The sequence below is a fragment of the Pinus tabuliformis genome, chromosome 1_1 (genome assembly GCF_031772625.1).
Source record: "Pinus tabuliformis cultivar Carrire ecotype Pingquan chromosome 1_1, CPIR1, whole genome shotgun sequence".
Taxonomy (NCBI): Eukaryota; Viridiplantae; Streptophyta; class Pinopsida; order Pinales; family Pinaceae; genus Pinus; species Pinus tabuliformis.
Window position 1 is genome coordinate 740,189,250 of NC_142297.1, and position 72,089 is coordinate 740,261,338.

At 36.0% G+C, this 72,089-nt stretch overlaps 2 protein-coding genes across 2 annotated transcripts; one reads left to right on the forward strand and one right to left on the reverse strand.

Moving 5' to 3' along the window:
- Window positions 1–8,831: 8,831 nt before the first annotated feature.
- Window positions 8,832–43,231, reverse strand: LOC149216090 (uncharacterized). The gene is made up of 7 exons (XM_089389819.1): window positions 43,146–43,231; window positions 42,581–42,827; window positions 41,435–42,184; window positions 39,698–39,937; window positions 9,382–9,545; window positions 9,240–9,283; window positions 8,832–9,132 (listed from the first exon to the last, which is right to left on the reverse strand). Exons 1-7 carry the CDS (start codon window positions 43,229–43,231, stop codon window positions 9,023–9,025), a joined length of 1,641 nt encoding a protein of 546 aa, XP_089245945.1. The 3' UTR covers window positions 8,832–9,022.
- A 9,453-nt stretch (window positions 43,232–52,684) lies between these two features.
- Window positions 52,685–55,758, forward strand: LOC149216091 (uncharacterized). The gene is made up of 3 exons (XM_089391140.1): window positions 52,685–53,231; window positions 53,356–53,685; window positions 53,773–55,758. Exons 1-3 carry the CDS (start codon window positions 53,118–53,120, stop codon window positions 55,663–55,665), a joined length of 2,337 nt encoding a protein of 778 aa, XP_089247266.1. The 5' UTR covers window positions 52,685–53,117; the 3' UTR covers window positions 55,666–55,758.
- The last annotated feature ends 16,331 nt before the right edge of the window (window positions 55,759–72,089 follow it).

Sequence of the window (72,089 nt, forward strand, 5' to 3'; positions counted from 1 at the left end):
AAATTGAAACATCTGTAGATTTTGTGTTTTGAGATTCTATAGATTCTGTGTTATCTTTCCAAAGCAAAAAGAAGATGAATAACGAAGGCTATATTTACATCTAATAATGTCAGCATGAGTACAACTCATACTTTCAGTAACGTAGAAAGTGGTGCAACCTTAAGAAGTAGAGGAGCAGTATAGTGTCTATATTGTTATTAGAAAATAATTCAAAACTTTCAACAGATCATTTTCGAACATTGCCAACCCAGTTAGAATTAAAATTGAGGACATGTATGTCAGTTATCAAAAACTACGCTATCAAACAAATAACAATGTATGTCAACTATATTGCAAGTACCTTGCATTCGTCAGGCTATAAGTCGTGACCTAACGTTGTGAATGGAGGTATAGCAAGTAAGTTCTGATCACCTTTAGGAACCAACCCTTTTACGCAACAATTAGAAGGATGAGATTCAAAGAGTGAATGCGTAATCTTTGATTAAACAAATGTGAAAACAAGGAAATTTTAATTAATAATACTTGATGTGAAGGGTCGCCAAAACCTTTAATCGAATCAATTAACAAATACACAGAATTGTAGGTTGGAACGAAAAACCCTTGTCCTCAATTTACCTTGTCTCTTCCGTGACAACCAAGAAGTAGTTCTAGGTGAGGGATTATCTTCCTAACAAATAAAAATTATACATGGAAGCATTCATAAACACTTTAAGCGTCTCTATAGTTAATGATTGAGATTTGCTATAAATAGTCCATTGTTCAGACAAAGATAAGTATTTCAAGGAAAACCCTCCTAAGGATTGTGAAATTTCAGGAGGAAATAATCCTTCACATGAAAAATCATTAAAGAAACTATTATACTTGAAAACGAAGAAAATTATAAAGGAAGTTTGCAACTATAACTAATTTAACCCATAGTAAATTATCAAAAGATAACATGTACAATGTCTCTAGAATTTGAAGAAAATATCCATTGCAGGTTGTAGCATTTAGCATAAATCAAGAGAATGGGGTTATTACCTTGTTGGAGCTCTGTCTACATAGCAAGAGGAACCCAAGAAGGGTTTTACTAAACACGAAATAACCAGAGAGTACATTAACTTAGTTAAGAATTTCTTAAGGCACAATTATAAACATGTTATTCATAAATACATAGCTGGTAAAACAACTGAGAGTTAAGATTGAAGGACTTCTCAATTCACATGATAGTTATCTAAGGAAACTATTCCAATTTGGACCTAGCCTCTGGGATTCTTTCTGTCGCCATGCGAGTTTGCGGCCAGAGGAAGGAGCATGGGCAACTCTGTAATTGACAGCAAGACAAAAGCTTAGCCAGAACAACTATAGAGATCGCTGGAAACTCTGGAGAATACTAATGCACTACCTGTATGAACAAAAGTCCAGTGCTACCTTCGTGACTCAAAAAACCCCAGTTTAAAAGCCAAACCTAATATCTGTAGGCAAAGACAAAGAGAACATCAAATTAACCTTTGTGTTGTTACCCAAAACCCTGTTTTATAAAAAAAGAATCTGATAGCCATCAAAATTTGACTCACCTGCAAACTGGGGAAATAGACTTTGGAAAGGTATGTGAGTTGTAGAAGGTAACGACAGTGGTAGTTACTTATAATTAGAATAGTGACCAAGGAAGGAAATCAGCCACGTAGGAGGCGAGTTTGGTAGAATCAGGGTTTCGCAATCCCATAATGCCCAAAAACGCATTGAACAAATGAGCCATGGAGGTGAGTCTAGCACAAAATAGCTATCCATAAGCCCTACAATCAATGGAGACTATCAGATGCAGAGGGTTTGGATCGAACGATGATGTTAAATCTACATGGTGCGTGTAGGACCTTGGTACCTAGGCAGCTGACAAGATTAAATGTTGGCTAGCAGGTCAATTAAATGGAAAAGAAATTATTGTAGCCGGAGTACACTCCTGACTATAGACTGTACAGTGAAATGAATGCCTGCATTATTATGTTAATAGAACCTTAGACCCAACTTGTAGCATGCTCCATAATTTAATTGATGGTAATATGGTTATTGTTATATTGTGTATTATTTATTTTTATTTTTAAAATTAAAATATGGTAATGGTAAGAGTCTACCATGGGATCAAATATGTGTATTACATAATGGCCAGTAATTTTTTTTTCATGTTAAGGGGCAGGTAGATGTAACAAGTGGTATCAGAGCCTAAGTTGCAACATTGAGGCTTGAATGGTTTAAGTTAGACTGACAAATTTCATAATGATACATAGAGAAAGAACTAAGTACCATGAGACAAGGAGCAGGGAGCAATCCACATGGGGGATCAATACCTATGCTAGGAAACAACTCGGAAGTGTGGGTTCAGTTGGACAGAGAAAACCAGAACAAAAATGTTGCATTGCTAGAAACCATCCAGCAACTATAAGAGGAAATGATGAATTTAAGGGTAGACAATGAAAGGTTACGTTTGGAACAAGAGAAAATTATGAAGAGCCTATCAGACCGACAGAACGAAAGGAACCCGAATCCTAGTCAGGATGAAGGGAATGAACGGAGGTTACACCGGCAGTGAGAAGAGAACCCAAAATGAGAAGGGAGTCAAAATGGTAATGAAGAAGAATCTGATAATGTTTACGGGGTTAAAGGGGAAAAGACAGAAAACTGAATTACAAGGGGAGTTCAAAAAAATTAAATCCCCGAGTTATGATGGAGAGGTTGAGGAAGCAGTGGAAGCATGGTTAATAAATATGAACAAATGCTTTCAAATATATGAATATGATGAAAATCTAAAAGCAAGGTTGGCAATATATCAGCTACAAGTTAAAGCCACCCTATGGTGGGAGGAAGTTAAAACGATTGGAGGAATAGAAGAACAAGAAGTTACCTGGGAATAGTTTCAAAAGCACTTCAAGGATAAATATTTAACAAAGCAATCTTATGAAGAAAAGGACAAAAAATTTCATGATCTGAATTTAGGATAGCAATCCATGGATGAATTCATAACTAAGTTCACCTTTATGTTAAGATATGACCCCTATATTCGCGAGGAGAAAGCTGAAGTACAACGGTTTACCAGTAGTTTACATGCTTACATGAAGGAAATACTGGAATTTGATAATCCTAAGATGATGGATGAATCCATTCGAAAATATCGAATCTATTACCAATAAATGAGGCAAAAAGGTGATAATAATAAGAATTGGGCAACTAAAAATGGGCAAAAAAACTTTCCAGTTAGTGAGAATGCAAGGGCAGTGGGCTCAAAGAATATCAACCGGAAAATGTTAAGTGGAACCCCAGCTAGAGGTCAACATAAATTTAGATCTTGGCCTAAAGTAAAACGGAATGAAGCCTCTAGCAAATCGGAATCCATTCAATCTAAAAAGTCCCATTTACAGTGTTGGGGTTGTGGGGAACCCCACTATTATAAAAATTGTCCTCATCATACTTGAGTTGAACCAGTTGCAAATATTCAAGAGGCCTCTACTATTGGTGATGTGGCAAGAAGCATACCGAGAATCAACATAACATTAGAAGATCATCAAGTAGAGTACCAACCAGCGGTGGTAGAACTTGAAGGTAAAATACTTAACCATCCCATTTCCATTTCAATAAATGCTGGTGGAAGCCTAAGTTATATCAATCCAAAAATAGTTGATTTATGTCATATGTAAAGGGTAAAATTCAAGAATCCTTGGCTAGTACAATTAGCCACAGGAGCCAAATGACAAGTAATTGCAAAAGTAGAGGATTTCATCATAAATGTAGTGGGGCAGCAGTTTAAGGCCAATTTAAATATGCTACAACTAGGCTCCTATCACGTACTAATTGGCATGGACTGGTTGGAGCAAAATTCGACCTTGGTGAATTGCAAAGATAAAATGATTAATTTTCTTACTGATGAAGGTATGAGAAAATAAATTCAAGGTGTTAGAACAGAAGTTAAGTTTCATCCCATTTCTGCCCATCAGTTAGGAAAATGTATTCATAAAGGTTGTCAAATTTATGTTGTTCAAGTGGGCTATGCCAATTCTAAGGAAAAGATAGTTTCCCTAGAACAGATACCTGATGTCTAGGAATTTAAAGACGTCTTTCTGGAAGAAATTTTGGGACTTTCCCCCAAAAGGAACCTTGAGTTCAATATAGAATTGGTTCCTGGAGCCACTCCAGTTTCTAAGGCCCCGTATATAATGAGTGTTTCAGAATTGATAGAATTAAAGATGCAACTCCAAGAATTATTAGACAAAGGGCATATTCGTCCCAGTGTATCCTCGTGGGGAGCTACAGTTTTAATTGTGAGAAAGAAATATGTTACTCTCCACATGTGTATAGATTACAAACAATTAAACAAGTTAACAGTTAAAAATAAATACCGTTACCCAGAATTGATGATTTTCTTGACCAAGTCAAAGGCGCTGCTATGTTTTCAAAAATTGATTTACGATTTGGATATCACCAGATACGAATTAAGGATGAGGAAATATATAAAACAATGTTTAGAAAATCTTCGGCAAAATCACATAATCAATCTTTTGTTATGGATCACAGAAGTCTAAACTCCTTAATATAAAACAATGTTTATAACACGTTATGGACACTAAGAATTTGTTGTTCTACCTTTCAAACTTACTAATTCCCAAGGAATATTCATAAGTATGATGAATGGAAATTTTCACCCTTTTCTAGATAAGTTTGTTCTCATTTTCATTGATAATATTCTTTTATATTCCAAGAATATGAAAGAGCATCGAGATCACCTTTCGGTAGTGCTGCAAACTTTGAGGGAAAATCACCTCTACATCAATTTCACTAAATGTGACTTTTACAAAGATCAAATCCAATATTTAGGACATATCATTTCATCTGAGGGTATAGATGTAGACCCAGAGAAAATCAAAACCATAATGGAATGACCTGCTCCAACTAATGTAGAAGATATAGGTTCCTTTATGGGCTTAGCCGGATATTATGGGTGATTTATTAAAGGATTCTCTAAAGTTTCCTACCCAATCACCTCCTTGCAGAAAAAAGGGAAAGTATTTAAGTGGTCAGAAGAGTGTCAACAAAGTTTTGAAAATCTGAAACATTTACTCACTACCGCTCTCGTGTTGAAAGTTGCAGATCCATAAAAAGAATTCACAGTTTGTATAGATGCGTGCGAAGAAGGTGTAGGTGGGAGGGGGAGGGGGGGTTAATGTAAAAGGATAAGGTAATTTCTTACGAATCTCGTAAGTTCAAAGAACACGAGCAAAGATATTCTACCTATGACTTGGAGCTAACAGCTGTAGTCCATGATTTGAAGGTATGACGACATTACCTATTAGGGAAAAGCTTTTTGTTACTGACAAATCACAACAATTTAACTAGCTTCTTTAAGCAACCTCACTTGAATGCACGCCAAGCTAGGTGGACAACATTCTTGAGTGAGTTTTACTTTGACATCAAACATCTTAAAGGAAAGGAAAATCGCATGGCCGACACACTAATCAGAAAAATGCATCATGTCTACAGAATCTCCTATAGTCAAGTTGAATTCAAATTTTCCAAGTAGATTAAGGAGGCTGCCCTGAAAGACCTAGAATATCAATATCTTTGGCAGCAAGCTAAGCTGGCACAAAATACTAGAATCCAAAATGAATATAGTATTAATCATGAATATTTGTTAACCTTCAAAGGAAGAACATATGTCCCTAACCAGCTGTCAATGAAACAATTTATAGTAGATGAATTCCACATAACTCCCTATACCGCCCATCCGGGGTATCAAAAATTGTTTTCTGCAATAAAAATGAATTATTTTTGGCCTGGAATGAGAAAGGATATTGCAGAGTATTTGGAAAAGTTCTTGGAATGTTAGCAGGTTAAAGCTAAACGCCAGCACCCTGCAGGCTTACTACATCCTTTACCCATTCCAAAGTGGAAATGGGATACAATTACTATGGACTTCATAATTAGTTTACTCAAAACCAAGAAACAGAATGACTCCTTGATGGTATTTATTCCTATTAAGTCTACTTACCAAACATCTCAAGTGGCAGATGTATTCATGAGGGAGATATTTAGATTGCATGGCATGCCAAAAGCTATTATTTCGAACCGGGAAGTAAAATTTACGTTTGCATTTTGGAAAGCACTCTTTACTGGGTTGGGTACTCAAAATCCAATATAGCACCGCATACCAGCCTTAGACCAACATGAAACCTGAGCAAGTAAATCAAGTGGTTGAGGATATGTTGCGTATGTATGTAATGCATTAGTTGGGTAAATGGGAAGAGTACTCACAATTGGTAGAATTCTCCTATAACAATAGTTATCATGAAGCATTAAAGATGAGCCTTTATGAGATGCTATATGGGAGAGGATGTCGAGTAGCTTCCAATTGGAACAACCTTGAAAATAAACTAATCTTAGGACCTGATATGCTAGAAGAAATGGAAAATATTGTGAGAAGAGTTCGGCAAATTTTAAAATATGCTCAGGATCGATAGAAAGTGTATGCTGATAAGAAAAGAACTTACCGAGAATTTCAAGTGGGTGATCATGTTTACTTGCGAGTTAAACCCAAAAGAAGTTCTCTCCATTGGGGAAGTTGTGCAAATCTTGCACCCTGTTATTATGGACCTTTCCAGAAAGGGTAGGACCTGTGGCATATCGACTTGCTCTACCCAGTCATTTACGAATTCATAATGTGTTTCATGTGTTGCTTTTAAAGAAATATTTTTATGATTCTAGACATGTTATAAATTCGCAAGACATACAGGTAATATATATTTGTAAAACAAAATATGAATGTGTGTATAACTTGGGATGGAAAAGATTGATGATTAATACACTTTGTTGACAAGTCAAACCAAATGGAGAGTTTCTGGTAGAACCCTTGCGTATACTCAACCAGTGAGAAATTATGTTGTGGAAAGGAGTTGTGATCCGAGTTAAAGTACAATGGAAGTACTTTAGCCCGGAGGAAACCACGTAGGAAAATAAAGAGTTATGCAGGAGACATATATCCCGAGTTGTTTTCAAAGGCAACTAAAGAGATAAACACCAATGATGGTGTTTCACTTAAGTGGGGGGAGATGTGACAACCCCCAGGTGGTTGTAAATATTTAATATTTACTTTTGTATGAACTGGATACTTATTTAGTAAAAAATAGTGGCTAAAGAATAAATAATAAAAGAGATAATTAATATTTACGAAAGGTCCTAGAATTTACGGAAGGGACCCAAGTAACTCTCTTTTTACCAGACAGTTAACAGTTAAGAAATTACTCCTTCCTTTTCTTGCTGAGGATGTGGGAAACCCAACAGAGAGATAAGGAGGGAGGAAGAGGGCAGGAGGCTGCCAAGGGGGGTGATTTCAGGGATGGGCATGAACCAGAGATAAGGAGGGAGGAAGAGGGCAGGAGGCTGCCAAGGGGGGTGATTTCAGGGATGGGCATGAACCAGTGGGACACTTCTGTGTTACATATGAATTTTTTGAAGAAATTCTAGGTTGCACTGGATCAAGTCTTGAAGCCAGTGAATTTTTCAAATTGTTGTGAAGAACACTATTCTAGAATAGAGAAGCATAGGGGAAGGTCTTAGACGTAGTTTCCATTTCCTTAAGGATGGGTGGTGGGAACCTATCCGTAAATTCTGGGATCCTCTCACAACATATAAGTTTTAACTTCTCAGAATTCCATCATTCAGTTATTATTGAAATGAATATCGTTAGGAAGGCTCTATTGTTGAATAGATTTAAGAACAAATGTAACCTCTGTAAATTCTGTGTTATGAACAAATAGAAGAAATTTCTATAAATCATGTGTTATGAATGAACAAAAGAAACTTCTGTAAATTTTGTGTTATGCATGAAAAGTGAAACTTCTGTAGATTCTGTGGTGTGAGATTCTATAGATTGTGTTATTTTTTCAGAGCGAAAAGAAGATGAATAACAGGGACTATATTTACATCTAATAATGCTAGCATGAGTACGAATCATGCTTTTCAGTAACATGGAAAGTGACGCAACCTTAAGAAGCAGAGGAGAAGAATAGTGTCTATATTGTTGTTAGAAAATAATTCAAAACTTTCAGCAGATCATTTTCTAACATTGCCAACCCAGGTAGAATTAAAATTAAGGACTATCTGTCGGTTATGAAAAAATACCACTTAATCAGACAAATAACAATATATTGCAAGTACCCTGCATTCGCTAGAATGGAAGCCATGACCTGAGCTTGTGAATGGAGGGATAGTAGGTAAGTTTTGATCACCTGTACGAACCAACCCTTTTACACAGCCATTGGAAGGATGGGATTCAGAGAGCAAATGTGTAATCTCTGATTAAACAGATGTGTAGACAAGGAAATTTTAATTAATAATAATTGTTGTGAAGGGCTGCCAAAACCTTTAATCGAATCGATTAAGAACTACACAGAAATGTAGGTTGGAATGAAAAACCCATGTCTTGGATTTACTTGCTTGACCTTGTCTCTTTCGTGATAGCCAAGAAGCGATTCCAGGTGAGGGATTATCCTCCTAACAAATAAAAATTATACATGGAAGCATTCGTAAACACTTTAAGCATCTCTACAGCCAATGAATTGAGATTTGTTGTAAACAATCCATTGTTGAGACAATAATAAGTATTTCAAGGAAAACCCTCTAGAGGACAGTGAAATGTTAGGAGGAAACAATCATTCACACGGAAAATTATCAAAAAAACTAATATTCACTTGAAAACGAAAAACATTATAAAGGAAGTCTACAACTGTAACTAATTTAACCCATAGTACATTATCAAAAGATAACATGTATAATTCCTCTAGAATTTGAAGAAAATATCCATTGCAGGGTATAGCATTTAGCATAAATCAAGAGAATGGGGTTACTACCCCGTTGGAGCTTTTTCCACATAGCAAGAGGAACCCAAGAAGGGTTTTACCAATCACAAAATAACCAGAGAGTACATTAACTTAGTTATAAATTTCTTAAGCCGCAATTATAAACATGTTATTCAGAAAGACCTAGCTGGTAAAACGACTTCTCAATTCACATGACAGTTATCTAAGACAACTATTCCAATTTGCACTTGGCATCTGGGAGTCTTTCCATCGCCATGCGAGTCTGTTTTCGGAGGAAGGAGCATGGGCAACTCTGCAACCGACAACAAGAGAAAAGCTTAGCAAGAAAAGCTATAGAGATAGCTGGAAGCTCTGAAGAATACCAATGCACTACATGTATGAACAAAAGTGTAGCGCTACCTTCGTGACTTGGAAAACCCCAGTTGAATAGCCAAACCTGATATCTGCAGGCAGAGACAAAGAGAACATCATATTAACCTTTGTGTTGTTACCCAAAACCCGATGTAAAAGAAAAATTAATAGCCATCAAAATTTGACTTACCTACAAACTAGGGAAATGGACTTTGGAAAGGTATGCGAGTTGCAGAAGGTAACGACAGTGGTAGTTGCTTCATAGTAGAATAGTGACAAAGGAAGGAAATCGGACACCCAAGAGGCACATTTGGTACAATCAGGTTTCTTAAAGCCATAACCCCCAAAAACGCACTGGACAAATGAACCATGGAGGTGAGGGAAGCACAGAATAATTACCCATAAGCCATACAATCAATGGAGACTGTCGGATGTAGAGGGTTTGGATCGACGATGGTGTTGAATCCACACGGCGTGTGTAGGACCCCGGTACCTAGGCAACTTGCAAGATTAAATGCTGGTCAACATGTCAATTAAATGTAAAAGAAATTACCGTAGTCGGAGTACAATCCTAACTATAGACTATACAGTGAAATGAATGTGTGCATTATTACGTTAAAAGAACCTTAGACCCAACTTGTAGCATGCTCCATAATTTAATCGATGGTAATATGGTTATTGTTATATGGTGTATTGTTTATTTTGATTTTTAAAATTAAAATTTGGTAATGGTAAGAGTTTGCCTAGTGACCAAATATGTGTATTACCTAATAACAGATAATACTTTTATACCTACCGTAGGTTGGTTATATTGCAATCAGTTTAAGTCAAAATGCATTGAATTTAATTAATTTACAAAATTTAAAAAATTATTTGAAAATTTAATAAAATTATTTGCAAAATTAAATATTAATTTTTATGTTTGAAAATTAAAATTTTGAATTTTTAAAATTCAAATTTCTAATTTTTCATCGATGGAAGTCTTTAATGGACTAATTTCCTGAAGTTTAAAATCTATTTGTTAAAATTAAAAATTATTTAAAAAATTTAAAACTAAAAAAACCTCCAAACACCAATTGTCCAATTCTAAATAATTATAAAAAAACAATATGACGAATGTCTAAACGTAAATAATTATCTAAAAAACGATATGATAATTGCACGGACCGTGACTGCGATCAATAAATGACGATACCATCATGTAATATATAAAGCGTTGAACTTTATTAAACAAAACAAATACTTTCGAGCCATAGTGAGACAAGTTTTTACTCATTATTAATAATAAAAAATTAAAATCATAAATATTTATCCCACATAAAAAGAATAAATTAATTCCATGTGTTTTCTTCTAATCAAATGTCATGTCATGGATCAAAACAGTCCAATCATAAATAACTTTCAACGGAAAATTTAAAACAATAAATTAAGGTAATGTGCATAATGCATTATGGGGAGGAATAGATATACTCGAATTAAGGTTTTTTGGTTTAAAGATAATATATTTTTTATAAACAAATGGCATGAGATGGATGAGGTTAAATTAGTTTTATATTATTATTTTGTTATTTTAGGTATGAAATAAAAATTTAAAAAAAAAAAATTATATATTTTTTATTTAAATTATAGTAATTTAAAATAATAAATTAAGGAAATTTAAAACAATAAATTAAGGTAATGCGCATAATGCACTATGGGGAGGAATAGATATACTCGAATTAATAGGTTTTTTTTGTTTAAATATAATATATTTTTTATAAACAAATGGCATGAGATGAGATGGATGAGGTTAAATTAGTTTTATATTATTGTTTTGTTATTTTAGGTATGAAATAGAAATTTAAAAAAAAAATTATATATTTTTTATTTAAATTAAGGTAATTTAAAACAATAAATTAAGGTAATGCGCATAATGCACTATGGGGAGGGATAGATTTACTCGAATTAATATGTTTTTTTGTTTAAAAATAATATATTTTTTATAAACAAATGGCATGAGATGGATGAGGTTAAATTAGTTTTATATTATTATTTTGTTATTTTAGGTATGCAATAGAAATTTAAAAAAAATTAATTATATATTTTTTATTTAAATTATAGTAATTTTTTGGCATTGTGATGATTGACGTTATGTTATTCATTCATTAGTTTCAATCCCACTTCTTCACCTTTGTGACTAAGTAGACTATTCAAAAATGAATGGTCATATGTTAATGACTTCCTTAACGTAGTTGAATCCCAAATAATGATATCTAATATAATGCACTGCAAAACCCCTTAATACTTAAAAAGATAAATAAATTAATTGATAACTTATTTTTATTTAAAAAAAATACTAATTAAAATTATTTATATAAATTATTACAGAATCAATATTGTATACTATTATAAATCAAATTCTTTATATTTAAAGTGAATATTATATGATGAAATTGTAATATATAACCAATTTTTATAATTTTTTATATTTATGTTATTTCAAAATTGTATTTTAAAAAATTGTTAAATATATATATAATAAAAATTTTAGAAATAAATATTAATTTTGATTTGAAAATAAGTTTATGATAATTATAATAATCTTCTCCGTGGCCATAAAGTCTCAAAAATTCAATTGATAATATGTTTATTCTAATTTCTATTTAATCTTAAATAATTATTTAATACAATTATATTCAGATTAATGATCTTTATCTAGATAATCCCATAAATTAAATATGGAATAAAATGTGCACAAGAATATTTCAATAAACTCTTAGCTTTTGTAAAAAAGGGTGATATTTCGATTTAATCTTAAATAATTATTCAATGCAACTATATTGAGACTAATTATCATTATTTAGATAATCACATAAATTAAAGATGGAATAAAATGTGTACAAGAACATTTTAATAAACTCTTAACTTTTGTAAGAAACTATGATGTTGGGATTAATATTTCATCCAAAATTATCTATGCACTTAGCTCTATTTCGCTCCAAAGTTATATAGTCCATTAATTATTTTCCTTTGTCTTATTCAAATGTGTTTGATTATTAGATTTATGAATTTGTTCATTTAATGCAACCATAGTAAGACTAAGAATAGTTATTTTATTTTTTGTCAGAAAGAAAAAGCGGAATTGTATTATATTGAGATTGTATAAACAGCACAAATAACCTCATAAGCTAAAGGAATAATAAAATGTGGACAAACATATTTCAATAAACTCTTAACTTTTATAACAAATAATGATGTTGGGAATAATACTTCATCCAAAATTTTCTATCCGTGTATCTCTATTTTACTTCAAGATTATCTAATCTATTAATAACTTTCTTTTATATATTCAAATATGTTTCGTTATTAAATTTATAAATTTATTTAAACATTCAATAATTATTATCTATTACTTTTTCTATGAAAAACAAGGAGTAAACAATAATGCTACGTATTAAAATTATTTTTTTTATAGCGTCATGCGGAGATTGAGTGCTTTGTATACCCAGAACGCGTATCGGTCACTAGAACCGCGAAACTTTCAAAGAAAAATTCAACGTTGCGCTTTAGATACCGAAAAACGCGTCGAACCACGAGATATATATATATATATATATTTATTTATAATTTTAATAGATACGAAGACGCGTCACGATTACTGGAACCGCGAAACTTTCAAAGAAAAATTCCACGTTGTGTAGGGCTGGCTCACTCAAATTTTTTGATGGATTGATAGTGAAATTATAGTTATTAATTATTTTTCTAATTTCAAATTCATTTTAATTTAGGTTTTTTCTTTTATTTTTCCAAAGTATTCGGTTAAAGTATATATATATACCGCGTCTTTATTACTGGAACAGGGAACTTTTTAAAGAAAAATTGAACGTTGCGTAGGGTTCACTCAAATTTGTTGATGGGTTGGATAATGAAATGAAGTAATTTTAACCCATTTTTTTCTTAATTTCAATTTTAATTAATATATATATATATATATATATATATATATTTTAAATGTTTTGTATTTTTGGATATATATTTTAATGAGTTTTATTGAAATAAAAAAAAAAAAAAATTGTAATAGTAATTTTAAATTGTTTTATTTATATAGATTAAGTATTTTGAAAAATCTTAATCATTCAAAATCTTATTTATATACTTTTGATCACTTTTTATTTTGTTGATGCATTTAACTTATAATTAATAATTAATTCAAAATTAATTATTGAAAAAAAAAAGCTAACACAAAATTCATTTAAATATTAACAAAAAAAAATACAATAATGAAACATAAAATTAATTACAACTAATTCTTTAACAAATACTACATAGTAGTTAACTTTTGTCGTTTAGTTTAAATATAGTTAAATTAAAATATATGTTATTGTTAGATCTAAGACTTTTGTGATCTATAATGTAGATATCAGTCTTTCGGATAAATCACATCGTTAGGATTGGGTCTACGTTTCGAACCAACTAATGTGGTTCATTCTCAGGACAAGGTGAGAAATCACTAGATCTGAAGGAATAAATAGTATGGATGCATCATTTCCTAGAGTTAGCCATTGAAAATGTACGGGCAAACACTGGAATCAATGATGCATCCCTACATCTTTTGAGAAAAGTCAAACCAGATTTCTTCTTCACAATTTGCAATCGAGCCTGTTCAAATTGACGAGCCTTGTCAGCTATTTCCCTTACGTATTAGGTGATAATGTTAGATCTAAGACTTTTGTGATCCATAATGTAGATATTAGTCTTTCGGATTAATCACATCATTAGGATTGGGTCAATGTTTCGAACCAACTAATGTGGTTCATCCTCAGGACAAGGTAATAAATCACTAGATCTGAAGGAATAAATAGTATGGATGCGTCATTGCCCAGAGTTAGTCGTTGAAAATATATGGGCAAACACTGGAATCAATGATGCAGCCCTACATCTTTTGAGAAAAGTCAGATAGATTTCTTTTTCGCAACTTGCAATCGAGCCCGTTCAAATTGACAAGCTTTGTCAGCGATTTCCCTTCTGTATAGGGTGATAATGTTAGATCTAAGACTTTTGTGATCCATGATGTAAATATCACTCTTTCAGATTAATCACATCGTTAGGATTGGGTCCACGTTTCGAACCAACTAATGTGGTTCATCCTCAGGACAAGGTGAGAAATCACTGGATCTGAAGGAATAAATAGTATGGATGCATCATTATATATAATTCATATATGTTATTGTTAAATATGTTATTCTTATTATTAATTTGTACTATATACCTACCTATTAGTCATGAAATCAATCCTAACATTCATTAACTTTAAAATAAGTGTGAACTAAAGAGTTGAAAATTTATATTTATTTAAAAGTATGATTATTAGATATGATAATATAGTTTGCAATTTTAAAATAAAAAGTTAATAAAGACAAGAGTGTAAGACATATAGTTTATATATTTGAAACTGGTTTAAAGATAATAATTTGGGTGGTAGCTAGTGTGTTTACTTGCAGTTGGTTGGGCCTAGAAAATACATAATTTCATTGAAAGTAATAAAATACATTAAAAATAATATGAGGGTAATCAAAAAGAATATTAGTTTTGTTAAAAATGTTATTAGGCCCAAACTACATTTGTTCTTGAAGTAAGACTTAAAAATAAATTTTGTTGCCTAGGAATTAATCTTTCTCAAATAAAAAAAATAAAAAATAAAAATAAAAATAAAACTTCAAATAACAAGATTTTCCCTGAATAATAATAATAACTCTATTAACTAAAATATACAAATACCTATTTACATTACTTATTAACAACTAAATATAATGATTTTTTTTAACATAAAAAATATATCATTTTTAATAATATATATATATATATATATATATATATATATATATATATAAATAACAAAAATAGGGAAAAAGTTAAAACAAAAAACATATTATTTAAAACAATAAAAACACCAATCTACATATAACATATTCACCATAAAGAAGTTTATGGTCAATCAAACTAATATTAATAATGTTAAGTCTATTTATTCACTCCACATAACTTCAATATTCGATCTCTTCTTTCAATTCCAGATTCTAAATGATGGTATTTCCTCCACGGATTCAACATTAAGCACGCGAATTCTAGAATGAGTTGTCCTTTCCTACTTGGTATCATAAAATAAGATACTGAATCAAGATTTTAATGTGCCTATTCACATTTGGAACCTGTAATTGGACATCCATATTTTGTGATAGGATAATCTTAGCACTCCCAGGTCCAGCTGCTTATGAGTACTCTAGACGTTGTCAAGACAAGTTGTTTCACATCAAACATCACATTATTGTATAGCTATAAACCCTCAACCTATTTTGTTGTTTCACATCAAATATCACATAATTGTATAGCTATAAACTCTCAACCTACTTTATGGGTCTTCAGTTTAGTTTATTAAATAAGTTTAAAGATATGGAACACATCTTACGAGAGTACATTTTTACTTTTTGGCTCATTAATCCATGCATTGAGCAATATCTTCATTTTTATAGCCAATCAAATTATAGAAAAATAAATTAAAATAATGTCCAAAAAATAATAAATTTCAATATATAAAGTTAAATTATGGAAAATTGACAAGAATTTTCACTCAACCCCAAAGTAATATGAGTTTGATCATAAACTGTATGCAATATCCTCTGCTTACAGTAAAGATAATAATGTTGATATCTTACTTTTTGACAAAATAATACTTAATTTGGAACAATTAAAAAAAAAAAAACAAACAAACAAAAAAAACTAAACTATAATAAAAATCCATGAAAATATTAAAAAAAAAACTAATAAATTATAATCAATGATCTGATAATGTTTGGTCTTTTACTTTTGATAAAATAATTTAGATTTTAATTAAGGTTATGTAATTTTTTTATTATATAATTATTTAATGAATATTTTTTAAAATTTTATAATTAAAAGACGAGAATTATTATAATTTTAGAAAAACTTTATAAATTAAAATTAAAGTAAATAATAATAATTAATTATATATATGTATATGTGAGAAAATATTATTTTTGTGAAGCATGTCATTTAAATGTGTAATGATGATTAATAAATTTATTATGATTGCAAAATTTATAAAGATAATTGACATTGTAAAAATATATATATATATATATATATATAAAATGTGAATCGTAAGGTAATTCACACTTTTAATGAAATAAATTAAATAAAGAAACATCACCTCATACTTTTAATGATAAATAAAGAAACATGCATCGTGTGAAAGGAATCATGCCTTTGAGAATATGTATGCTCAGAATTTGACATTAAATACGAGGATGTCGAAATAAAAATGAAAGTTGTGAGGTGAGACGAAATCACAGCTTCGAAAATATGTAAGGCAGGCGAAGAAAATGTTAAAAATTGAAATTAGTTCATTATTAAACACGAGTATGTGGAAATATAAATTTGTGGAAAAAAAAATGAAACACAGGTTTCCATTGACTTTGATTTTTAGTTAAAAATAAAAAACAATTATATAAATATAATTTTTAGGATCTAAAATTTTGCAGTGATTAGTGATTGATAATGATGGATGGTGGAGGAAGATCCATATGAAATGCAATTGGCGGTTATCACAAACCTTCCAGGGAGCTTATGATTTTAAAAATATCAAATAAATTAAACAATTGTGCAGAATGCAGATGCATGTCACCATTTATCTATTAATAAAGAGTGGTGTTGTCATCCTTTGTTCTTTTCATTAGGGTTGTACGTTGTTGATAAGAATGCCAAACCCATTTTATTTTAATTACAAATTATATTTTATACAAAATTAAAATATTAATAACTTATTATATTTTATATCAATTACAAATTATATTTTATACAAAAGTAAAATATTAATAACTTATTATATTTTATTGATATAAAATTACAATGCAGTATTTATAAAATTGTTGAAATATTAGAATGGATAGGGATTAAATTTTTTAAGTTGTATTTTTTTTAATATAACATATTTTAAAAAACAAAATTTTGATAATTTTATTTCTATTTATATTTAATAAATTGGTATTTATGTTAATATTTTATATATATATAAAGAATATATATGTATTTCTTTTATTTATTTATATGATATTAGTTTATATAAAAGAGGTTGTGGATTCCACTACATTTGGTGCATTGCATCTGTTTATGTCACTTCATTGATCATGGAACGAAGTATATAAAAGGTTAAACATCATTTGAATATTGCAGGTGGCATACAGAGGTATAGAAGGGTTCAAAGGAGAATTTTATCACATTGGCAAAGTTGGGGAAGGAGAGGGGGATTAACAATATTGATAACAAGTTGACCATTCTAGCCAAGAGATCAACCAACATCTCATATTCTTGGAATGAGGGTCGTGACCAACCAGCGTAGATGCTTGGAAATTCAACTCACTAGTTGTTATGACTCACTTGTTTTTTTCCTTGCGACAGTAGTAGTCTTTTTTTTTCTTCTAATGTCAATGCATGTCAAGGTCTACCACATCTAGTCGTTTCTATAAGTTTATAACTAGAAAATGATCTATAATAGGTCTTAGCAACCGAGCTTATGTTATTGATCTGGTTTCCTTCCCATAAATCAATAGCATAATTTTTTTGATCTATGTAATCATCATTTGATTTTAATACAAAGTGCCTAACACTTATATATATATATATATATATATATATATATATATATATATATATATATATATATATATACTTTTATTTTCTAGTAAGATAGTAAATAACATAAATTATATATAGTTTTGAAAACAATATATTGTAACTATTGATACCAAATTTAAACATGTTAATTCAAAAATTTGATGTTTATATATATATGACATTTTTTAGTATGTTAAATACCTTTTTATTTTAATTTTTAAGGTGATTTGTATATATATGTGTTAGAAAAAAGAGTTTATCTAGTATTTTCTTCATTGTACCGTGTTGAGCTAAATCACTTGTCCAAGTATTTGAGGAATAGAGTTACTAGGTTTTTCTTTCCCTCAGTCATCCAAAAAATTGAGAACCTAAATCCCACACCCTAGGCTAAGTTATTTTATTTCCCTTAGATTGTTTGGATTTAGTGTCACTAGAAGGAAACCTAAGTATCTGTATCATAGACTATGTATGCCCTAGAATGAGAAATCACTTCTTTCTCTCTTGTGGCATTATTTTAAAGTATAAAAATCACTTCTTTATTATTTCACAGTAAATTAGGTTAAAGTACCACAAAATATTACATTTTTTAGCACTTAATGACTTGTTGATGTATGCCCTAGGATTAAACATTGTGTAGAAGTACATTAGAGAAGCAACATGAAGTTGTTCATGCATTTTCTACCATTTTATAGTATTAGCATGAATGTTTTATTTGTTGCTCTATGCTTTATTAACCATCAAAATTTGTTGTAACTTTGTCCCTGGTTTTCTCTCTAGTTTAGCCTTCATTTCACATAGTTAATTCACAATTTTCATGGCCGAATTTGTTGTTGTCATAAAGTATTGTTTTTATGCAATTGCTTGATTTAAAACCCTAGTTTATATCAACATTGAGTATTTTATTGATTTCATCCGTTTCAGAAACATATTTGAAACTTTTTAGATCAATCATAGCCTTTAGATTGACTCATAGCTCCCTTGAACCCAAATCTAGAACTTATTCCTTCATCCATCTCAAACCCTAATTTTCCATACCTTTATTGGGTGAATCTATGTTGTAGGATCCTTAGGGGGCACTTAACTTAAGATCCTTAGGTTACTTTATCCCTAAGCACTACTAGGGAAGACTCCCTTGTGTTGGATTATGCTCTTCACTAAATAGAGTTGAGTAGTTGTTGAGGTGATAGTGATGATACTCTCATGTGTTGCACATTATCTAGGTCACCTAATGAGGCTTTGCACTAGGTGCTACATTTTGTTGTAACAGGACTTGCATTTATCATTGTTGCAAAACCTAGCCAAGAAGGGAGAGATTTATTGTGAGTGCATGGACTCAAATCCATAGATCACCAGAAATTGATTGACAAAACATAGTAGGGGATTTCAGGCGAAGAGGTCAAGAGGATGTCATAGAGGCTTTGGAGTGACAATTTGCAAACCTGCCACTATTCACTGTGTGGTAAAGGTAGCTAAATACGAAAGGTTCTATCCGGAGATTGAAGGAAGTGTCATTCACTAAAGGAGTCATTAAAGTTAGCCTTCGCCAAAAGGGTTTGAAGGAGGATATTGTTCTATTTTGGATTTGGATAAATACAATCAGATTGGAAGTGGCTTAAGAAAGATATATATCATAGGAATTACATTTAAAGTTGTATTATGATATAGAGTTAGGATAGAATTTGAATGGAATGATTTCTAGTAGATGAGATCGACAACGAGCAGTGACCTTGATAAGCAATCATAGTTTTTTCTAATGCCTCATGTTTTGGGCACATGATGAGTCAATCTTGTTGTTGTTGTAAATAATTCAAACACTTGTTGTACCCAAATTGAAATTATGTAATGCTTAAAGGGTTGCATGATTGGTTGTACCTAACACCCCAAAGCTTTTGGGCCAAGTTGTAAAGCCTAGCCTTAGGCAAGTTCAATTCCCTACGTTTGTTGTAAGCCTCATTATTCAAGCATATATGTTGTAGCATGGTAGCACACACATTCATCCCTATCATGCATAGAGAGGATGTAGGATGAAGTTGTGCAATGGATCACTTGGATAGGTACAAGGGTGGTAGGTGTACTCATATGCTAGATTGATGTTTTTAGATATGTTGAATCTTTGACTAAGGGGGGAATGTGTGAAGTAATCTTAGAATGTGAGATGGTTAGGACCAAGTCATTGTTAAGGAGGAATCTAACATGTTGATGAGCCATGTAGGTGAAAATATTTCATATATAATTGGTTAGTACAATAGTTGGTACCCATGTATCTCGACAAATGATTTTTTTATATGGACATCAAGAAGATAAATATTAAGGGGGGTGTTGAAATATTATAATTACTCCTACTACTGAATCTTGAAAGCTCTAGATCTAGTTTTGTTATGGGCCCATGGTTTTGGTAACCCTTGTTATTTTCCCATGTTATTTTTTGTAATCAAGAAAGGCTTATGAAGTCTATTGTAAGTTGTCGCAAGCGACTAGACTTAGCTAGAGTGGCCAAGGATATAGTAATGAAGTTGAGGTGAACCACAACTCATATACATGGTGGTTTTCATGTTATCAGTTACTTATTTATGTATTGCATCATTTTTATTCCTAATAAAAATATCTATTTATAATTTATCTATATGTATACTATATAACATATGTTTTTTTTTTCACGGTAACTGGTGAATTGGTAACTTTATAGGATTATTATTAGAAATGCCTAGGATCGAATCAAAATAGGTGACACTGTTCACCTCTATATCGAGATATTCAAATTTTCCTACCCCTTTGGGTTTATAGAAATTACTCGTCAAGGTTTTCAACTTGTTCATTTTTTTTTTTTGCACAAGTTAACATGTCTCCAGAGAATAGAATGTGGGTGGAAGGGAGATTAAACTCGAAAGCTACCATTCGAGCTATTGTCCTTTGACTTATATAGCATATGTTGTAGTAAACATCAATGGTCTAAATCACATATCGCTAATCATCACCAATAACCTCATTAATTAATACAATATCTATAACCCAAAAAAAATAAAAGCATAAAAAATTAAACATTCTATATCTAGAGTTCAATTTAATTCCATTCATACCAACAACCTCATTAAATGTTACAACTTCAATAATAAGAAAAATGATATAAGTATATAAAACAATTAAGCATTCTATTCTAGAGTTCAATTCAATGTCAATCATCATGTGTCTATACACTTATCATCCCTATAGGTTCGTCTATAATGGCCTCATTACTATCAATGTTCGCTTAATCATAAATAATATTTGCTTTTACCTATTATACTATTTATAATTAGTTTATAAACCATAAATTATAAACAAGTTTATAATTTGATCATTCAAAATATATTTCACTCATTTACGTCCCTGTTAAAACTATTTCTAATTGATCTCTTGTATAAACCTAGTTTTACTTATCCAACTACATATCATAACATAACACAATTAATTCAACTTAGCCATAAAATAAAGTTGAACAATTCAACAATGAAAGATTTAATAATTTAGTACTTATAATTTTAGCTTTAATTTGAATATATCCTTAGAGAGTCAAGTTTGTGTTGTTGAACTCTCTACAATCTAGTCTTGATGGCCTTTGATGCTTCTTTAAATCTATCAAAAGTTTTTAAAATATGTTAATATGAATCATATCTCATTAGATAAAATGAAAGATTTATCTAGAACTCAAATAAAAATATTCACTTAGTGTTATATAATTACCTTTATATCTCTCCAACTTTCGATTTATTTTCTTCATTTTTCAATTTTTCTCCCTAGCATCCTCATTAGTGCACTCACTTTTCTTTGGGAACCACTCAAGGACTCTCATAAATAGGTTCACGATGAAGATGTCTCATGTAGGTGGCATGTATTTTTCCACAAATACTTTTCTACCATAGAAGAAACCACCTTTGGGTTAAATGTTGCCTAGAAAGACCCACCATGTAATGATTCAACTCTTTCTTCAAATCAAAGTCTTGGTGATTATAGCCAATTCTATGGTGGATGAAAAAATAGTTCAAAATAAAACTTTTTATTCCTTGACATTTTAGTCATACATTATGATTAATTTACAAATCAACATAAAATTAGTGAGTTTATATCAAACACCAATAATTAGTAATTAGTAATTACCAAGACTCTTTAAACTCTTTAATGGTACAAGTTCATCATCCATGTGTAATGTGATAAGTAACAACCCATTCCTATTGAAAATTATGATAGGCAAGGAATCAAGAGTAGTAGAAATGATACCATTAGTATCTTTAACACTAGATGAATGGGGATGTGACATGATATTCATAGCTGCAATAGTCAAGGAAACAATGGTGGTAGTGCTAAAAGAAGAAGGGGTTAGTGTGCCAACAAATAGAGTGGGGATTTGTTGTGAGGGCTCTAATGGAAATTTTGGGTTTCAAGGATATGGTGTGGTTATCATGGACTATGTTGTTCCTTGAGATGTTCTTGGCTAGGGAACCATGCCAAGGTATCCAGTAATATTGAACTTTAAAGATATTGACTTAATATTTTAAATCAACCTTTCATAATATCAAGGCAATAAAATTACAGACCTAATCTGTACGTAATCTCTCAAATGTAATAGAAAATTTGAGAATAATATGAAAGTTATGAAAAACATGACAAAAATAGAAACATATGATAAAGTTTATTTGAATAACACTTCAACTCCTATTTGGACAAAAAACGTGCTAAGAAATTGAATTTAGTAGCTAACAAATGTATTTGATCAAAAGTATGAATTTCCCTAAAATGATTTAATGAAAGAGGAAGGTCACATTAATACAAATTATATCATTCTTGAGATCTCACTTTCTCATCATAGAGACACATGTAATAGGGGACGTAGTGCCCAATTATCACTTTCAAGATTTATTCATAGAGGTTAAAAATCAAATACATATATTGAATATGTTTCTAATACACCAAAAAAGTACATGAATAGAGAGTTCACATAGTGTTACAATTAGAAAGGATGAATCTTCAACACTAATAAATTATTAGCATCTAGATTTTAGGACCTCAGTTGATTGCAATAAATATTGATCTCTTAGTATTGAGCTTTTACTTGTTTTTATATGATATTTAATATTGACAAAAATCAGTTGCTTTTAGCAATTTTTGTAGACCTAAACTTCTAAAATAGACCTTACTACACAAAAATGTAGGATTTGACAAAAGTTGCTACTCGATGTTGACTCTCAATATGCTTATCTTTAAGGAGTTTTATTTGTTGAATCATCCCTATGAAAATTGAGCAAGTATCCTCCAATAATCATTAATGGTATATTTTTTTATGGCCCTTAGTATTACAACAACAATGCTACACTTGTGAAATTCTAAGCTTTAAGTGCCAACCTAGGGTTCACACAAACTTAAGAGGTGTCTTGCACTATATGTGCAACGTGCACTTCTTCTCCCTCCACAATGCATCTATTGATCTATCAAATGAAATAAAATGTCCCTTGGGTGATTAGGTGAAAATGTGGAGTTATTTCATGGTCAATCACTCAGTGAAAGTAAACTCTTACTAACTTCAAATTGTAGGAAAATAATTGTTACTAGAAAGAGATTTGCAGGAAAGTAAATGATATTTCTAGTTTGTAGGAAGAAAGGATTATTTCTAATTCCTAAAAGAGAAATGCCTTGATCTGGAATTTATCCAGGATAAAAAATTAAAGGTATTATAGACTCATGTTCATGGATGTGCCTATGTTACTTTATGCAACGGATCAATCAGATTGCGAAATACATAGACACTGAGGCAGTTAGAGAAAACATAATAGACAAACATGTAAACACAACAAGTTTAATAAGGATTTCACCCAATGCTCCTAGGCTACGTCTCCTGGTCCAGCCTTTAGTGGTGGCCTCTCTATTATGTTTTCAAAGCAGATTTTTTACAATAGTGAGCTCAATTTGAGTTTCACGCAACATATATAAATCAGTAGGATTGGACTTGGATCCCCCAAGTCTCTGGAGTACACAGACTCTACTTACTGAAACTCGACCTCTATTGGTCACAGTGGTATGAGCCCAATTTGAGACTCATACATGACAAGCCTATGCCAAGGAGTTCGCTTGAACCTCTCAAGCCTTCTCTAGAGTACACAGACTTTCTGACTCTCTCTCTGGCTCTGTTTGGCTCGATGTTGCCTTCAGGTCAGCTCAGCTTCTTCTCTCTGTTCTCTGCGCTTAGCTTTCTGCGTCTAACTAACTCCTCTTCTGCTTCTGTCAGTTCATGGCTTTAAATCCAGTCTGCTTTCTAATTTTTCATTTCCGCTTCCTGGCGTTCTGGCTCTCCTGCCTCTGTCAGTTTGAATTCCTCTTCTCTGCGTTATCATCATCATTGTGTAACGCCTCACAGGGAGGTGGCCACCTGTTTCATAACGAACTGAGTGTCAGTTCTCTTGGAAATGTTTAAACTGTCATTATTTCCGTTTAACTCCTAGAATGCCCGCGAATATGATTCCTCTGCCAACTCATCGTTCATGCCGGACTTCAAACTTTATACAACTCGGCCTATTTACCCCGTTGAATCCGGTCATCCATCGAATCACATTTCCGCCGTCAATCTGGAGCTTCCATATCCTATGGTCTCCGTCCATATCGAGCGAGTAAGTAGCTTGACATTTCCCTGTCCGATGTGAGTGGTTTTCTCTCTCTCTCGTCGGACACGTGGTACCCAGTGTGTGGCATCGGGTGGGACTCGGTTGAAACCCTTATCGCTCGAAGCCCTTCCGATATCCTGCCGGTTTTGGTGTGGGACCCGCCTTTGACAGAATTGACGAATCCCATACGTTTTTTTACTTTTCGGGTCTGGGTCGGTCGGGGCTTTTTCTTCTCTAAGGGGTTTGCCCAATGATATGTGATTAGCGACCTCATCGCATATCAGAAACCTCCCCCGTTTCTCAAAAATACCTCATGTTTCGTTGTTTCATGACAGCACGCGTTACCATGGGCCAACGATCTTCGCGCTTGACCGAGGGTCCTCGTTGCTCCGCGCTGCTCACAAATTACAATTGTTCCGAGGGTATTCCTGATAAGCTCGACCTTTGTAAGCCTTTGAAACTTTGACATGAATTTTACAGAGTTATGAAAACTTAGAAAGTGTTTTAGGATCCAATTCGGATCATGCCTATTCCACCTTACAAGAATGTAAACCTTAATACTACTTTAGGAATAAAAACACTAACAAATCGAATTCAAAAATGCTAGAAACAAAAATCATTCCTGAAGAGAACATTGTTCATTTCCTTAACTCTATTATTTTCCAAACCACATTGAAAAGTGTGATTTTATGAGTGGATAGATTAAATATATATTAGCATGAAGGAAAATGACAAAAGAGAGGGTTTCAGGACTATCTTACAGGAAACCCTCTAGTCCTACAAGAAAGTGTGCAAAAGAATTACATATGTGAGATTAAATAAGTAACTCAACACTTTAGAAGCTAAAAACTCTTAAAGGAACCTATTTATTCCATGTATAATTCATGAGAACAACTAAGGAAATAAAAATTGCTAAAATACCAATCTTTTATAAGAAAATGTAAAGCATATCATTCACTAAACTATTGCAACATGAAAATAATGTTATGAAAATCATGAAAAATAATCATGTAAATGATGAAGCAATTGGTACACAAGGTTCTTTGGAGCTCCTATGGGTTGGCCCTCCCAAAGGTTCTTAGAGACCTACTACACTCTTAGCACTAGCTTCCTTGAAAGTAAAACTACTTTTCCATTAACTTGAATAAAAAATGTGAGTCTAATTATGAAAGCTTGAAAAGTTGCATAGCTAAAATAAATGCAGTAGCAATTTTATCTCCCCTCTTGAGACTTAGAATTGAGTCTCTCTTATATAAAATAATGGGGGAACAACCTCCTTGAAGGGAGGTTTATTTCCTCACAAAAACCTTGAAATTAAGGGGGTTGTCCCTCAATTTTCCACAAGGGTTCTTTGTGTTATCTTAAATGCAACAAGGTGGTTGAAGTTGAGCTTTACTATAGGAGGGGATATGATCCTTATAATTTCTCTCTATTTTTTGTAACATAACTCCTTTCACTCCTAATCCCATATTAAGGGTAGATGAAGGCATTACTATAATTAACTTGACCTCCATAGTCCTACATGGTAATGGGGTCCAAAAGTTTCATCAATTTTCAATCTTTTCGAGACTCAAAATAAATATCACTATTTCATCTGGCTTATCGAGAGCTTTCTGATGATATAATATTTTTTGAAAACTAAGATCCAAATCAGAAGATATGGATGTATGAAGTCAAGTAATTAAGGTCTTATCAAGTTAGTATTGTGCCGCCATGTGGCACCCACGTGGTAGCCCTCCACCTTTCATGGGAGGTCCATGTCATCCTACTTGTCCATGTGGAATTTTCTGTGTGTGTAAACCTATGATATATGCCACACCACCCCCTTGGAAAATTTACGACGTACACCCAACACAGGGATCAACGACATAGATGAAAATGAACGACCCCCTCCCCCCCTTGCTAACATCATGAGGGTGGGGGGTCCTTTAGTTGATGTTCCACTCCTTTCATTCTATAAATTGAATGGTGGCCATTGGCCTAACAAAATCGACAACGCAAGGGTGAGGTGGTCACATCCACGAAGTATGGAGAAAGGAGGGGGTATCTCAGCTATAGTTCTTCCCCTCCATAACCATGTCACCACTTAGACACATAATCATGTTATGTGGAAGACCTTGCAGTCACCACGTAGACCTCTTGGCCATGTCAGTCACCTTATCATTCTCCCAGCCACGTCCTTCCATGCAGGTACAAAATTCTTTTTCCATCATATGCCAGGAATATCTCTGTCCCCTGGAACATAAAATTCCCTGGGGTTCTCTCACTGTACTCCTCCTAAAACCATGAGGTGACATTACATCCTAGTCATGTTTATGTCATCCTATCCATGTGTCCACCTCCGGGCGTGCCATGTGTCACCCATTTTTGGCACACTTGGACCCTCTAAAAGGTTGAATTCGATTTCCATGTGGCATGCTACTGTTGTACCACTTCAACCTAGTTCCATGTTAACGTCCACATAGTTTAGGTCCCATCAGGCTCTTGCCTACTCGAATAATTTACCTTAGGAATTTATCTGTGCCCCCCTTTCAAAACCACAAGGATGATGTCACTCCCTTGTCATGTTGATGTCACGCTATTCACATGGCCTCCTCTAAGAGTGCCACATGTCACCTAATTTAGGGCCACTTGTCCCCACTAGAGCGTATACATCAAAGGACACATATTCTAGGTCCCACCAGTCTCTTTCCCTTATGAATAATCAAATTTTTGTTAACTATTGAAATATTTTTCGTCTCGTGACATGAATACCCTAGGACGTAACTTCCCCCGAGGTTTTCTCTAGGTGAAAATGGTCTCCATTTTAAAACATCGGGGACCTGTATTTAAAGTGGTGGTTCTGACCCATGGTCGTATGGGCCCTCTAATATACTATTGGGGATTCTTTGTGAAACCCTCTCTCTCTCTCTCTCTCTCTCTCTCTCTATATATATATATATATATATATTGAAATTTTCTCCCATTTATATTTTTTTCCCTCCAAGAACCATGTTGTCTCCGACCAGATAACCATGTTACATGGCAGACCCCACAACCATCACTTTAACTCTTGGCCACATCAATTTCCCTATCATCCTCCCAGCCATGTCCTTCCATGTCGGGAAATAACTCAACTTCCATCACATGTTGGGAATATCTTTATCCCCTAGAACATAAAATTTCCTGGGGTACTCTCGTTGTGCTCCTCTTGTAATCATTGGGGTGATGTTAGCCCAGGGTGACGTCACATCCTTATCATGTTGATATCATCCTATCCATGTGGTCACCTCTGAGTGTGGCACATGTCACCCAATGTTTTACCACTTGTTCCCTCCAAAAGGTCAAATCTAGCTACCACATGGAATGCCACTATGGAACCATGTCAGCTTAGGTCCACATTAACGACCACATAGTCTGGGTCCCACTAGGCTCTTGTCTCCCTGAAATAATTTACCTCGGGCATTTCTCCCTATCCCTCTTTTGAAACTGCCAGGGTGACGTAAGTTTCATTTCATGTCGACGTCATGATGTCCATGTGGACTCCTCTAGGAGTGCCATGTGTCACCTAATTTTGGGCCACTTTTCCCTACTAAAGGGTCATTTGTGTCCCACTATGCTCTTGTGCTCATGAATTATCAATTTTTCATTAACTAATGTAATGTTTTCTTTCTCATGACTTGAATACTTTGGGACATAATTTCTCGGGAAGCTCTTCTTTGGACGCAAATGGTCTCCATTTTAAAATATCGGGGACCAAGATTTGAAGTGATGGTTACAACCCTTAGTCACATGGGCCATCTCTACCAGTGCCAAGACTAACTTACTATTCAATATTCTTCCCACAACTTTCTCTCTCAATCTCTCTCTTAGTCGCCATTCATTTTAATACAAGAGCTTAATTAGACCTCAAAGATTTACACATCCACTATGTTCGAGAAATTAAGGCCAATTTCATGGTCAAAATAAACAAAATAGTTTAGACCATTCCTCAAAAATTACACATGAAATATATTATCCATATCCACACATTCATAATGGCATTTTAATAGCATAGAAAGCATACATATAGAATCCACTTGCACATAGAGAAAAATATTGAGAACTTATCTTATGATGAAGGACCTGAAAACCGATATTGAGACTCTAACTCTCCACCAAACCTTCAATTGGCCTGCATTGCAGTCTTCCTTGTAACTAATCACACCTGAGCCAGATTCAGAGCTTGAGGAGGAGTTCTTTCAGGGAATTAACCAATGGTGCCAATTAAAACTGGGAGTCTAGAGACTATTCCATCTCCACCCATAAACTAATTCAAGGGAATCCAAATACTATTCCATCTCCACCCTCTTGCTATTATAGGGAATCCAGAGGCTACTACACCTCCACCCTTAAACCAATAACCTTAATGGCCCCACCCTAAGCTAGAAATCCATAACTCACTGAAAAGAACCAAACATAATACCTTTATTGGCTCCACCCTACACCGGGAATCTAAAGCTCACTAAATTTATTTCTCAGCCTGTAACCAAGCGAAGAAGGTGCTATGACACTCCTTGGCCCAAAATCCAAAGAAACAGGGCCTCCACCCAAATCAAGGAGTCCAAAGAGCCTCTCTCCTTCATGTAAGAGATGCACAAGTAACTCTTTTGTACTCAAAAAGTGAAATAGATATTTCCTTTCATCCTGCCTACATTTTCTTATCATTCATTTCTCAACTACTACTTCAACACACTTAATATATTGTTCTCTCATGTTGTTTGTGCTCCTCTATTGTGTGCATTTGTTTCTCTCTTGCTGCTTCCAAGGGAAATTTTCCTTTCTCCTGGGAGTTGTGTGTTATATGCTATGTGTGGGATTTCGCTGCTCCAATGATATTCCCCTTAATTGCTCTCCCCCTTCACATTCCTCCTTTTTTTCTTTCCATTCCCTTTCAACTCGTCCCACATAGTCTCGAATCCACTTGGGGAATCTCCTCAATCCCTCCATCATGATGGTTGTTATAACTATCTGACAAAAGTGATTGTCGTTACTCCTCCACCAATGACAAGCCTCCTGCTAGTAAATATGTTGGTCCCCATGACCTGCCAGCCTACCATTTTGATTACAAATCAATTTCTATGATACTAGTTGATGATTCATCTTCTCTAATTTTTCCCAAGCATCTCATGCCCCAAATATATGAATTTACGTCCCATGTCCCAATCATTTTAATTATACAAAATGGTCACAATGTTTGTAATATGGGGGAATTAGTGTTATGCAACCATCTCACAAATAGATAGATCATCGACTTAAAAATTATCCTCTTCGAGGGACAAATCTACTTTACATTACATAAATGAACAATTATTGGAAGATACAAATGACAAGACCTAATTTGTATATATAGGGGTCTAAGGGGTCACAATATAATAAGAGCCTAAACAATAACAATAATGTAAGGGGAAGACAAACAATAGTAGGCTTCTATGGGGTACAACAATAACAATATGGGAGCTACATGGGCACAAAAATAACAATAACGGGGATACACTAGTATTATAGGGACATAACATGCCTATATCCTTCAAAAACTTGTTGTCTTCAACACTTGAGTAGTTCTAGATGCTTCTGTATAAAATTCTCATCCTCCCACGTGGAATCTTCAGTGGGTAAGTTATTCCACTTAATGAGATACTTTGAAATAGATCAATTCCATAGTTGTTGGGTTCTTGTTTCTGTGGATGCTTCAGGCTCAAATACGATTTTTCCTTCTTCATCAAGTTCTGGCAACAATGTTTGAACTGGAAGATTTTCACCTATAACCTTCTTTAAGCATGAAATATGGAAAACTAGGTGTACTTGGGAAGATGCAGTCAGCTCCAATTTGTATGCCATAGTACTAATATGTTGCAACACCTTGTAAGGACCGTAGTACTTGGGTGATAATTTATTATCCTTATTAGCCTTCTTGAGAGACATTTGTTTGTATGGTTGTATCCATAAAAATACACAGTCCCCTACATCAAAACTTCTTTCACTGCGATGCTGATCTTCCTGTTGTTTCATTCGATTTTGCGCTAGAGTGAGGTTATCCTTTAAGAGTTGGAGAACTTGTTGTTAATGCTCGATGTGATATTCCAATGCTTGAACCTTAAAATTTTATATTAAATATGATGTGATGGATGGTGGACGATATCCATAAAGTGCCATAATTGGAGTCATTTTTGCTGCACTATGGAAGGAAGTGTTATACCACCATTCAGCTAGAGGTAACCACTTGACCCATTGTGTTTATTTGTCAGATACAAAGCAACAAAGATATCCTTCCAAACATTTGTTAACTATCTCAGTTTGCCCATCATATTGAGGATGATAAGATGAGCTATAAGTTAATTGAGTACCAATACAAGAAAATAATTTCGTCCAAAAATTTCCAGTGAAAATGGGATCTCTGTCACTTACTATAATCTTTGGATTTCCATGAAGCTTTTGAATTGTTTCCATAAATGCAGTAACAACTTTTTTGGCTTTAAAAGGATGATATAATGCACAAAAGTGTGCATACTTGGTAAGTCCATCAACTACCACCATGATGACACTCTTTCCTTCAGACTTGGGTAAACCTATGATAAAATCCATTGGTAACTCTTCCCAACACTAACGTGGAATGGCTAAAGGTTGTACCAAACCTGGGGTCTGAAATGTCTCAACTTTATTTTGTTGGTAAACCAAACATTCTACCACAAATTTCTGAATATCAGATTTAAGGCCATCTCAAAATAATTCCTTCTTGACCCTATGGTAATTTTTTAAAAATCCTGAGTGCCCTCCTAAGGGAGAGGTGTGCAATTACAAAAGAATCTTTTGTTTGAGTTGGGAATTCTTACAAAGATATAAGCGATCTTTTTACCATAATGAATCATTTTTCCCGCTAAATGTATCAAATGTACTTGGATCTTGATGGAACTTTTGAATGAGTGACCACACCTCTTCATCATTCTTCCATTCATCCCTTGCTTCAGTTATCCCTCAAGTTGGATAATAGAAATGGAACAAAGCCATGCTTCAACATCCTCATCCTTTCTTGAGAGTGCATTTGCAAGCACATTTTGCTTCCCTTGTTGTAGATGATTTCACAGTCATAACTCAACATATTTATCACCCATTTTTGTTGCTCTTCTGAATATAATCTTTGTTCCAAAAATTATTTAAGACTATCATGATCTGTGTTTATCTTGAAGTGTCTTCCCATTAAGTAAGGTCGTCATTTCGTTAGTGCATGTAGTATTGCCAACATTTCCTTCTCATAAATAGGTTTGTGTAAATACTTTCCTTTGATTGAATGACTTTCAAAAGCAACAGGTCTTCCTTATTTCATTAAAACAACACCAAATCCATTCCCTGAAGCATCACATTCCATAATAATTTTTTTTGTGAATTATGGCGTAGCTAAGACCAGTTCTTGGCACATTGCCTTTTTAAGATGTTCAAAGGCCTTCGTTGTTTCTAGAGTCCAATAAAATGCATCTTTCTTCAGTAATGATGTTAGAGGTGCCACTATTCTCCCATAATACTTAACAAACTTGCGATAATACCCTTTCAACCCGATAAATCGTCGAAGATGCTTTATGGTTGTGGGGATTTTCCATTCCTTAATGGTTGTAATTCTGTTAGGGTCTACCTTAACACCCTCATGAGATACAATAGGACCCAAATATTCCACCTCATGTACTCCAAAGAAACATTTGGATCTTTTTGCATATCCTTGTTTCTCCGCTAATAGTTTGAGCACGCTGTCAACATGCTGAACATGATCCTTCCAAGACTTGTTGTAGATTAGTATATCATAAAAAAATACTAACACAAATTTTCTAAGGAAGGGTTTGAAAATGGAATTCATCAAACCTTGAAATGTGGAAGGTGCATTAGTAAGGACAAAAGGCATGACAAAAAATTCATAATGACCCTTATGGGTTTTGAATGTTGTTTCGGAATGTCTTCAGTCTTCATTCTAATTTGATGATATCCTAAACAAATATCCAACTTGGTGAAGTAATTTTCTCCATGTAATTAATCCAACAATTCATCAATGATAGGAATGAGAAATTTGTCTTTAATAGTGAGCTTGTTGAGCTCCCTATAATTTGGACACATACACCATGATCCATCCTTTTTGTGCACCAATACTACTGTAGCAGAGAAAGAACTTTGACTACGTTGCATTATACTAGCCTCTAGCATTTATGCAACCATACGTTCAATTTCACTCTTTGGGAATAAGGATATTTGTAAGGTCTGATGTTTGGAGGAACACTCCCTGGAATCAAGTGAATCACATGATCCTGATCACAAATAGGTGAGAGGCCTTTGGGAGTCTCAAACACCTTGGAATGATTGTCCAAGGCTTTTTGAAGATATGGAGAAATAGATGATTTCGATGTTTGAACCCCTAATGAGCATAGTTGTGCAATTATGCCCGTTATTATTTCTTCATAAGATTTGTCATGCCATTAGATCTTATTATCTTTCCTCGTTTCCCTGTAATACCCCTTAATTCAACTTCCTTTCCTTCCCAAAAGAAATTTCAAGAAAATTTCTTGAAAATTGAAAGCTATCGTCCCCAAAGATTGTGACCATTGTACGCCTAGTACAACATCAACACCACCCATTGGAATGGAAATAATTGGACTATTCAAGGCATATTCCCTCATGGTTAGCTTGATATTATGGCACTTTCCAGATAAAGTTATAGTTCCTCCATTTGCAATCATCACTTGACACTCTGGTGTTGGATATAGGAAGAAATTCAATTCCTTGGCTATCTTACAATGAATAAAATTATGGGTACTACCTGAATCAATTAACACTATTACCTTTTTCTTCTTGATATATCCTTCTATCTTGAGAGTTTGAGGAGTGGTAATTCCTTCCAATAAACAATATATTTTCAGATTCATTTCTTCTTTCTTTGGGGTTTGTTCCTAGTGTATATCCTCCTCTTTTGATGTTTCTTGTACCTTTTCTTGTTCCTCTTCAGAATCTGTGTAGAATAATTTCTTTTCATCACACTTATGACCTTTAGTGTATTTTTTATCACAATTGTAATACATGCCTTTTACTATTTTTTCCTCCAATTGTTGTGGAGTCAACCTTGTAGGTTGTCGAAGGCTAAGAGAAGCAACACTTCCATCTTTATAGTTGTGAGTGGTAGACTTCCTTGTTGCCATAATTTTTCTTTCAACTTTTCTTGCCACCCTGAATGCCTTCTCCAATGAATCAGGTTCCCAAAGGCAAACCTCATGTTGGATGTTATCTTTTAAATTCCTTATGAAGACATCAATCCTATGCTCCTCTGGAATATCAGTTACCTTAATATTCAATTTTTGGAAGTCTTCAATGTGCTTCATGTGATTCATTAACCACCCGAAGCAAATCAAAACCAATAGGGTGAAAGAGGGAAACAAATACAGCCATGGCCCAACCATTAGGCCCCCAACTCTTTATCTTTTTGAAAGATGGCTAGGACCTCCTAAAGTTCCTCAATAGAGACTTCGAACATCAATTCATCATTTTCATCATCATCCACGAAACATAGAAAAAGTTGTTCCACTAGAACAATTTCAACAATATTAACCCAAAGGAGGTCCTTTGAAATGTTTTTAAAATGTGTAGTGCCTGTGGATACAAGGCCATTAAAATTTTATACTTTCCTTCCCTCCTTATCCGCCATACTTCAAATAGTATTTGATAGCTTCTTTCCCTTGGCATAGGCATGGGAAATTCTTGAATTCTCGTCCCCACAATCCAACCATAAAGCTCAATTTTTTTTCACGTCGAGTCCCTTCCTTGTGTAATGAGATTTAATTCCTTTGGAAAATATGCCTTTGGAAATCCTCATGAGACCTCACTGGCTCAAAGCCTTTGACATCAAACTCATAGAGAACTTCAATTTGTTGTTTAATAGCAATCAAATCATCCTCCTCTCTGTGCCTTTTATTATAGGCCCAATCTTTAATCATAGATTTTAGATGGCATGAATTTTGTTCAAATTGTTGAGCAACAGAGCTCCAGGGACTATTGTCGAAGACCCACCAATTATCTTTGACCAGGGAGATGAAGGCCTCTTCTTTAATCCAACAAGAATTAATTTTGAAAGGGCAAGTAGGCTTGTAATATTTTCCTTTAATTTCTAGAAAAAATGGAGAATGGTTTGAGAGACCCCCAGATCCTACCCAATGATGAAAAAGAGGAAAACAAAGCATCATAGAATCAACCACCAACAATTTACCGAGCCGATTGGCCACAAAATCCTCCCCCACCCTTTGATTGCTCCATGTAGATTTTAATCAGATAAGGTAGATATCTAATAAGTGACTGATGAAGATCTTGTACGAGAAAAAATCATAGAGTGGGTCGGCCAAGCACGTGAACCCTAGGATTCAGAGGCCACCAAGGAAAAATGAAGGTCATCGGCTAAAATCAAATTCTCTTATCCTAGAAAGGATCTTCCGAAGAAGGAGTTCCAAAAGGTAGCTCTGACTTCATTCGGCTCATATGCATTGATAAAGGAGAAGGATTTATTTAATTCCAGAGAGAATCTCACTCTAGACCCAGTCTAGTAGAGAAACTCCAAGTATTTTTATCTTGAATTTTACGAGTATCCCAACCAACAACCAAGCCCTTGGAATGCCCACGAACACATGAAACAACAAAACACTAAGAATGAAAACATGATTCCTAAAATGAAACAACACCGTCACCCTCCTTAAGAGTTTCTTGATGAAATATGACATACAGAGGGTCTACCGGCATGAGTCTTTTTAACACTAATTTTTTGGGTTTACTAGCTAACCTACAATAATTAAAGGATAGAATATTCATTGAATAATCACATGCAGGGTAGACAATGCTCTAACCATCCCATCTAAAGAATTTTATTTTATTTTATTTATTTATTTTTATTTTTATTTTATTTATTTTTATTTTTTATTTTATCTATTTATTTATTTATTTGTTATTTGTTATTTTATTTTTTTTATTTTTTTATTATTTATTTATTTTTAATTTTTAATTTTTTATTATTTATTTATTTATTTTATTTTTTATTTTATTTTATTTTATTTTGTTTATTTATTTTTTATTTATTTATTTTATTTTTATTTTTATTTTTATTTTTTATTTTTATTTTTATTTTCATTTATATTTATATTTATATTTATATTTATATTTATATTTATATTTATTTATTTATTTAGTTATTTTTATTTTTAATTTTATTTATTTAATTTTTTTCTTTTTTCCGGCAACCATTTCCACCTGGGCTATGGCCAACACCACTAAGAATTTTGATTTCTGCCCCCTACCTTTCCTAGTAGAACAAGTAGGAGGAATCAAACCCAACACAACAAATAACCCCACAAAACCCTGAGTCACTGCATGAGACTCATTTCAGTCTCCCCTGCCCCCCTAGAAAACCCTGATGTAATAGAGACCCATAGGGAAGAGTAATCTGATGACTAAAAGGGAAAAGAACAAGAGACATTTTTAAGGGGAAAATGTAGACTTGACATGCAATAACCCACAACACACACATTTCAACGTAAAGGAAGCCCCACATTCAAATATTCATAACATAAATTTGCATTTAAAGAATAACTAGCGAGGTATTCTGAGATACCAGGAGTCAATGAGTCGACATGAGGCTTAGTGCATCCCACCTTAGGATCCAATGATGACTCCTATGGAAAGGACTACATCTAAGAAACCATCAATAAGCTAGGTAAAAGACACTGCCGAGACCACCTCTCCTCCGCATTCCCCCACTGGGGCCACAGGAACTTCCCCTGAAGCTACACCCCCTGTTTTTTGTCTCTTGTAAGGAACATTTCCATTGGATAAATCTTTGAAGAGGGGATTGCAATTACCCACCAAATTCCCATACTTATGACACCTCCTGCACCAGAATGGGAGCTCCTTATAATCCAAGTCTTGTAACTGAACACTGCCCTTCCTAATGTTTATCGAGGTGTGAATTTTCTTCCTTTGATCTAAACAAACCAAGACCTGTGCCACAGATTTGTTCTGGGACACTCTAAAGGAATAGTTCATGTCCAAAAATTTCCCCAGACTATTGCCCAAATTTGTGAAACCTTGTGGATTCTACATGCTGGAAGGAAGTCCAGGAAACTTGACCCAAGCACGGATCTTGTCCATGCGTTCCTTCCTGACATCAAATAAAGGAGTCAAGAATTTGAAAATAATAAGAATAGAATCAATTTCCCACACCTGCTTTGCAATAAGAGATGCATCCTCCTTGGACTTGAAAGAGACCTGGATTTGACCCTTAGCCAACCAAAAAATGTCAAGAACCTTTGAAACCACCACAAATATATGTTGGTTCCTCTAAGCCACAATAGAAGCCAAGACAAATTTCCTGCCTCTAACCCTACCCACCAATGATTTTTCATCTAGTTCGACCACAGCTACCATCGTCGCCCAATCCCCAAGGCACAAGCTGTAAGTCATAGGCGTATCCTCACATCTTAAAACCCTCAATTTCTTTTTGAGATTACATTTTGAACCACCAACCCTAGCCTCTTGAAACCCTGAGGAAGAATTTACCTTGGTAAGCTCCATCGGATTTGAAACAAAGTCCGAAAAACATACCAACAACATCTCGTTAACCGATACTTAGGGGTGCAAGGATACCGATAGATTGAAACCCTCCAGAAAGAAGCCCGACACCGGAAAAGAACCCACATCAATTGCTAAACCATTCCTAGGTTGAGTTGTTAAAGGTGTAGAAACCCCTCCACAAAAAGAGGGAAAGGGAAAGTGTACTCGGAAAAATGCCCGAAAAAGGTCTAATAATGTCAAATAAACCCTGTGTGGCAACCAAAACCCCTCTCACTGAAACCCTTGACATGCACCCCATCGAGGATGGGGGAAAAAGCCCCATGCGAAAGACCCTGAAAGGTAGCAGAAGTGAGGGATGTCCCATCACCCAGCCAAAAGGGTTCCAGGAAAATTCATTGGTCTAGTTCAAACCCCCAACAAAAACGCCAACTATATGAAAGTTAACACCTTTAGAGTGATACACCTCCCCAGAAGAAACGTAAATAGAACCCCTCATGGGGCTCACTGTGACATAATTAATAATATGCATAGTGTCCAAGTGAGGATCCTCGCCTTTAGGCAACACACCTAACAATAACAAAACAAAACCTTGCTCCAGAATATAAAAATGACGGACCATAATAAACAAAGGGTAAACCCTCCTCTAGCACATCCGCACCAGCCAAACCCAAGAAATGGATGACCAAGCCCAAGAGAGCTAAAGACAAGAATGAAAAAGCACCAGTAACTTTGATCAAGGCCAAAACCCATGGAACTAGGCATAAACCAAAGCCTCCAACATTGTTACCAAAATAATAATAAATTTAAATTAGTTGTTATATTTTTTTTTTTTAAATTTCTATATATATTTATACATATATATATATATTATTAATATCAATATCAATACAACTTGAGCGGGCCTAATGGTTAAGAGCATGTGTTCCCTCCTAAGAGGTCATAGGTTCAAAACTAGAGGGGGGTAGAGTATGTATGCCTTCGTAGACTTAGCATTCAAACCGTTGATCACTGCGTGTAGGTGAGTCCCTTGTCCCAGAAACAAGGGGGTCTCATACACCATCACTGCGTGTAGGTGGGTCCCTTGTCCCAGAAACAAAGGGGTTTCATACACCAATTAAAAAAAAAAAATAATAATATATATATATATATATATATATATATAATGATAGAAAATTAAATCTAAATAAAAATAATAAGTTTATATTTATTTATTTATTTATAAAATGACAAAACTTAAACGTAAATCAAATTAATATATATATATATATATATATATGTGTGTGTGGCCAAAAAGAGAGAATGGATTTTGAATACAACAAAATATTATTTTATTACATTAAATTAAATTAAATCATGATATTAAACTATTTATTTTATAACATTTTTTAATTAGATAATATATTTTTTTATATATTTGTGACTATATAACAAATTTAAAAATATTTTAAAATAATATTTTTATCATTAAAACAATAAATTTTATATTATAAATTCTCAATTTAATTTTTTTATAATTAATTATTTTATTAAAAAACATTATAGTAATAAATTTAGTTAAAATTGTAAGCTCCCATATCCATTGCTCCTTTCACTGAGAAGGAAAGGAATCGAACTGCCCTTACCATTTGTAGCGCCGAACCCTGTCGCAGGAATGTCCTTTCAGGAAGACACAGGTTAGTGCTCGAACGTCCTTTCACTAAGACATATATATATCTTTGTCCTACAAACAAGCGAGTGGGGTCTAAAATAATAATATATATATATATAGGTAGAAAATTAAATCTAAATAAAAATAATAAATTTATATTTATTTATAAAATGGCAAAATTTAAACATAAATCAAATTAGTATATATAAATAACAAAAAAGAATATAGATTTTGAATACAACAAAATATTATTTTATTACATTAAATTAAATTAAATCATGATATTAGATTATTTATTTTATAACCTTCTTTTTAATTAGATAATATAATTTTTTTATATATTTCTCATTACATAATAAATTTAAAATATTTAAAATTAATATTTTTATCATTAACACAATAAATTTTATATTATAAATTCTCAATTTAATTTTTTTATAATTAATTATTTTATTTAAAAAACATTATAGTAATAAATTTAGTTAAAATTGTTACTAAAATCAATGCAATGTGATTATACCCAAAGCTCCCAGATCCATTGCTTCTTTCACTGAGAAGGAAAGGAATCGAACTGCCCTTACCATTTGTAGCACCGAACCCTGTCGCAGGAATGTCCTTTCACGCAGAGACAAGTTAGTGCTCGAACGTCCTTTCACTAAGACGTACAGGGCTTATCTAAGAGCCGCAATGAAAATGTCGATAATTATGTGAAGATGAAAAAATAAAGACATAAATACGTATTTTACCATTTAAAATATTAAAAAAAAATACTAGCATAAACAAAGAGGAAGGATTAGAAACCTTATTAAAGCTCCCTTACGGACCACCAGCGGGTTATTTCAGGTGGCATGGTTTTCCTTGATAACAGTGATGTGTTAAACTAACATTCGTGGATAGCAGCCAGAGATGGTTGTCCGGCGCAAATGTGCAAGGACTTCGTCCCCAATTTCAAAGTTTACCTCTCGCCGCCTTATGTCTGCATGTTGTTTATATTTCTGCGTGCTGTCCTGTAGTCTCGTCTTGACCTTTTCATGCAGCTCACTCATTGCTTCTACAAAATCCTCCCCGTCTGCACTCCTTCTTTCTAGCTGTCCCAAATCTCGTAACTCATGTATTCCTCGCGGGTGCATACCATACAAGATTTGAAATGGGCTAAGGCCGGTACTCCTGTTTGGCGAATCGTTATAAGCGAATTCTGCCTGCGCAAGAGCTCGGTCCCACAAACGTGAGTTTTCTCCCGTCAAGCTGCGTAATAAGTTGCCCAAACTCCTGTTTACCACCTCTGTCTGTCCATCAGTCTGCGGGTGATACGCAGAGCTGAAGTTTAATTGTGTGCCCAGCTTTTTCCACAGGGTGCGCCAAAAATGTCCTGTAAATTTCACATCCCTGTCTGAAACAATGGTTTTTGGTAAGCCATGTAGTCGAACTACTTCTGTAAAGAAAAGATGTGCCACGTTCGTGGCGTCGCTTGTCTTCCGGCAAGGAATGAAATGAGCCATCTTTGAAAACCTGTCCACCACTACCATCACCGAATCATACCCCCTCTGTGTTCTCGGCAATCCTAGGACAAAATCAATGCTGACTGAATCCCACGGTCTGCTTGGAACAGGTAGAGGTGTATACAGCCCCGTGTTCTGGCTGTGTCCCTTTGCTAGTTGGCAGATTTTACACCTGGTTATATATCGTTGTACGTCTCGATTCATCCTTGGCCAGTAATAAAAATGCGCGAGCTGCTCCACTGTCTTATTGACGCCAAAATGTCCCGCTAGTCCGCCACTGTGCTTCTCTCTCACCAGATTTTCCCTCATCGAACAATCTGGAACACACAGCTGTCCCCCTCGAAACAACAATCCCTCCTGCAGATTGTAATCTAGCCATGGGCTTGTATTTCTTAATACGGGATTCTGGCATGCTTCAAAAGCCTCCTTGAAATCCGTGTCCATCTGGTATAAATCTTTCAAGTATTCAAATCCCATCACCTGTATGCCACTTTCCTGTAAGAGCAGGGCTCTTCTACTCAAAGCATCCGCCACTTTATTGGCCTGCCCACTTATGTGCTTCAACACAAAGGTGAAACTCTGTAGGTACTCCACCCACTTGGCATGTTTATGGTTCAGTTTGTGCTGCTGAGTTATATACTGCAAAGCAGAATTATCAGAGAACAAAATGAACTCATTCCCCAGCAAGTAGTGCCTCCAATGTTTCAAGGCTTGAACCACTGCATAAAATTCCTTATCATATGACGAATACTTCTGCCGACTCTCATTCAGCTTTTCACTAAAGAATGCCACTGGTCTGTCCTCTTGACTGAGTACAGCGCCAATAGCTGTCCCGCTGGCATCACACCGAACCTGAAAAGGTTTGCTGAAATCGGGCAGTCTCAAGATTGGCCTTTCCGTTATTTTACGCTTCAGGAGTTGGAAACTGTTTTCTGCCGCCTTAGTCCAGCAAAAAGGTTGACTGGCCTTCTTGATGGTCTCCAACATGGGTGCGCAGATCTCACTAAAATTCCTGATAAACTTCCGGTAAAAACTTGCTAAACCGTGAAAACTACGTACCTCGAACAAACTCTTGGGTGACGGCCAACTCATGATCGCTTCAATCTTTTCTGGATCCATCTTTAACTCATTCTCTGCTACCACGAATCCCAGATAAATCAACTCCTTCTGCAAGAAAGTACATTTCTTTAAATTTACCAGCAGTTTGTTCTGCTGCAGCTTTTCGAACACCCTTCGGATATGCTGAAGGTGTTCTCCTCTCGTCCTGCTGAAAATCAAAATATCATCCAGATAGACTATTACAAATTTTCCTATAAACTCTTTTAACATTTCGTTCATCAACCTCATAAAAGTGCTTGGAGCATTACTCAATCCAAATGGCATGACCAGCCATTCGTACAGTCCTTCGTTGGTCTTGAAGGCTGTCTTCCACTCATCTCCCTCTCTTATCCTGATCTGATGGTACCCACTTTTCAGATCGATCTTAGTAAAATACGCTGCCCCACTAAGGCAGTCCATCATATCATCCATTCTAGGCAAGGGAAACCTGTATCGAATGGTGATCTTGTTTATGGCCCGCGAATCTGTGCACATTCGCCATTCTCCCCCCTTCTTGGGCGCAAGGACCGTAGGTACCGCACAGGGGCTCAAACTCTCTCTGATCAGTCCCTTGTCTAACAATTCCTGTACTTGCTTGCGTACCTCCTCATTGTCCTTGGGGCTCATTCTGTATGCTGCTTTATTCGGTAGACTTGATCCGGGTATAAAGTCAATATGGTGGCTGATGCTCCTCTTGGGAGGTAACTTATCAGGTAACTCCTCAGCCGCAATTTCATTGAATTCTTCTAACAGTTCCTGGATCTCCTTAGGTAATTCTGTCCTTTCCACGCTCAGCAATACTGGCTTCATTCTCCTTACCACTGCTAAATTAATCTCATTTTTTCCAATCTGCTTTATATACTGCTTTCCTCCAAGTAATAATGCTTTTGTCCCACTGGATTCAGCCACATCTTCCTCTTTGATGGGTACAAGAGTATGTTTGACCCCATCCTTCGTAAATTTATAACAATTTGTTTTTCCATCGTGTGTCACCTTCCTGTCATACTGCCATGGCCTTCCGAGCAGTATGTGACACACATCCATTGGCATGACATCACAGACCACTGTGTCGTGATACTTGCCAATACGAAACTCCACTTCACATTGTTCATCGACCAACAACTGGTGTCCTTTCTGCAGCCACGACACCTTATAAGGTGTGGGGTGCTTCATCCGCTTCAACCCCAACTTTTCCACCATTTCCGTGGCTACCAAGTTGTCAGTGCTTCCGCTATCTATAATTACCTTACAGCACTTTCCATGCGACTTACAAACTGTCCGGAACAGTGCCTTCCTCTGGGTTGTCTCAGCCACTTCCTTGGTTGGCTTTATCAACACTTTATTCAAAATTAAAGCTTCCCCTGTTTCTGCCATGTCCTCCACTTCTCGGGGTTGTGCTTCAGCTTCCTCAGGCTGTGCCATCAGCGTTCCCCTCTGACCAGCTTGTTCAGCTTCTGGACATTCAAAGGCTCTGTGCCCCCACTTGTGGCACCTGTAGCACTGGACATTCGCCCCTCTTCCGCGGCCATTTCCTCTTCCTCTCTGGTATGACCGTCCTCCTCTGGTGCTATCTCCTTTCTCAATCGTCCCTGAAGCTTTTGAACTGCTGCTTTCTTCGCTGTTTGCAGCACTCTTACCTCTTCCGTAGGACTGTCCACGTCCTCTGCTACTTCCTCTCCCTCTTCTGTTATTCTGTTTTCTGTTAATCTTTTCCTCCGCCTTAACAGCGCTCTGAAAGGCTTCTTCAATATTCCGGGGAGAAAGAATACTAATCTCATCTAGTATCTCCATCCTTAATCCATTTACGTACCTTGCTGTCTTTTCTGGGTTATCATCAGTGTAGCTAGCACGTAAATTTACTCTGTAAAATTCTTCTGTATATTCTCTAACTGTCATTCCTTTTTGTCTTAGACTCTGAACTCGCCGATATAATTCCACCTGGTAATCTTTCGGCAGAAATCTGCCCTTCAACTTCGCTATCATCCGAGACCATAATCGTATCGGCGCCTTGTTCATCTTCTTTCTGTCTGCTTGGACACTGTCCCACCATAATAGTGCGTGTCCCTTCAACTTAGTGGCAGCGAACTTAACCCTCTTATCCTCACTGACTTCTTCATTTTCGAAATATTTGTCCAGTTCGCTTATCCAGTCCAACAGGACTTCTGCAGACAGACTGCCATCATAATTTGAAATTTCTGTCTTTGGTTTGCTGCTGGCCATCAAAACCTGTCGCAGCAATCTCAATTCTGGAGCTTCCTCATCAGACCCTTCTACAGCTGTCATCACCTCTTCTTCACTGGTGTCTCCCAGTTCTGGGTCTCTTCGTCTACCCGCTTCTACTGCTTCCAAGCGAGCTGTAAGAACTCTAATTTGTTCTCGTAATCCTTCATCTGCTCCTCTTCGTGCACCTCTTCCACGTCCTCGTCTTGGCACTTGTCCTTCTGCCATCTTCTCTTACTCAAGAAAAACTGCTCTGATACCAATTGATGGGGACCCAGCCCACGTGGCCTTCTCCTCCACTCCTTACGTGGACCTTGTGTGATTGTATTGCAATGGGATATTTGTGATTGTGTAATTAATGGATAGTTGATATTTAATCAACCCGCATGTACCTCTCTGCCTCTCCACGCACCACCTGTCCGCCTTGGGATTTGACAAAACCCTAAACTCACTTGCCTTTACTCCGGATTATTCGCGGTCTTTCGGTCATTTGCGCTGTTTGTTGGGCTCTGTGGTTATGTTGGTGTTCGGCTCTGTGCATGAGCTCGGTTTCCTCTGCAACTTCTCGCCCTTTGTGACTCTGTCCCGGTGTTTGTTTTCTGTCTATGAATTCTGCCTCTCTCTGTAACACTCCGCTTTCTGTGACTCTGTTATGGCATTCGGTTCTGTTAATGGGTTCTGTTCAACACTTCAACTCCGTCTCGGTGGGAAGCTCACAGTTGCAGCTTCGTCTCTGGCTCCAAGTCATCGCTCAACTCCGTCGATTCAGGTAAGAAATTGTTGCATGCTATACATTTATGTTTCCAACTTGAACGCTCGCCTAACCCTTCACAGCTCCTCTGTGGTTAGGTTATCTCTGAGCTTTCAGCAGTTGATGGACCTGGTTACAACTGGTAAGGCCCTATCTCTTTCTTCTATTCTGCTTGTTCGGCTCTCATGGCTTATTCTCTTTTTCACAAGCTTGCTTATGCCGCGGCCTAACGCTGTTTGTCACGGTGGTTGCAGGTAACCGGTTCCGTGGCCTTGCAGGGGATTCGACAGCTTGTCTTTTCGGGTAGCTCTGTTTCTATTTCTCCTCTTTCCGTGTCTTTTGGTCTGCACAAGATTTGTTTGCCATGGGTGTCTGTGTTTTGGTAATGAGTCAAGTAGTTAAGGGTTTCGACCCACACTGTAATCTTCAGAGGGTTTTCGTGGCAAATGTAAATAACTGTTACAGTCCTTTGCTCTCCGTCAATAGGTCATTCCACAGTCGTGCTTGTTTAATCGTATGAACCCTCGCTTACTCGGCCGTTGGCAATGTTATGTCTAGTTAAAGATTTTGTTCACACCGCAAATGTAATAATTGTTTTTTTGAAATTCGGCACGGTTGCTTACCTGTGGTTTGGGGCCGTGGCTCTTTCTGGCTTGACTGCTCGTTTTCTGTTGTTCTTCACTTGAATTCGCTTCGCTGGTTATGGGACGTCTGTATTTTGTAGTTACCCTGTCACTGTTTGACCTGCAGATTTTTATAATGAACAGAACTGTATGTATGCGTGCACTTGTCTCTCGACTTAATGAAATTTGATTGTAAAATGACTTTGCAATGAATGGATGTATTCAGTAGTTAGAAATAGAATGTTCTGTGCGTGGATGTTGTGTGGAATGCTGTCACGGTTCGCATTCAAAATAGATACATTTACAAGAATTTCTGTGGATGCAAAATATATTTTGAGGACATTGAATCACAGACTGTAAGCTAGTTAGGATGCACTGAAAGAAATATATATGAAGGAAAAATAATTCTCTGTTGCTTCTCTTCTTTCTATATCGTACTCCAGAACCCTTTACATGTATTTTCTTCCGCTTTTTATACCATAACTCAGTGGTTAGGTAACTGTTAGTTAGTTCCAGCTTATAGTTATCTGGCGGTTACTTCAGTTACATGGTTTGGCTATTTTGGGTTTACCTGTGCTTGCTGTCTCGCAACAGTTTGATGTCTACAGTAATTTATGGTCTGTTCCTAATTAGTCTAATAATCTTAATTCAAAATCTATACCAAGCCCTTAACATTTATAGTTAGGACCGGTTATTACAATGGTAACAGAAACAAATTAACAAGTCACTTAAACTAATCACTAAATGCTGTAGTCTGGTCCTTAAGAGCAAAAATGATAATAATGAAAAGACTAAGACAGTCTTGCTGTCCTTCTGTAGAAATTGTCACTTCTCCCAATCTTCTTCGGAAACCTGTTCTGCCACTTCTCGGCCTGTGCCCTGTCGACCAGATGCTCCTGCATCAGGCTGCCGGGGTAAAAGAGAGTTCTCATGGCTCCGTTCCATGAGTTCTTCCACCGAGTAGCCTGCTTTTCGGATCTGCATCTCGTCAAGCCAAGAACTGTCCTCCATTGGACGGTCCTTCCATTTAACGAGATAACGCAGATATTCCTTTCTGCGTGTCTTTTTGGCCACCTGCGTGCTGATGATTCCTTCTATCTCATGAGTCTTGACCGATGGTAACTGTTTCTTCCAAAGATTGTCCTCGAACTGGGTGTCCCGTTGTGGCTGTACCACTCGTCCTTCCTCTACTTGGGCATGGTATGGAAACAGGTCTGCCACATTGAATATGGGTGATATGCCTATATCAGGTGGCAGCTGAATTTCATATGCATTTGCTGAGAATTTTCGCAGAATTTTACATGGGCCGATTTTTTTAAACTTCAGTTTGTTGTACGTGCCTTTAGGAAACCGTTCCCGGCGCAAATGTGCAAGGACTTCGTCCCCAATTTCAAAGTTTACCTCTCGCCGCCTTATGTCTGCATGTTGTTTATATTTCTGCGTGCTGTCCTGTAGTCTCGTCTTGACCTTTTCATGCAGCTCACTCATTGCTTCTGCAAAATCCTCCCCGTCTGCACTCCTTCTTTCTAGCTGTCCCAAATCTCGTAACTCATGTATTCCTCGCGGGTGCATACCATACAAGATTTGAAATGGGCTAAGGCCGGTACTCCTGTTTGGCGAATCGTTATAAGCGAATTCTGCCTGCGCAAGAGCTCGGTCCCACAAACGTGAGTTTTCTCCCGTCAAGCTGCGTAATAAGTTGCCCAAACTCCTGTTTACCACCTCTGTCTGTCCATCAGTCTGCGGGTGATACGCAGAGCTGAAGTTTAATTGTGTGCCCAGCTTTTTCCACAGGGTGCGCCAAAAATGTCCTGTAAATTTCACATCCCTGTCTGAAACAATGGTTTTTGGTAAGCCATGTAGTCGAACTACTTCTGTAAAGAAAAGATGTGCCACGTTCGTGGCGTCGCTTGTCTTCCGGCAAGGAATGAAATGAGCCATCTTTGAAAACCTGTCCACCACTACCATCACCGAATCATACCCCCTCTGTGTTCTCGGCAATCCTAGGACAAAATCAATGCTGACTGAATCCCACGGTCTGCTTGGAACAGGTAGAGGTGTATACAGCCCCGTGTTCTGGCTGTGTCCCTTTGCTAGTTGGCAGATTTTACACCTGGTTATATATCGTTGTACGTCTCGATTCATCCTTGGCTAGTAATAAAAATGCGCGAGCTGCTCCACTGTCTTATTGACGCCAAAATGTCCCGCTAGTCCGCCACTGTGCTTCTCTCTCACCAGATTTTCCCTCATCGAACAATCTGGAACACACAGCTGTCCCCCTCGAAACAACAATCCCTCCTGCAGATTGTAATCTAGCCATGGGCTTGTATTTCTTAATACGGGATTCTGGCATGCTTCAAAAGCCTCCTTGAAATCCGTGTCCATCTGGTATAAATCTTTCAAGTATTCAAATCCCATCACCTGTATGCCACTTTCCTGTAAGAGCAGGGCTCTTCTACTCAAAGCATCCGCCACTTTATTGGCCTGCCCACTTATGTGCTTCAACACAAAGGTGAAACTCTGTAGGTACTCCACCCACTTGGCATGTTTATGGTTCAGTTTTTGCTGCTGAGTTATATACTGCAAAGCAGAATTATCAGAGAACAAAACGAACTCATTCCCCAGCAAGTAGTGCCTCCAATGTTTCAAGGCTTGAACCACTGCATAAAATTCCTTATCATATGACGAATACTTCTGCCGACTCTCATTCAGCTTTTCACTAAAGAATGCCACTGGTCTGTCCTCTTGACTGAGTACAGTGCCAATAGCTGTCCCGCTGGCATCACACCGAACCTGAAAAGGTTTGCTGAAATCGGGCAGTCTCAAGATTGGCCTTTCCGTTATTTTACGCTTCAGGAGTTGGAAACTGTTTTCTGCCGCCTTAGTCCAGCAAAAAGGTTGACTGGCCTTCTTGATGGTCTCCAACATGGGTGCGCAGATCTCACTAAAATTCCTGATAAACTTCCGGTAAAAACTTGCTAAACCGTGAAAACTACGTACCTCGAACAAACTCTTGGGTGACGGCCAACTCATGATCGCTTCAATCTTTTCTGGATCCATCTTTAACTCATTCTCTGCTACCACGAATCCCAGATAAATCAACTCCTTCTGCAAGAAAGTACATTTCTTTAAATTTACCAGCAGTTTGTTCTGCTGCAGCTTTTCGAACACCCTTCGGATATGCTGAAGGTGTTCTCCTCTCGTCCTGCTGAAAATCAAAATATCATCCAGATAGACTATTACAAATTTTCCTATAAACTCTTTTAACATTTCGTTCATCAACCTCATAAAAGTGCTTGGAGCATTACTCAATCCAAATGGCATGACCAGCCATTCGTACAGTCCTTCGTTGGTCTTGAAGGCTGTCTTCCACTCATCTCCCTCTCTTATCCTGATCTGATGGTACCCACTTTTCAGATCGATCTTAGTAAAATACGCTGCCCCACTAAGGCAGTCCATCATATCATCCATTCTAGGCAAGGGAAACCTGTATCGAATGGTGATCTTGTTTATGGCCCGCGAATCTGTGCACATTCGCCATTCTCCCCCCTTCTTGGGCGCAAAGACCGTAGGTACCGCACAGGGGCTCAAACTCTCTCTGATCAGTCCCTTGTCTAACAATTCCTGTACTTGCTTGCGTACCTCCTCATTGTCCTTGGGGCTCATTCTGTATGCTGCTTTATTCGGTAGACTTGATCCGGGTATAAAGTCAATATGGTGGTTGATGCTCCTCTTGGGAGGTAACTTATCAGGTAACTCCTCAGCCGCAATTTCATTGAATTCTTCTAACAGTTCCTGGATCTCCTTAGGTAATTCTGTCCTTTCCACGCTCAGCAATACTGGCTTCATTCTCCTTACCACTGCTAAATTAATCTCATTTTTTCCAATCTGCTTTATATACTGCTTTCCTCCAAGTAATAATGCTTTTGTCCCATTGGATTCAGCCACATCTTCCTCTTTGATGGGTACAAGAGTATGTTTGACCCCATCCTTCGTAAATTTATAACAATTTGTTTTGCCATCGTGTGTCACCTTCCTGTCATACTGCCATGGCCTTCCGAGCAGTATGTGACACACATCCATTGGCATGACATCACAGACCACTGTGTCGTGATACTTGCCAATACGAAACTCCACTTCACATTGTTCATCGACCAACAACTGGTGTCCTTTCTGCAGCCACGACACCTTATAAGGTGTGGGGTGCTTCATCCGCTTCAACCCCAACTTTTCCACCATTTCCGTGGCTACCAAGTTGTCAGTGCTTCCGCTATCTATAATTACCTTACAGCACTTTCCATGCGACTTACAAACTGTCCGGAACAGTGCCTTCCTCTGGGTTGTCTCAGCCACTTCCTTGGTTGGCTTTATCAACACTTTATTCAAAATTAAAGCTTCCCCCGTTTCTGCCATGTCCTCCACTTCTCGGGGTTGTGCTTCAGCTTCCTCAGGCTGTGCCATCAGCGTTCCCCTCTGACCAGCTTGTTCAGCTTCTGGACATTCAAAGGCTCTGTGCCCCCACTTGTGGCACCTGTAGCACTGGACATTCGCCCCTCTTCCGCGGCCATTTCCTCTTCCTCTCTGGTATGACCGTCCTCCTCTGGTGCTATCTCCTTTCTCAGTCGTCCCTGAAGCTTTTGAACTGCTGCTTTCTTCGCTGTTTGCAGCACTCTTACCTCTTCCGTAGGACTGTCCACGTCCTCTGCTACTTCCTCTCCCTCTTCTGTTATTCTGTTTTCTGTTAATCTTTTCCTCCGCCTTAACAGCGCTCTGAAAGGCTTCTTCAATATTCCGGGGAGAAAGAATACTAATCTCATCTAGTATCTCCATCCTTAATCCATTTACGTACCTTGCTGTCTTTTCTGGGTTATCATCAGTGTAGCTAGCACGTAAATTTACTCTGTAAAATTCTTCTGTATATTCTCTAACTGTCATTCCTTTTTGTCTTAGACTCTGAACTCGCCGATATAATTCCACCTGGTAATCTTTCGGCAGAAATCTGCCCTTCAACTTCGCTATCATCCGAGACCATAATCGTATCGGCGCCTTGTTCATCTTCTTTCTGTCTGCTTGGACACTGTCCCACCATAATAGTGCGTGTCCCTTCAACTTAGTGGCAGCGAACTTAACCCTCTTATCCTCACTGACTTCTTCATTTTCGAAATATTTGTCCAGTTCGCTTATCCAGTCCAACAGGACTTCTGCAGACAGACTGCCATCATAATTTGAAATTTCTGTCTTTGGTTTGCTGCTGGCCATCAAAACCTGTCGCAGCAATCTCAATTCTGGAGCTTCCTCATCAGACCCTTCTACAGCTGTCATCACCTCTTCTTCACTGGTGTCTCCCAGTTCTGGGTCTCTTCGTCTACCCGCTTCTACTGCTTCCAAGCGAGCTGTAAGAACTCTAATTTGTTCTCGTAATCCTTCATCTGCTCCTCTTCGTGCACCTCTTCCACGTCCTCGTCTTGGCACTTGTCCTTCTGCCATCTTCTCTTACTCAAGAAAAACTGCTCTGATACCAATTGATGGGGACCCAGCCCACGTGGCCTTCTCCTCCACTCCTTACGTGGACCTTGTGTGATTGTATTGCAATGGGATATTTGTGATTGTGTAATTAATGGATAGTTGATATTTAATCAACCCGCATGTACCTCTCTGCCTCTCCACGCACCACCTGTCCGCCTTGGGATTTGACAAAACCCTAAACTCACTTGCCTTTACTCCGGATTATTCGCGGTCTTTCGGTCATTTGCGCTGTTTGTTGGGCTCTGTGGTTATGTTGGTGTTCGGCTCTGTGCATGAGCTCGGTTTCCTCTGCAACTTCTCGCCCTTTGTGACTCTGTCCCGGTGTTTGTTTTCTGTCTATGAATTCTGCCTCTCTCTGTAACACTCCGCTTTCTGTGACTCTGTTATGGCATTCGGTTCTGTTAATGGGTTCTGTTCAACACTTCAACTCCGTCTCGGTGGGAAGCTCACAGTTGCAGCTTCGTCTCTGGCTCCAAGTCATCGCTCAACTCCGTCGATTCAGGTAAGAAATTGTTGCATGCTATACATTTATGTTTCCAACTTGAACGCTCGCCTAACCCTTCACAGCTCCTCTGTGGTTAGGTTATCTCTGAGCTTTCAGCAGTTGATGGACCTGGTTACAACTGGTAAGGCCCTATCTCTTTCTTCTATTCTGCTTGTTCGGCTCTCATGGCTTATTCTCTTTTTCACAAGCTTGCTTATGCCGCGGCCTAACGCTGTTTGTCACGGTGGTTGCAGGTAACCGGTTCCGTGGCCTTGCAGGGGATTCGACAGCTTGTCTTTTCGGGTAGCTCTGTTTCTATTTCTCCTCTTTCCGTGTCTTTTGGTCTGCACAAGATTTGTTTGCCATGGGTGTCTGTGTTTTGGTAATGAGTCAAGTAGTTAAGGGTTTCGACCCACACTGTAATCTTCAGAGGGTTTTCGTGGCAAATGTAAATAACTGTTACAGTCCTTTGCTCTCCGTCAATAGGTCATTCCACAGTCGTGCTTGTTTAATCGTATGAACCCTCGCTTACTCGGCCGTTGGCAATGTTATGTCTAGTTAAAGATTTTGTTCACACCGCAAATGTAATAATTGTTTTTTTGAAATTCGGCACGGTTGCTTACCTGTGGTTTGGGGCCGTGGCTCTTTCTGGCTTGACTGCTCGTTTTCTGTTGTTCTTCACTTGAATTCGCTTCGCTGGTTATGGGACGTCTGTATTTTGTAGTTACCCTGTCACTGTTTGACCTGCAGATTTTTATAATGAACAGAACTGTATGTATGCGTGCACTTGTCTCTCGACTTAATGAAATTTGATTGTAAAATGACTTTGCAATGAATGGATGTATTCAGTAGTTAGAAATAGAATGTTCTGTGCGTGGATGTTGTGTGGAATGCTGTCACGGTTCGCATTCAAAATAGATACATTTACAAGAATTTCTGTGGATGCAAAATATATTTTGAGGACATTGAATCACAGACTGTAAGCTAGTTAGGATGCACTGAAAGAAATATATATGAAGGAAAAATAATTCTCTGTTGCTTCTCTTATTTCTATATCGTACTCCAGAACCCTTTACATGTATTTTCCTCCGCTTTTTATACCATAACTCAGTGGTTAGGTAACTGTTAGTTAGTTCCAGCTTATAGTTATCTGGCGGTTACTTCAGTTACATGGTTTGGCTATTTTGGGTTTACCTGTGCTTGCTGTCTCGCAACAGTTTGATGTCTACAGTAATTTATGGTTTGTTCCTAATTAGTCTAATAATCTTAATTCAAAATCTATACCAAGCCCTTAACATTTATAGTTAGGACCGGTTATTACAATGATAACAGAAACAAATTAACAAGTCACTTAAACTAATCACTAAATGCTGTAGTCTGATCCTTAAGAGCAAAATTGATAATAATGAAAAGACTAAGACAGTCTTGCTGTCCTTCTGTAGAAATTGTCACTTCTCCCAATCTTCTTCGGAAACCTGTTCTGCCACTTCTCGGCCTGTGCCCTGTCGACCAGATGCTCCTGCATCAAGTAAGCTCATTGAAGGCTTGAAACTTGGAAATATAGAAACTGAGTGTACAGAGGAAGGTATACGAAAGCATCCCTTATCCTGTCACGCTCTCTTAGTTTTAGACGATGTAAATGATACAAATCAACAAGAAGTGCTTTTGACGATTAAGGATTTTCTTAGCCCTGAAAGCTTGATTTTGCTTACATCGCGTGACAAGCATGTCCTTAAAAGCCATGGAGTGTTAGAGGGATACCTTTATTATTTAAAGGGATTGAATATCCCGCAATCCAAACAACTCTTCTGTTCCTATGCTTTTAATCAGCCACAGCCACTACCAGAATTTGCAGATTTGGTAGATCGGTTTGTTAAAGTGTGTGATGGATTGCCACTATCATTGAAAGTGGTGGGCGCACTAGTTTATGGACAACAATATGATTACTGGGAAGATCGATTGGTTCGACTTCAAACAAATTTTCCCAAGGAGATAGAGGGCTGTTTTAAAATAAGTTATGACTCACTTGAGGAAAATGATAAGTCAATATTATTAGATATTGCTTGTTTCTTCATAGGACAAGACAGAGATAAAGCTATCAGGATATGGGGTAATGTTGGGCTTCAAAATCTGCAGGACAAGTGTCTGTTAGATGTGGACACTGAAAATAAAATAAATATGCATGATCATATTAGGGATCTTGGAAGAAAATTTGCCAAGGAAGTCATGCCCCTTCGTATTTGGGGTTCGACAACCAATATCACTGATGATTTGTTACAGCGATCCTCACATGTAAGTACTTCGACAATCCAAACCTTTTTCTTTGGTTTAATTAAATTTTAAGCTTCAAAATTTCTTATTTCGTGACAAAGTTAGATTAGTTCACTGTAGATTTTTTTTCTTGATCAATGAGCAGGTAATATCTGAGGTTAGCGGAATAAGTATGGTTAGTTCCTCCCTTGATTTCTTCACGGATAAACATCCCGACCTTTCAAATACGCCGACTTCACAAGTATCACGGATCAGGCCTCTATTCAGTAATTTCGATTTTAGTAAGTTGCAACTTGTTGCAACTGAAGAAGATCATTTAGAAGACATATTGAGGGAGCAGAAACCGCATTTGACATGGCTCCGTTGGTATGGATTTTCCCACTCTTCCCTTGCTGACTGGATTCCGATGACGAAGTTAAGAGTTCTGGAAATGCAGGGAAGCACTTTGAATAGACTGTGGCCACATCAATCTAAAGTACGAAAATATGTGTGCGTTTATACTTCTTCATTTAATTTCTCATTTTGTAGGCTAGAATCTTATGTTGAAACGTGAACATTGCAGGTGTTGCCTCTCGATCTGAGAGAGTTAAATATCTCGGCTCCCCTCTCAGAGATTCCAAGATCTATAGGGCAGCTGAAGTACCTCCAAAGGATCGCCATATGGAATCACTCCAAAGCAGTGACCGTCGAAAGGTTGCCGGCCGAATTTTGTCATTTGCACTCTTTGAAATACTTAATTTTCAAAGGGTTCTCAAAATTGGTGTCGCTACCTGTTTCATTTGGAGAGTTAAATAACTTACAGCTCATGGATTTGGAAGGTGCTTCCTCTTTGCTCACTCTTCCCAATTCATTTGGCAATTTAACTCGCCTGAAACGTCTTTCATTGAGGGGTTGCGAGAATTTGGCCATCGACAATGGAACTCTGGGAGATATTAAAATGCTGGAGCACTTGGATCTTTCATCGTGCAGTCAGTTGGTAGATTTGCCACCCCAAGTCGCACGTCAACAGTCCTTGCAACAGTTATATTTGCAGGAAACAAAGTTAAAAGAATTGCCTAGCGTTATTGGAGACCTCTGCAATTTGGAAGTTCTAAAATTAGGTAGCGATTTGTTGGAAGCACTTCCACTCTGGCTCGGTGACCTCAAGAGCTTGAAGATCTTCTCACTCTCTTCTTCCCCGCAATTGAAATCCTTGCCCGATTCCATTGAACTGTTGACTCAGTTGACACATTTGGATATAGAAAATTGTGGGATAGAATATCTACCAGAACACCTTCTCAAGATGAACAATCTAGAATCTCTAGTGGTATCAGATTGTCCGTTGCGCGAACTTCCATTTAAAAGGGTTGGAGGACACAAAGAAAGACACTTATCATTACAAGGGGAAAGAACAATGAATAAATTGAATTCCTCCAATGGCATGTGCATGTTTTTGCTCAAGACATTAGAGCTGTCAGGCACAGAAATAAGGGAGGTATTTTTTGAAGAGGGTGTTTGCCCCAACCTTCAACGACTGTCCTTGAGGGGGTGTCATGAATTGAGGCAACTAGGATGGATTTGTGGTCTGTCAAAACGTCCAGATCTCCATATCAGTAGCTGTGTCAATGTTGAGGACCTCCCCGGTTTTGAAACATTGGTATCTTTGGAGAGTTTGGCTGTTGAGGGATGTGAGAAGCTCGAGAGAATAGAAGGCTTGGGCCAGCTTTCAAGACTTAGAGATCTAATTGTTGAGCAATGCCATGAGATACGAGAGCTACCAGGTGTGGAATATTTGACCTCTTTGGCGGTGTTGTATGCTAGAGGATGTAAGAAGCTCGAGCGCATACCCGGGTTGGGGCAGCTTACAAAGCTTAGAACATTGGATATTCGGGGATGTCATGCGATACAAGAGCTGCCAGGGGTGGAATGTTTGACTTCTTTGGAGTGGTTGCTGATTGGTGGATGTGAGAAGCTAAGGAGCATACCGGGATTGGGGCAGTTCACAAAGCTTACACGTCTGTATGTTAGTGGATGTCATGCGATACAAGAGCTGCCAGGGGCGGAATGTTTGACTTCTTTGGAGTGGTTGAGTGTTAGTGGATGTGAGAAACTAAGGAGCATACCAGGGTTGGGGCAGTTCACAAAGCTTACACATCTGGGTGTTCGTGGATGCCTTGAGATACAAGAGCTGCCAGGGGTGGAATGTTTGACTTCTTTGGAGTGGTTGAATGTTGCTGGATGTGTGAAGCTCAGGTGCATGCCCTGGTTGGGGCAGCTGACAAAGCTTAAAACATTAAAAGTTCAGCAATGCCGTGAGATCCGGGAACTGCCCGGCGTGGAACATTTAATGTCGTTAGAGCTTCTTGATGTTCGTGGATGTCCCAAACTGCTATTGGGTGGGAGTGTGCTTGAGCGGTTGCGGCAACAATTGAACGAAGGCCTAAAATATGAAAAACAAAGATGTGGTTGCTTGTAATTTCTGTATTGATCATAAATTTGGTCAAACTCAGTGTTTGACTGCAGTAGCGCATCTTAGCAGTGTGGATTTCCTTCCTCCACGATGTTACATTAAGGAACCACTTTCATTAAAATAGTAAATACAAAAATGATTTAGATTGTAGTTATGTTATTCATTAAAAGTGATGACACTTCACGCTTCTCAAATACACGAAATATATAATTAGTTAAAATTAAATTAATGTTATGTTAAATATTATTACATCGATAGCTATTTTTCTATCAAATTTTTAATTAATATAAAAATATTTTTTTAACGATTTTAATTAATTCTTAATTCATATAAAAAGTTTTGGATCAATTAAATTTAATTGAATTAATTAACCTGTGGCATATTTGTTATGAAATTATTTCATAATAAATTTTTGTTAGGTTATAAAATGATGGATTATTTTAACCTATTGTATTGGTTAGGAATATGATTTTGATAATACTTTGTTTCATGTATGTTATGAAATGAATGGTTGTTTTAGTATATTGATAATTTGTATTTATGTTATTTTCCATTCGATTAGGAATATGATTTTGATAATAATTTGTTTCATGTATATTATCAAATGAGTGGTTATTTTAGTATATTGATAATTTGTATTTATGCTATTTTCTATTCTATTTAGTACAAATTTATTTTGAGTGATTTAATGTAGAATTTTTTATTTTTCTTAAAGCAACTTAACATAAATATGATTTTTTTTAGTTTATTATTTGTTAATTTAGTTGATGTAGTGGTTTTTTGGTAAATCAATGTGTTGTATTATGAAGGAAAATTAAGGCTATTTGATTTTGCTAGATTGTTCTTTGAGGATTTTAATTCTCTTCAAAATAATACTCTTATTATTATTAGTTTTGTATTTCTCTAAAAGGCACTAGTTATAAAAGTTTCCACTCACAACAATACACCATAGCCAATACATATATAACCAACAACTAAGTAATCCTGATAGTCAGAAGCCCTACTAACTGGGCCAAAAAAACAAAAGACGTCAAACTGTAAAGCCATCTGGATGGAACACTAACCAACAAACCTTTGACCTTTTCCAGCTTTCCTACTATCACGATCCACCTATTTATGCAAACCATCGCTTCGAGTTCTCAAAGAAGTGTCTTGAATTTCCTTCCTAAAGTACATGTTAGTACCCTCACGCTCAAACTCGGTGAATCTATCAGATCCTTGCTATTAAAACCATGAGCAATATGCCCCTCCACATGAGCCAGGTGAGAGTGATTTTTAAGCATCCTTTTCTTCGCGGGTGGTGAATGTAGAAATTAATGTGTAGATATGAAGTTGCATATGAAATTTAACTAAAACACAAGACTCAAATCTACTATACTCATCTACGGAATTTAATTCACGATTGAGAGCACAACTCATAAACATGAAATAATAAATAATATGCATGCACATGAAAACACATATATATCTAATGGGAAAGTAATTGCTAAAAACCCCTTCAGCTTTGTGTTCATTAGTCAAGTGAGTAAGAGAATATATTACAATTGTCATCTCAATGCCAAAGCTCAACCTACAAAAGAAATTCTATTCTCTCCTACTGAATGATTGATCTGGCTATTACTTAACCAATTCAGCACACCACACCCCTATTTCCTTGCGTTGTTCTTTGAGGAATTAGCCCCCTATTAATTAGGGAATTCCTCTAGTTGATTGCACAATTCCCAAGGATGGTCCACCTGACCTCATGCAACACATGTACACACAACTAGTTTACTACTATCGATTAACAGCCTTGGAAACTCCACCTATTTGCATGCGTGAGCTAATTATTAGTTGATTGATCAACTAACTACATGATCTTTGAGTTAGACTAATGTCTTACTAAACTCACCACCAATTAGTTCAATTAACAGTTAGAACTAGTTTAACTATTCACAACTGAAATTAACTCAACCTATGCTCCTAAAATTTAGGAATGACTACACACAACCAAACTTCATGTTCCTAACTCGAACTTACTAAGCTAACTAAGTGATAACAACCATGTCACCTCATTTAACTCATCCAGGGTGTTTGTTGATGTGGAATTTCGAATTTCCTCAATTCGACTAAGGACAAATCAAATTAAGAATTTCTTGCTGCATTTTTCAACACTCCCTCTCAATAAGAAAGGGATTATCAACCAACCCTATCATGCATCTATGAAATATACTGCATGCAACACCTCTCACTGTTGCTATTGCTACTACAACATCTGCAATTGTCCACTGGAAAAATTGTGTTGTTGTTGACTCTGTGACTGAGCCTCCTGCTATGTTGTCAACACTTTGCACTCCTCAATATCTAACTGAAATTGATCTTCCTGCTACTGAATATTGTGGGCTCCTGTAAAATGGGTAATGATCCATGAGGAGAACACCTTAATGAACCTTGCCCAAATTTATACACTCCTGGGACTAGGGTCTCACATTGCCCCACCTCACACCTAGAGGTATGGCTGCATATGCTCCCTCTGCCCACTTAGCTTGAACTCTCCCCCTACTGTAGGTATCTACTTGAGTGGATGTCTCCATTCTACCTCTTGTATACTTCTTCATTTATGGTTGCTCCATAACTTCCTGAGACTCCTTCCGAGGATTCATTTTGAGAGATAAATCATGCTTCCTCTCAACCACCATGTCTCTAACCCTTGCCTTGCTCCTCAAATATTTGCATGCATCTTCTACCTCAAGTGCATATAGGTTCTTGACTCGAGCACCGATCTACATCGCCTACCTCATGGCTATGTGTCTCATGGATACTTTCCCTTTGCTGAAGATCACATCGTTACCACAGTCTTCCAACACTGCTACTGAGATGAGATTTTTCTTTAGGCTTGGAATGAACATGACATCCTTGAGTTTGAGAGGGGAGCCCGACTCCATCTGAAAGGTGATTGTACCAATCTCGGTCGCATTGTACCTTCTATCGTCTCCAAACTCAATGTTCATATGGAGATATTTATTCTCCAAGTCACTGAAAAACTGTCTATTCCACGTCATGTGGAACGAGGCACCACTGTCCAAGTACCACACACTCCCCATCACTGTGCTCAACATGCATGCGATAAGGGTGAAGTCAAGCTCGAACTATGAAGCCGAAGCTTCACTTGTTGCTACTAATGCAACCTCCTTCTTGCTAGAATTTTTGTGTGGACACTTACTAACATAGTGCTCGAATTCATGACAATTGAAGCATTCAATTTTGGACTAGTCTTTCTTCTTGCCCTCTTGGCTAGAATCAACCTCACCTTGGGACTTCTTTCCCTTGGCTTTCATTCATTTTCCCACTAGATAAAATTCCTCTTCATCCGCTCCTTTGGATGAAGTCTCATCTCTAGTATACCGCCTTATTTACTCTTGTACCAAATCAGACCATAAGCGTTCCCAATTTGGTAGTTTCTCTCTCCCGTTCATCAAAGCTTGGTAGCTATGCCAGCTCTTGGGAAGGCCTTGAAGGGCTAGGCTTACCAAATCATCTTCTACAACAATAACACCGACTCCACCAAGTTCATCACAACATTGTGTGAACCTGCTCAGATACTGTTGAATAGAGTCATTCTTCTACATCTTTATATTCAAAGTTTATTCTTGAGCACCAACTTCCTATGGTCACTACTATTCTAGAACAAATTTGCTAGTGCTTGCCACATTGCATACAGAGTTTCTTTCCCGTGGATATTTGAGACAATGTGGTCCTTTACTCCCTCCAATATGATTCTCCTCGCCTTGGCTACACACTTCCTCCATTCTACTAGATCCTTGACATCAGATGATCCTGGTTTTGGAATGTCAATCTCAACAAATTCCTTCAACCCATTGTCCTCCAGTACTGCCTCCATGCGGTCCTTCCAAGCAACAAAGTTCGAGCTTCCCTCAAGGGCATACTCAAGTCTTAGACCATAGAAATCCATCGTGCTAGCTCTAAAGAATTAATCCTGCAAATTTGATCCTCTTGCAATAACAACTTCCAAATTTCTGCTCTACTATGAATCCTGCTTTGGTACCATGTAGAAATTAATGTGTAGATATGAAACTGCTTATGAAATTTAACTAAAACACAAGACTCAAATCTATTCTACTCATCAACGAAATTCAATTCACGATTGAGAGCACAACTCATAAACATGCAATAAGAAATAACACACATGCACATGAAAACACATATATATCTAAGGGGAAAGCAACTACTAAAAACCCCTTCAACCTTGTGTTCATTAATCAAGTGAGTAAGAGAAGCTATTACAATTTTCAACTCAATCCAAGAGCTCAACCTACAAAAGCAATTCTATTCTCTCCTATTGAATCACTGATTTGACTACTACTTAACCAATTCAACACACCAAACAAGCACACCACACCCCTAATTTCTTACGTTGTTCCTTGAGGAATTGAGCTCCTATTAATTAGGGAATTCCTCTAATTGATTGTGCAATTCCCAAGGATGGTCCACCCTACCTCATGCAACACCTGTACACTCAACTAGCTAACAACTGTCGGTTAACTACCTTGGAAACTCCACCACAAATGGGCAACTCGTATTCTTTACATGCATGAGCTAATTATTAGTAGAATGATCAGTTAACTGGATGATCTTTGACTTGGATTGATGTCCTACTACTCAAGTGACCACCAACTAGCTCAATTAACAGTTAGAACTAGTTTAACTGATTACAATTAAAATTAACTCAACCTAGTCTCCTAAAATTTAGGAATCACTACACACAACTGAACTTCATGCCCCTAACTCAAATTAACTAAGCTAACTGAGTGATAACAACCATGCCACCTCAGTTAACTCAACCAGACTATATGTTGATGTGGAATTTTAGATTTCCTCAATTTGACTAAGGCAAAATCAAATTAAGAATTTCTTACTGCATTTTTCAACAACGAAGACGTTATACCACTCTGGTTGCTTGAGTTTCATGACCAAAACTAGTAGGGTCTTCATTTGCTAGTGAAAAGCCATAGAATTCAAATATTGGTTCTTCTTGACCCCAATGTGCCTAAGGTTAGGAACCCAAGATGACATGTCCTCCATGATTTCGAAATCGGAATAGGATTGTCTCTCAATCCCTGCTTAAGTCTCTAATTTACAACCTCAGACCCAAACACAAAATTACAATAAGCGAAATAGCCAAGCGAAGAAAGAAATCAACTTGATTTTTCACATTGTGAGAAGCAAATGACACCCTCACCAACCCATTGTATTCTTAGGTTATAAGAATCCAACCATAGGCCATAATGTCAATGGTACTCTGTTGTTGTCACCAACACCCTCGTGGGCCAGAGGGCCCATGCCTTGCCAACTCAATTACAAATGCAAGCCCTAATACATAATTGTCAATGTTGTCAATTGGAGCATAATGCAAGCGTTGGGAGGTCAAGGTCCAACCCTCACCTCCACTAAAACCATAACTCTCAAACTCCAAACGCTTTATATGATAATGGCTAGTGTCAACTCGGGATGAACATGCAATTACATGTGGGCGCTAGCCATGCCACCCCTCCTCCCTCCGCCCCCACCAACATTAATACCATCAAGTTTGGGGGTGACGAACACAACCTATGAAGCCCCAATTTCATATTCATTAATACGGGCTATCAAAAATTAATTAATGTATGTTTATTTTAATTATGAATATGTTTTTTCTAATTTATTATTTGTTAATTTAATTAATATAAATTTATTTTAATTTTGGATCTATTAAGTATGAGAGGAGCTAAAATTATTTTAAAAAAATGCATTTTAATAAATTTGATATTTCCTCCTTGAATATTTAATTTAATTTATTTAATTAATGATTTGAATTTATATCATATATGTAGTATTAATATATATGCATGTAATTTGAAATTATTCCTAAGTGAATATTTAATCTAATTGATGATTTAATTTAATTTAAATTATATGTATAATATATGTGTGAGAGAGATTTCACATTAATTTTTAGATTTTATTTTATTTATTTACTTCATTATAATATATATTTTTGAAAAATGATTTTATATATATATATATATGTGTGGGGAAACAACGATATGGTTTTGTATATCAATGATTCTGACAAGTATTTATGTTTGAGTTTGATTTTAGGGTTGATTTGTGGTTTAAGAAATCACGGTCGTATTTAAGCGATCAAAATCACTTGGGAATTATCCCTGGTCTAAACATCACTGGATTTTTTCCCATGAATTTTTAAACCAGTGACCTTCCAATCATTGAATGACTTAACAATATATGCCATCACAACTGGTAAGTAATTATTAATAATATATTAAATTAATTTTGATATTTCATTTTTCTTTTCAATTAAATATATTTATTTTAAATTACAATGTTTTTCTTTTAAATAAATATAAATATAATATAATATTAAATAAAACCACTATATTGGATGGGAATCGATACACGGATAGGATTTTATATACATGACATTGTTGAATCAAGTGGGTAGACTTTCTAAGTACGTGAAATTGTTGAATTTTGTTATTATGATTTTTTTTTAAGCTATAAGGTGGGTAGACTTTGTAAGTACATGAAATTGTTGAATTTTGTCATTATGATTTTTTTAAGCTATAAAGTTATTAATATGAGATTATTAATTATGAGATGAGGTTAATATAAGATTATTAATTATGAGATGAAGTTAAATGAGAATGGCTATTATGAATATTATTAATTTCAATTATTTGTTACAAGTGATTATAAATAAATTTTTAGTAAAATTATATAAATTATATTGTTGATGAATATTTATAAGTTTAGGATATCGATGTAAGTAAGAAAGACAATTGTGGTAATTAAGTCGGCAAGAATTCAAATTTTAGAGTTGGGAGTCAACTAGATGGCTAAAAGAAACTTTCTAATAATAAAAATAGTCACAAATCTCTATTTATAAAATACAACTAATTTAATAAATTTAATCATATTTTTTTCTCAAAATTCAGGCTGCTATGATCCAAATTTTGTATAATGAAAATATTTCAGTAAAAATCACATGAGAAGTAGTGTGTCAACACATTTAGAACCACTTAGTGTTGATCATCATTAAAACAATATGGAGAGTTTGATCTTAGAAAGAGATTAAGTAATGGAACGATGTAGAGAGAATTAATTCCAACCATATTAATGAAAAATATCAATTATTAATAAGGAATATTTTTTTGACTAAAATGTTAGAAATTAATTAAAAGAGAAATGAAACGAATAAACAAAAATACAGAAACACATAAAACAAGAGAGACATAGATATACATGGTTCACCCAATTTGGGTTTCATCCTTGGAGAAACAACCAGTCCTTCCTTTTATATTATCCAACAAAATGACGAGATACAACCTACGATAGATTCGTTGTAATTTCCTCTTCGCACTCACATGATCTCGTCTTTCTTTCTTACTGAGAATAATAATACAAAACTGTAATACAATTCCCTCATATAAACTAAGGGTTGCCTTCTAAGGAAAAAACCCTAAATTAATATAACTTCCACTTTCTTTCTTACTGAGAATAATAATACAAAACTGTAATACAATTCCCTCATATAAACTAAGGGTTGCCTTCTAAGGAAAAAACCCTAAATTAATATAACTTCCACTGTCGGATCATCTGCCTAATGAATGACCCAGATTGACTACGAAATTACAATATTTTAGAAGAAAAATTCATTTATTTTTAGCTTCGAGGGTGCTACCTTTGAACCCCTATCAAGGGGGTGGGGGGTGATTAAACGGGTGACATTGCCACCCCATTAAGAACAAGGATCCAACACAACTGAAACAAAGAACCTTTGAACAATCTCCCTCTTGGACACTGATTATATAAACTCCATCGTTGCTTCACTTGCTGGACAATGACTCTACTTGGACCTGTTTGTTTCTCATCTTCACCATCATGCTTGAAGTCCAATCGAAACTGAGCAAAATCTCAGTTTCTCCCTGGTTATAACTTTTGTTAACATATCTGCAAGATTTTGGCTAGTGTGTATATTTTCTAGCTTCAATTGTCCATCTTCCAAAACTGACTGTATGAAATGGTACTTGAGTTGTATATGTTTAGTATTGGAGTGAAATGTTGAGTTCTTTGCAAGATGTATGACTCTCTCACTGTCACTGTATAACCTACCCATCTCCTGCTTCTTACCCAATTCATCCATAAACCTTTGCATCCAAATCATTTCTTCTCTAGCCTTTGTCGCAGCAACATACTCTACTTCTGTTATTGAAATTGCAACAATGTTTTGCAATTTTGAAACCCAACTGATAGTTGTTCCACCTAGAGTAAACACATACCTTGTGGTGCTTTTCCTGTTATCTCTATCACATGCCACATCCGCATCAACGTATCCTTGTAGAGAATTGTTTGAACCACCAAAGCATAATTCCTTATTTTTGGTACCTCTCAAGTACCTGAGAATCCACTTCACTACCATCCAATGTTGTTTTCTAAATTGTTCATATACCTACTTACAACTCCCACTACATGTGCATTATCAGGCCTTGTGTAGACCATTACATACATGAAGCTTCCAATTGCTAATGTATAAGAAAATTTACACATATAATCCATTTCTTCCTAAGCCTTGGGACACATCTACTTATTTAGTTTTAAATGGCTATCCAAAAGTGTACTAATTGGTTTTGCATTTTGCATATTAAATCTTTCCAACACCTTTTCTATGTACTCACTCTGAGACAATGTTAATTTGTGATTTTTCTTGCCTCTAATTATTCTCATACTAAGGATTTGTTTTGCAGCACCCAAATCCTTCATTGGAAACAAATTTTCCAATTTTCTGTTGAGCACATTTATGATTTGCATGTTAGACCCTGCAACAAGCATGTCATCTACATATAATAGCAATATAATATGGCTGCCATCATTTTTCCTTTTAAGATAAACATAATGGTCAGGGTGACATCTAGTAAAAACTTGTTTAGACATAAACCTGTTAAATTTTAGATACCACTACCTTGGATTATGTTTTAAGCCACACACAATCTTCTTCAATTTACACACTAATTTTTCCTTCCCTTTGACCTCATACCCTTGTGGCTGTTGATATATATTTCCTCTTCGAAGAAAGGTTGTCTTTACATCTAACTGCTCAAGATGCAAATCTTCTACTGCCACTAGACTTAAAATAGTTCTAATTGAAGTCATTTTAACAACAGGAAAAAAAATCATCAAAGTCTATACCTTTATTTTGTGAAAACACCTTCACCACAAGTCTAGCCTTATACTTTTGTTTTTATCCATCTTCTTCCTTCAACTTGTAAACCCATTTATTTTGCAATGTTGTTTTACTCGCAAACAACTTGACTAAGTCCCAAGTCTGGTTATGCATCAAGGAGTCCATATCTTCTTCCATGGCTTGCTCCCACTTCTTGGGTTTTTACCTTCATTTCTTCTTCATATCTTTCTGGTTCACCATAATCAGCCAACAATACATAATATAATGAAGGAGAGTATCATTCAGGGGGTCTACTTATCTTAGTAGATCTTTTAACACCACTTTCAGGTGTTTGAGGTGCATGTTGCTATTGTGGTTGTTGTTGTTGTTGTGGCAGGTGATCATTATGATTTTTAGGAACCTTTAATTTTTATGTTATCTCATCAAGCACTGTGTATTCTTTGTTTTCATTTTTCTGTTTCTTTTCCTGCATCTGATCCTTATACATGACATTTTCATTGAATATGAAGTCTCTTCTCCTAATGGTTTAGTGATTTAAATAATTATATAAGTGATAACCAAAATCATTTACACCATATCCAATATAGGTACATTTCTTTGATTTTTCCTCAATATTTGTTGTATTTTCTTTATTGATGTTGACAAAAGCTTCACAACCAAAAGTCTTTAAAAATGAGTACTTTTCCTTTTTACCTATCCATGCCTCCTCTAAAATAACACCATCCAAGGAACTTGAAGGCCCATTGTTTATTAGATAAACAACAATATTTACAACATATGCTCAAAATTGTAAGGGCAATCCTGAATGCAATCTCATGCACCTTGCACACTCCATGATGGTCATGGTAATCCTTTATGAAACACCATTTTCCAGTGGTGTTCATGGAACCGTCTTCTTTGTGTGAATTCCATGCTTTAAACAATAGTTATCAAACTCTTTGCTGCAACATTCACATCCATTGTCTATTTGAGATAGTTCAACTTCTTTTCTGTTTGATTCTCAACCAAAGCTTTCCATTTCTTGAAAGTATCAAATACATTAGATTTATTTCGAATACAATAAATGCAATTTTTCCTAGTTGAATCATTAATAAAAGTAACATAATAGTGAGAGCCACAGAGAGATGATACCTAAGAAGGTCCCCAGACATATGTATGCACAATCTCTAATTTTTCTCTCTTCTTTCCTTTTCCAACTCTGATAAAATTAACTCTCTTATGTTTTCCATAAACACAATTTTCACAGAAATCCAAATCAACATGCTTCAAACCTGGCAACAAATTTCTTGAGTGAATAATTTGCATCCCTTTCTCACTCATGTGCCCGAGCCTATGATGCCATAATGCCATATCTTCTCCTTTGGAGGTTAAAGCATTAACATAATTATAGATACCATTGCATAAATACAACATACCAATCTTTTCTCATTTTTCTATTACCATGGCTCCTTGAGTGACCTTCCAGGTTTTGTCTGTGAATGTAGTTATACAACGTTCACCACTTAACTTCCCTGTTGAAATTAGATTTTTCTTCAGATATGGAACATTTCTTGCCTCATTCAATAGCCATTTTTTTCCATTTTGTTTCTTTATAAAGACCTTACCTATTCTAACAATTTTACAGGGTTTATCATCACACATACAAACCTGTCTAAAATCTCCTTGAACATAGCCATGAAAATGTTTCCTATCAGATGTGGCATGGAATGAGGACCCTAACTCTACCACCTAGGCATTAATAATATTCTCTATTAAAATAATCAAAGCATCTTGCAACACATCATCCGTCACATTCGATTCATGATTGTTCTCTTGTTGTCCATCTCCTTTTCCCTTATGAGATTTGCAGTCTTTCTTGAGGTGTCCCCTCTTCTCGCATTTCCAACGTGACTATCCCAGATCTAGATTTGGATCTACCTTTTCTTGACTTACTGTGATTTCCTAGGCTCTTTCCTCTTTCCATTTTTCTTCCCTTACTCTCTGTAGTCAAAGAATTACCTAATGTCTCACCAGATATTTTCCATCGCATTTCCTCACTAAGGATGGAACTAACAACGTCATCAAAATTTAAAGTACTAGATCAAGAGCCAAAGTTACTAATAGCCATAACCAAGCCATTCCAACTTTATAGCATTGAGCACATAAATAACAAAGCCATAACTTCATCATCAAAATTTACCCTTACATAACTTAGCTGACTGGTAACCGTATTAAACTAATTTAAATGATCAGCAATAGATCCACCTTCTGACATCTTTATATTAAACAAACACTTCATGAGAAATACCTTATTCGAGGCTGAGGTTTTTTCATATAGTTTCACCAAGGCCCTCATTAGACCTCTCGTTATCGTTTCCTTCGAAATATTGAAGGATACTGATGCCGCCAGGCATAACCATATTGTTCCTCATGCTTTTTTGTTAAGGATCTCCCATTATTCATTCAACATACTCGTGAACTTCTTTGTCTTTCCACTCAATGCTAGGTACATATCTTTCTGATATAGATAATCTTCCATCTGCATCTTCCACAACTGGTAGTTTTTGTCGTTAAAATTCTCGACCCTAAACCTACCATCTTCCACCATTGCTCCTACTGGAACCAGGAACCCTTCTCTCTTGTGAGTTTATCAGCCAAATAGACCTTCGGCTCTAATACCAATTGTTATAAATTAATTAAGGGAGCATTGAAACACATAAAATAGTGTGTAAACACAAATATAGAAACACATAAAAGAAGAGAGACACAAATATATGTGGTTCACCGAATTTGGGCTATGTCCATAGAGAAACAGTCAATCCTTCCTTTTATATTATCTAGCAAAATGAAGAGATACAACCTACAATAGATCTGTTGTAGTTTCCTCTTCGCTCTCACACAGTCTCCTCTCTCTTTCTTGCTCAGAATAATAATACACAACCATAATACAATTCCCTCATATAATCTGAGGGTTTCCTTATAGGGAAAAAAACTCTAAATTAACATAATTTCTATCGTTAGATCATCTGCCTAATGAATGACCCATATTGACTACGAAATTACAATATTTTACAAGGAAAATTTTCATCTATTTTTAGCTTTGCACCCGAACCCCTGCAGGGGGGGGGGGGGGGGGGCTCATACAATGCGTCATTTCCCACCCCCCCTGGCGACGATTAAACGGGTGACGTTTCCACCCCATTAAGAACAAGGATCCAACACAGTTGAAACAAAGAACCTTTAAACAATCAGGGAGATAATTAGGCTCCACACCCAACATAACATTTTTTTTTGGTCAATTGGAGTGCTTATATTAATTCATCAAAAATCGATTACATCTATGCCAAAATTTCTTTGCTCTCCCAGCCTCACTCTAATCATATTGTTTGGCCAAGAGACCAGTGCAATGAAACATAAAGACTGCTTTTACTAGAAGCCCAAAGACAAACTAGTCCTGTCACCCACAAAAAAACCATAAGATAAAAAACTACCAACCACAACCATACTACATTGGAGGAATCGACATCTGATCATTACTAAGGGCCATAGGCTGATCGTGCCCCTCGTGAACATCAAAATCAATATGTTCCAGCTTTGCTTCTATTTCATCCAACCTTTCTTCATACCTACACTTGATATGATGAACTGAAGCTAGGTCGTCCAAGATTTCACCTTAAGAAAACTAAAAATCATTTATCTGAGAAATATATTACCTCATTCCAGTCATTATACCTTTTCTCCTGGAGGATGTCCAAGCTTTCATGGATACCACACAATTTTTCAACAATTGATTGCAATGTTTATAGCTACACCATTCTCCCTAGTGATGGGCTATGACTCTGAGCAACCTCTTCCTTTGGAATTCCACCCTCCTCTTCTTGCTCCTCTGCTCACACAACCCGATCTCCAAGATGCACGTGGTGGCCAGCTTCATGTTGATCCATCCCCCCCTGCATCAACATGATGACAAGTCGATTCAAGGGTAGTGCCTCTGACCCATTCCTCCCTCAGAACCTGCCAAAGGAGGGGCCACACCATATTTACAAGCACAAAGAACAAAAGTAGGCCTTACCCACCAAATTTGAGTCTCCTCTTGCCAATTCACCTTGAGATCACGCTCAACTGAGCACACCGAGCACACAACCCTCCTAGTACTCCAACCTCATCTTCTCTAATCTCCTCCCAGTTCTGTTAGAGTGACCATGTCTCCTCACCAGTGGCAAGCTGATGGATTTAAAATATGTAGGGTGACTAAGGGCCACCATTGAAAAAAGGAAAGCCAACGAAAATAGCTCACCATAATTTAAACACCATATCCTGAATTAACTTCCAAGCCCAACAAAATCACTTATATGTATAATTCAACAACGACATTCACTATAACATAGTCGTCGACCCTATCCCCCAAGTCCCAAATTGTTCTCACCCTCACCAAGACCCTACCCTATGAAAGCAAAAATCAAACTCCGTCAAAGCTTCTCACCCCGTTTAGGCCAACACCAGTGGGCATGCAGAGGGAAATGATCTTTGTGTACTCTGTTGCCTCAATCCCTTTTATCCGCACTCCCATGCCCATCATCCAAATACAAGTTAAAACAATGAACTGATGGTTTGTATAAAACTTTATTGCCTTCTCGACGTTTTGGTTCCACCCATGCCATCATCATGCGCCATGCCTGCCAACTGGATCATCCAGAGTCAGGCTTTGTACCGTCTGTTCATCCATCTCGCACTCTCTTGTCTCAATACACACACTCATCGAGGATTTTTTGGCTAATGTTTAAAAACATATTAATTTATAAATTAAATAATGAATGCAAATTAAAAAAGAAAAGAAAAGAAAAGAAAGTTATAAAGAATAAAAATAAATTAAATTAGAAAAATAAAAAGACCATTCTATTAAAAATCAAACAAAAATGATTAAAACTAAAGTAAATTAAATCAAGAAAATGACTATTTTATTGAAAGTCAAACCAAAAAATTAAAATAAAAAATAAAGAATAAGAATATATAATAGAAATATCAAGATTAAGAACAATAAAATATGTATTACCTTAAAAACTAGTTCTCAATAAACTAAAAAATATAAAAATATAACATAACAAAATATGAACTATTTAGAAATAATAAACAAGATTACTAAATGTTAATGAGAATAGCTATACTATATACATATTAAAAAAAATCAAGTAGAATAAACACTACACACTTATAAAAAAAAATTATTTTTCTTATTAAATCTTTAACATATATCTAAACAAATATATTGGTCAATGGAAATTTTTCATTCACGCTTTCAATTTCATAAAAAGGGGCCTTGTCTGGAAAGTCAAAAATGGAGAACAAGTGAGACTCGAAGAGGATCCATGAGTTGGTTGCAATGAACATTATCAGTTTCCTTCGGATCTCGTGGTTATCCTTCAAACTGGGAACTTTCATTCTCTGTCTCAAATAACTGATCTATACCAATACACTATCTGGTATCAAGATTGGAAAACCCTCAACAGTTACACATCCCTTGCATATGTTAGAAACATTGGCAACAATACAACTCCTCTCTCATTTCTGCTCATGTCTGCATTTGTGATAGAAAGGATTCCTTAGTTTGGGCACATGTAACACATGGATCATATGCCCTGAAAGTTGGATATCTCTTTCTAATTTAGCTCAGGAAGTCAGAACACCCATCATGGTGGTGGAAGAAATTATGGAAAGTAGTGTGTCTGACAAAAACTAACCTCTTTCAATGGTGCATCCTAGAAAACAAAGTTCCTATAGGGGACAACTTGGTTAAGAGAGACATCATTGGCCCAAGTTGGTGCCTACTCTATAAAAATTTGAACGAATCAGTTAATAATTTGTTTCTTTATTGTACCTTCACAAAGGTGGTCTTGTCGTCGACCTGTGCAAAATTAAACATTCAACAAATGTGGCAGATAACCTCATATTCTGAAGCTTGGAAGGATTGGTGGAAAAACATCAGCCCAAAACAACTTTGCTATCTTCCCCTCCTTTTGTCGTGGGGTATCTGGATTTCCCATAACGTTGAAGTATTCAAGGAAAAACCCAACACTCTTGACATAATGGTGGCCCAATCAATCAAAATTTTATCTTTATTAGATACCCCTGATTTTATTCCCATACAATTCATTATATCTAAGGAATCCGTTGACCAGTCTTTCCCATGGGCCTTTTTCGATGGAGCAACACTTTCAGGAGGTTTTGTGGTGGGGATGTTGTTTTACATCTTTTAAAAATTTATATCTTCAAATTCAAAAGCGGTCTAGGGCCATGCACAAATAACTTCTTAGAGCTCATGGAAGTTGTTGATCTTTGCTATAGAACAAAATATGCAAAAATCGCAAATTTTTTATGATTATGATTGTCATACATTGGTTCAACAACAATGATAGATGTCACAAGCACACAGTATGCCCGATTCTTGATGATATATTTCTTTTAAAACAATCATTTGACTTTGTTTCTGGCTACCACATTTACAGAGAGAGAAACTCGACTGTTGATGCCTTGTCTAAAGAAGGCGCTTCTCAGGATATGGGAGTCTAATAGATTTCTGAGTTTGTAGATGATCGAGAATATGCGTCTTTCTAGAGGTCCTGCATGGAGGGTGTGATTACATGCTCTTAATTTTATTTATGTTGGTTTATCATATATAATACATATATTTAAATAGATTTTGTTTTTTTTTTGTAGACTAATTATTGAGAGATCAATTTGTTGATTTTTCCATAGAAAATTTTGATATATACCAAAAAAAATATATATGATGGTTTTTTTTAATTTTTATCGTCCATATTTTTATTGAATTAACTGAAATATTTTAACGAATAAATAACTTAAATGGAACAATGCACATACATAATGCAATTTTCATCGTATCTAATAAAAATTATGATTTACGATCTATATATACCTAATTAATTTAATTTTAATATATTTTAAAATAATTTAGTATTAATTACCTAATTAATTTAATTTTAATATATTTTAAAATAATTTAGTATTAATCAAATTTTACATTAGTTTTAAACAGATCATTATTTTTATACATTTCACATATGTATATGAATGAATACATCAATTTCGATGTCCACCAAAGGTATCTTGTTAATGGGTAAATTATAGGTTTCCATATTAGAATTGGTTAAAATAGGTTAAGGTCCCGTGAAGGTACTACCAAATTTTTATCTTT

What these genes read in the sequence shown, in the direction of transcription:
- LOC149216091 (XM_089391140.1), top strand. Translation starts at nt 53,118, where the DNA reads ATGCATGATCATATTAGGGATCTTGGAAGAAAATTTGCCAAGGAAGTC. An exon ending in TGTTACAGCGATCCTCACAT is followed by an intron (nt 53,232 to 53,355) that starts GTAAGTACTTCG and finishes ATCAATGAGCAG; the next exon opens with GTAATATCTGAGGTTAGCGG. An exon ending in TGTGGCCACATCAATCTAAA is followed by an intron (nt 53,686 to 53,772) that starts GTACGAAAATAT and finishes TGAACATTGCAG; the next exon opens with GTGTTGCCTCTCGATCTGAG.
- LOC149216090 (XM_089389819.1), bottom strand. Translation starts at nt 43,231, where the DNA reads ATGACAGTTAGAGAATATACAGAAGAATTTTACAGAGTAAATTTACGT. An exon ending in AACCCAGAAAAGACAGCAAG is followed by an intron (nt 42,828 to 43,145) that starts GTACGTAAATGG and finishes CCAGTGCTACAG; the next exon opens with GTGCCACAAGTGGGGGCACA. An exon ending in TGCAGCAGAACAAACTGCTG is followed by an intron (nt 39,938 to 41,434) that starts GTAAATTTAAAG and finishes GCTCTTGCGCAG; the next exon opens with GCAGAATTCGCTTATAACGA.